At 43.0% G+C, this 72,089-nt stretch overlaps 3 protein-coding genes and 1 long non-coding RNA gene across 4 annotated transcripts; 2 read left to right on the top strand and 2 right to left on the bottom strand.

Moving 5' to 3' along the window:
• Positions 1 to 27,481: 27,481 nt before the first annotated feature.
• Positions 27,482 to 55,230, bottom strand: THAP12 (THAP domain containing 12). Its single transcript, XM_060105308.1, has 5 exons — positions 54,845 to 55,230; positions 41,217 to 41,337; positions 36,667 to 36,774; positions 31,987 to 32,023; positions 27,482 to 30,476 (listed from the first exon to the last, which is right to left on the bottom strand). Exons 1-5 carry the CDS (start codon positions 54,931 to 54,933, stop codon positions 28,543 to 28,545), a joined length of 2,289 nt encoding a protein of 762 aa, XP_059961291.1. The 5' UTR covers positions 54,934 to 55,230; the 3' UTR covers positions 27,482 to 28,542.
• A 186-nt stretch (positions 55,231 to 55,416) lies between these two features.
• LOC132493764 (uncharacterized) lies at positions 55,417 to 65,741 on the top strand. The gene is made up of 3 exons (XR_009533019.1): positions 55,417 to 55,482; positions 58,633 to 58,741; positions 63,345 to 65,741. It is a non-coding gene; the product is annotated as an uncharacterized LOC132493764 (long non-coding RNA).
• On the top strand, positions 55,930 to 56,559 carry GVQW3 (GVQW motif containing 3). The gene has a single exon (XM_060104560.1). The coding sequence runs from the start codon at positions 55,930 to 55,932 to the stop codon at positions 56,557 to 56,559; it is 630 nt and encodes a 209-aa protein (XP_059960543.1).
• Positions 65,742 to 69,824: 4,083 nt separating the features above from the next.
• Positions 69,825 to 71,742, bottom strand: LOC132493194 (serine/threonine-protein kinase PAK 1). Its single transcript, XM_060103510.1, has one exon. The coding sequence runs from the start codon at positions 71,688 to 71,690 to the stop codon at positions 70,056 to 70,058; it is 1,635 nt and encodes a 544-aa protein (XP_059959493.1). The 5' UTR covers positions 71,691 to 71,742; the 3' UTR covers positions 69,825 to 70,055.
• Between the last annotated feature and the right edge of the window lie 347 nt (positions 71,743 to 72,089).

Here is a 72,089-nt window from a genome sequence, read left to right as displayed (position 1 = left end):
CCTGAGCTAGGCAGACACCCCTCTCCTCACCAGCAACTGCTCACAATGCCCTGCCCCAAACACATCCCCAAGCAGCCTGGCTGCAGCTAGCGGGGGCAGGGGTAGCCTCAAGGAAGTTCTCCAGCACTGTCTGGAGTGGATTTAGGCCAGGAAGGCATTATGAATACTGTCTCCTAGAGAGTAAGGATTAAGTCCAGCCACAGGGGCTGTATCAAATGACCCCCAGAAGGTTCCCCCAAAGAATCTGAGCACAAGTCTTAGAACAGGAGGGAATATGCTTAGAGTCATCACCAAATCAGACTGGGAATCAGGAGACCTGGGTTCTGGGCCTGCCTTGTGGGACTGGGCAGGTGCAGTCCCTCTCTACACCTCAGTTTCTCCTTCAGAAAACACAGGGCCCAGGCTTAGACACCGAGGGCCCTTCTATCGCTGACTTCTGCATGGCTTCAAGACTGGGCACCAGACACAGGGGCCCCTTGGCGGACTCCAGGCTAGAATTTTCCTTACTGGTACCTAGACCAAGCCAAGGTCACACAGCAAGCTGAGGACACTCCCATCATTGATACTGTGACCCAGAAGCCTGAGACACTCTGTGGGCCCCTCCTTTTGCCCATCCCCAGCCCTGGGATTCTCTGCAGCAAATATTTGCAGCTCGTTACCACGTCCTGCCCGTCCTGCCCGCCTGTCTTCTGTGGGCAGCCTTACCTCCGGCTTCCAGGCATCTGGCCTGCTCACCACAGGGCTCCTTGGAAAATCTTGGTATTTTGGCCTGGCCTGATCTCAGACCATGAGCTGCCTGCCCAGCGGGGCCTGCCCCTCTCTGGATCACCAGGTCAGCCTCTTCCCCGGCCTTGGCCGCTGCTTTCTGCCTCACAGCTGCCACATGAACACGTCTGGTACTCAGGCCCCAGGTCCTTGCCTGACTCAGAATGGCAGGGGGCTCCCCAAGCTCCAAGACAGGAAGGGAGCTCACTTTTGAGGACCGTCCACCCCAGGCACCCTGAGTGGCCGCCTGATAGCCCCACACTAGCCTTACTCAGACCATTGGGTACTTGTGGCTTCCACTACCCTTCAGCTGTGGCCCGAGGCCTTGCCCTGCCCGCAGCCTGCCGAGCCCTGTTCCACTCCCTCGCTTACTCACTGCCTGACCTTCTGCACTTCTGTTTCCTATTCTGAAAAACCAGGATAATAACTGCAGCCTCTGACCCATCCGGCTTGTGGTGTGGACAGAGAGGCTGTGAGTGTGCAAAAGCACCTAGCACGGTGCCTGGCTCGCAGCGCGCGCTGACCTGGTAACGCTCCTCCCAGAGCGTTCCTATCGGTCGTTCGGTCACTCAGAGAGGCTGCACTGAACTCCAGTTGGGGGTCCCCGCCCGGAGGCCCTCTGGGTCACTGGGCAGAGGAGCCGGGCACAGGGGCGCCCAGTCACACGGTGCAGTCACAGCCACAGGAGCCCAGGAGGGGTACCTAAACCTCCACGTCTCAGAAGCCCCACGAGACAGGGCGGTTGAAGGTTGGATCCGTGTGTGAGAAGAATCCTTGGATGGGTGCAGGCTGCGTGGGGTGGGGAGGGGCACAGGCAGGCACGGAAGAGACCACTGTGCAGGGACCTGTGAGGAGACTGGGACAGTGGTCCAGGCCAGGCAGATGGTTCAGGACTGAGTGGAAAAGAAGCAGCGGGGATGGCAAGGCGGAGGAGAACTGGTGAGAGATGCAGGAAGAGGAAGGGACAGGAATACTTCCCGCGGCTGGCACACAGGAACAACTCCTGAGCTACTAACCCACTCAGGGGCTCCAGCAAGCCCCTCCCTCTCTGGACCTTAGTTACCCTACCTGTGAAATGGACCAGAGGAGCCCTGGAGGCCCTTCCTGCTCACAGGTCCTGTGGTTCTGTAAAGCAAAGCAAGTGGCCCTCTTTACTCTTGGAGGAGGGGGAGCAAAGCCCAGCCCCACCCCACCCTTTCGCGGGGCCTCATCAGCAGAGATAGTGCCCATCAGCAGAAACAGGGCCCAAGCAGGGCTAGGGGTCTCATCGTCTAGGTGAGGAGCAGGTAGCACCGCCCATGAGGCTGGATGCACAGGGGTGCAGTGCCACCTACTGTCCATGTGGGAAGAGGCCACCAGTCCCAGGAGCCTGGCTCTGACCTAAACAAGTCCCAGGGGACTGAAGCATAGGCAGGGGTTCCTAATGGGCCCTCTGCCCCAGTTCCCCTTCCCCCAGGCCTCTCCAGGTGGCTTACCAAACACAGAATGTTCCCTTCTCTAGTGGATTCTGACCACATCATTCTCTTGCTCAGAAACATTTCATGGCTCCCCATTGCCCTGGGGTTCAGTGCACACTCAGCCTAACATTCAAGGCCCTTCCCATTCCCGCCCCTCCTGACTACTACAGCCTCATTTCCTAAACAGCAAAACACTCACCAGCTCCCTAAACACTTCATATTTTCCCCTCCCCCATGGCTTTGCATATGCTCTTGCCTTTGCTTAAAATATACTTCTCTGACTTCTTGGCTTAGAAAACTCGTGCATAGCCATCAAAGACCACTGCAGATGTCACCTCCTCGGTGAAGCCTTCCTCAACATGCCATTTATCCCAAGTTCACCACTGAGCCCCAAGCCTGCCCCACAGCAGAGATTCAAGCCTGTCTCCTTCTGGGCACCCCCTGCCAGTCCCTGGGCTGCCCTTTATCTCTGCATAAGCCAGGAATGTTTCTGTGTACAACTTTTGGTCTTCCCAGGCTTTGAGCTCCTTGAGGAAGGAGAGAGTGGGTGTGACCCATTGCTTCCCTGCATAGGGTCTGGTGTTCAATTAAGTAGCATTTATTAAGCATCTACTCAGTGCCATTGGCCTAGATGCTTTCCCATGCCTTATCCCATTACAGTGACTCAGTTCACCTGTGTTGAACACAGAAGCCTTTACCACTTTGTTCCTGCCAGTAGCCTGCTGCATGACCGTGGTGGCTCACTTAATTTTCATTTGGGCAAAGAGAAGGGTGTGGTAACACCACCGCTATGGCTTTTTCAGCTGGGACCTACCCAAATCCCATGGCTTTGCTCACATATGTCTCATCCTGCTGCTCCCAAGATGCCTACCTCCCATGCCCTGATACCTGCTGCAGCTGCTCCAAGCCAGGCCCTTGCCAGTTTGTCCTCTTGGAACTTTTGCTTCCCCATTAGGATGGCTGTAGGGGGAAGCCAGATTCACAGGCTGGAGGGAGGAGGTCATGGCAGCCTGAGAATGAGCACTGCTAATCCCTCAGTGCTCAGGGCTTTCTGGGAGCTATGGAACTCCACTGGAAACTGGATGACCGAGGGGCAGCAGCGGGGACTCCGGGTGCCATCTTATCCACTCTCTGTTGTCCAAGGTGGGTAAGGGGGCCCTGACTTGCCTGAAGTCACATGGGAAGCCCAAAGCAGGGCCTCGTGCCTTCCAATCCCAGCCTTAACATCTTTCTATTACCCCACTCTGTCACTTCTATCCAAAAGCTCCAGAAAAGAAGTTTCAGGAGATACTCTAGAGACCTTTGTTTGGTTTTCCAGGCTGATCAACTTTAGTGGAAAGAAAAGCTCGCTCACTGAGCACACACCATATGCCTGGCACATAGAATCCTTCAAGGGAGGGATTATTAGCCCCACTGTACGGATGAAGAAAGCAAGGCTCAGAGAGAATAAATGACTTTCCCAGGTTACAGAGCAGGACTGCCAGGATTCTAATGTGTTCTTAACCACTATGCTGAGCTCCCTTGAAGGCTGATGCACACAAATTAATTCTAGAACAATGCAAGACAGCATTTAACCAAACACAAGTTTTGACGTTCTGAAATCCATAAAGGAGCAGGGAAGGCTTCCTGGAGGTGGAGGGGTCAGGCACTGAATGAGGCCTTGGTCCAAGCTGGATGGATAGAGAAGGAGGGACACGCTGTGGGAGGAGGAACCCTCCTCCCCCTTGCTTCCTACTTGGGAAAGCCTGGGCCATCAACCCATCATCTGATCCAGTCTATCACTGAGTCCTACCCATAACACTCAGAATTCTGCATCCCCTTTTTTCCATTCCCACTGTAGCTACTCTGGCCAGGCACCATGACCTCTGTCTACAGATTCCTCACTCATGTCCTGCAACCCCTCTATTCCACCTCCCACACCAAGCCAGAGTGGTCTTTCTTAAAAGCAAATAATATGGCCGAAGCACAGGTCCTGCTTAGAATCCTACAGTGCTTGTCCCGCACCGTTTACAAGGCCCTGCTTGGATTGGTCCCTGCCACTCTCTCCAGCCCTGCCTTGTGACATTTCACCTTAACTCAATACTTCATTAACACAATATACCTGTAGTTTCCCCAATTGCCACCCTCTTGGCCTTTGCATATTCTATTCCCTCTGTCCATCACATGCGTTCATCTTTCAGAGCTTATCTGAAATATCACCAGGAAGCCTGTGGAGTGCAGAGCCCTCCTGCAGATTTCCATGGTGCGTTTGCCTCCGCTGCCCAGGTGCCGCACTTGAGCAGCACCGGCGAGCTGGGGCGCGGGAGCTAATCCGCTACCCTGTCCCGGGTCGCGCATGCGCCCCTCAGGCTTCGCGGGCCGGAGAGGCGCTGACTCGAGTCCAGGCTTGTCCTCCCATGGTTCGCGCGGGGGGAAGGTGGGCGAGGGCCAGAAGGGCAGCTGGAAAGTCCGTTTCCGCCCCCTCCGGACCCACGAAATATTTATGGGCTGCTGGAGGCGTGGACGGAGGGAGGCGGGGGCCTCGGCTGCCCGGGCCGGCGGGGAGCGCTATGCCCTCGGGTTCCGGCGGGGGGGCCGGCGCGTGCGGAATGGGGACCCCGAGCCCCCAACCTCAGGGCGCGTCAGTAGCCGATTAGAGGCGACCGCAGCCTGGAAGCAAAGAGCCCCCAGCTGTTTCCTTCCACTTGGGGCGGGGCGAGGCGGATGAAGGCGGGAACGAGCCTGGGGAGGGAGGCAGGTGTGGAGCGTGCCTGTGCTACTGGGGCGGGCAGCCCGCGGCACGTCGGCCCTCGGAGCCTCGCGTGACTCGCCCACTTAGAAGGCGGGAAACTGAGGTGGTCCCTAGACAGAGCCAAGAAGGGCAGTGCTGACTCCAGGGTCCCCGCTCTGCCCACTGCGCTGTTCAGCATCACTGTGGGCCCAGGGCTGTTCACTCTTAGGTGAGCACAAGAATCACAGGGACAGTTGTTAAAATGCGGATTCCAGGGCCCCATCTCCTACTGATTAGGTATGTCTAGGGTGGAACCCAATAACTGGCTTTTAAAAACAGTCAGGCGGGTCATACACACACATTGTGAAACAATGGTGAAGAGATATTTCGGAATAGGAAGGCTCCCCTCAAGTGATGGCCAGGATGAAGCAAGAGTGAACAGGGTGGGAGAAGCAGGGAACCTAGAATTGGAAGGGATGGATTTGAATCCTGAAACCAACATTTTCTGCTGGGTTACCAGGAGCTGGTGATTAACCTCTCTGTGCCTTCATTTTCCTCTTGCCGAAAATGGAAATAACATTCAGCCCACAGAGTTCTGTAATATCAAAGAGATCTGTGTAAAAATGCTTTGCACACTAAACCACTACCATCATTATCATCCGCTGTCACTGCCAATCCTCTAGGCAAGGAGAGAAGCCAGCCTGAGGTGGTGGTGGTGATGAGCTCAGATGCTACCTCCTATGTAAAGCCCACCCTGATTCAGTCACTTGGGATGAAGCCCTCCTTCCTCTGGACTGCACACCACTCAACTTCTTTATCCCTATTCGGTACTCCTTTTCTGTGCCTGGGGCTGACTTTGCAGTACATGTGCCATTTTTTTTTTTCACCAGAATGTGAGCCCCTCCTTTGGGGAGCCCCTGAGTTAGGAATGATGTCAGAGGGCCTGGGTAGTGGAGACAGGAGTTCAGTCCTGTCACTCATTAGTCATGGGATCTTGATCTATGGATCCACCTCTCTGAGCCTCTATAGCTATAAAGTATAAAGGTTTAAGTGGAGTAATGTCTGTAAGGTTCTGTAATGTCTTTCACTCAGTAAGTCCAACTTGGGTAAAACAAGATACAAGCTTGGGAGACTGAGAAAGGCATCACAAAGAGTGGCTTTTGACCTGGGCTTTTAAAGCCAGGAAAGATCTTTTTTTTTTTTTTTTTTAAGCCGGGAAAGATCTTAACAGGTAAAGAACTGGTGGGGAAGGCCCCTGCAGGCCCTCTTCCATATTCTGGTTACACTCTATTTACTTCTGTAAATTGGAAGCAGAGAATTCCTGCTTTGAAATATGTTGCTGTTCATTTAAAAATTGAAATGGGATAAAGATAACAAGTCGAACACACACTGTGGTCTTTCCTGAAACCAACTAAAACAACAGTAAAGGGATTTATCAAAATATTGGAAACCAGACACAGCCAACAAAGAATGGTAACTGACTGAATCCTAAACAGGCAATAAAGAAAGTTGAAGAGCAGCCCACTTTACACTGTGAAACCCTCATATGGTTTAGGAATTGGCCGTCCCAGGTATTTCTGGAAATTGGGTGGGTAGGGAGGCTTAAAAACAGGAAAATTCTTTGAAAATACATTTAAGAAGCAATCAGACTCCAGATACCCTCCCCACCTGGTCGAATACTGAAGGTCTATTCTCAGAAGAGGTTAACAGAGGATCTCTATTCTGGGGGCACTCTGACAACAGGAATAAAGTGAACACTTTGTACTCAATATTGAGGCCTCTAGCCTTCTTTCTCCATTAGGCTACCCAAACTCTGGCTGCCAGGAGAGTACCCTCCAGGCAGGAGATTGGAAGAGCTTTTCTCTTGACCAGCTCAACAAAAAAAGACATGGAATGGCCCAACAGATCCCTGTACACAGCCCCAGTCATGATCATCATGTATCAAGTCTTTTAGTGTCCCATTCTTAAATATAAGAAGACAGCAAAGGATGAATAAACATTTGAGGGAAGCCTCTAATAAGAGGTTAAGGGACTTCCCTGGTGGTGCAGTGGTTAAGAATCCGCCTGCCAATGTAGGGGACACAGGTTCGAGCCCTGGTCCGGGAGGATCCCACATGCCACGGAGCAACTAAGCCCATGTGCCACAACTACTGAGCCTGTGCTCTAGAGCCTGTGAGCCACAACTGCTGAAGCCCTCATGCCTAGAGCCCGTGCTCTGCAACAGGAGAAGCCACCGCAGTGAGAGGCCCATGCACCGCAGCAAAGAGTGGCCCCTGCTCACCGCAACTAGAGAAAGCCCGCGTGCAGCAACGAAGACCCAACGCAGCCAAAAATAAATAAATAAATTTATAAGAAAACGAATGAGGTTAAAACAAACATCAGGGGGGAAAAAAAGGAATGTGAAAGATAGGAACTATGCAAAAAGCAGAAGACTTAAAAGAGAAAGCTGTCATTAACGTCCTAAGAGATAAGATATTGCATCCATGAACAAGAATGGGATGCTACAGGAAAAAAAAAAAAGAAGAAGAACTCTTGGAAAACTTCAATAGCAGAAAATGAAAAACTAAAAAAATACAAAGTGGTTGGAATATAAATTTGAGAAAATAGAGCAAAAAGGCTAAGAGATGGAAAACAGAAAAGACATGATAGTTTGAGGGCTAGTCAAGGGAACTCAACATCTGAATAACAGGAATTTTAGAAAGATGGATTAGAGAAAATGTCCTAGAATTGAAATACACCAGTTTCAGATTGAAATGCCCCATTGAGGATTTAGCACAATTGATGAAAGTAGATTGACACCAAGACATCAAAATTACAGAGCCCTGAGAACAAAAACATCACAAAAGCTTCCAGATAGAAGAAAAAATAAGCAGGCTTCAAACAAAGGCTTAAGAATCACACTGACATTGGATTTCTCAATAGTAAGGTGGGAACTAGGAGACAAAGTGCCTTCAAAACTCTGAGGGAAATTATTTCCATCCCAGCCAAATAATCATTAAGGGTGCAGATAAAGACATATTTAGTCATGTAAGGTCTCTTTGCACATTTTCTCAGGAAGCTACTGGAGAATGTGCTTCAACAGAAATGAGTGAGTAAACCAAGAAAGAGGAGGACATGGCATCGAAGGAAGAGAAGATGTCACAAAGCAGGAGGCAGAGGAATCCCCAGGCCAATGGTAGTGAGGTAGAAAGTAACTAATCCTGACTGGAGCAGGTTGAAAAACTCCAGAAGATGAAATTGGTAGACTATCCAAAGAATTTAAGCATATCAAGAGGAGATTACATAACTGTAATTGCTATGAAGGAAAGGAAAAGTAATCAGCACATATTACATAGCTCACTTGTCAACAGCATTTATATTGCCTAATAATGCAAACGGTGAATACTGTTCCACCCACACTTGTGATGTAATTATACTGGGAGGATGACAGGGAACACAAAATGGACATGTGGGTGTGGAGAGAGCAAGGAGAAAGGTGGTGGGTGGGTGGGAGAAAGGTACTTAAAACTAAAAAGAAATCAAGAAGTAGCATTATGAGGAAATAATTCAGAATTGAAAGCAATTGCCTCTGCAGGGTGAGAAGTGGTCTGTCTCTGTGTGTGTATGTGTTGCACGGGGGACTACTATTTTCCATTACAAGCCTTATATACTTTCTAAACTATGTGCATGTATAACTAGAGTTTTTAAACATTGAGTGAGTTACAAAAAGCCCCTAAGCCAAGGTCACTAGTAGCAGGAGGGCAGTCATTTTCAGCAGAAGGCTTAGCCTAACACTGACCAACTCTGAAATGCGAGCAGGAGAGGAACATTCTGGAGGACTCAGGGGAGCTAAGCTGAGTAGGTGGAATGCAATTCATCTGTCGAGGGCAAATTCAAATACCACGCCTTCCTGAAGCCTCCTGTGGCCCCTGCAACCTCATGGATTCTTCCTTCTCCCTCATCCCTTATCCCATCGTCATTACTGTGATCACTGCCTGGCTTCAACTGTAGATATTTTGTCTGTCCCACCAGGCTGTGAACTCCCTAAGGACAGTGACTTCAGCCAAGTGACACAGAGAAGCTGCTCAATACATACTTGCTGTGTGCATGAATGGTCAGCACCTAGTGAGGCCTGGGGACATACTAATTGAACAGAATAATAATTAATTGAACAAAAAGGATCTTCTTCCTTAGAGTCACTTTCACCCGTGTTTTTAGTACAAAGCAAGTCCTTGATAAATGTGCTCAGTGGAGCGAATATGGCCTCCTGGACTCCCAGCCTGCTGTATGATTTTAACAAATTTCTTAACCTTTCAGAAAGATGCCAGGATTTCCCCATATATCAATCAAGAGAAAACAAGAGGTAGAGAATGATTTTCTGGGTCTGGGGAGAGAGGAGGTGGTAACGATGGTGCAGAAAAGAGCCCCTGGGGATTCTGAGGTGTCCAGGAGGGTGGGTGGGTGGAAGGGAAGAGTTATAGCTAATGAAAAGCAGCTCGAGAGAGGCCTGGATGGGAGGAACGATTCATCCCCAGCATCTCCTGCCCAAAGCCACTCCTCCTCACTGTCCCCTGGCCCTGGCTTCCAGCAGCCAGTGGTGCTGAGTCCTGCATCTGGAGGGACAATTGTCCAGATCCTCCCTATCCCCCAGGGCTGGGCGGTGGAATCCCAGGCCAGGCCTGCTTCCCTCTGGCTGGTGCATCTCCGAAGATGCCAGTTCTAGGACTCAGGTAGAACCACAGAGTGCTCTCACTGCACGGGACATGAGATCATCTAGCCAAATTTTAAGGCTTACAGATGAGTACATTTTAAAGAGCGGGGAGACCAGGGTAAAGTTGCCAACATTTTATTTTGCTCGGTAAAGAAAATTTTAAAAAAAGAATTACCACAACCTTCTATTTCTTAATCTGGGTGGTGGTTACAGAATTTTTTCACTTAGTGGAAATGCACCCGTCTGGACACTTGTGAGCGTGACTACTCTATATGTTAGAATTTGTAAGAAGTTTACCCAAAGAACTATCATGGGGACTTCCTTAGTGGTCCAGTGTTTAACAATCCACCTTCCAATGCAGGGGACGTGGGTTCGATCCATGGTTGGGGAAGTAAGATCCCACAGGCCGCGGGGCAACTAAGCCCATGTGCCAAAACTACAGAGCCTGCATGCCACGACTAGAGAGAAGCCTGTGCACCGCAATGAAGACCTGATGCAGCCATAAATAAATAAATAAATATTAACCAAAACAATAAATAAAAAGAACATCATGTACTATCACACCATTATTCATCTTAAAAGACATTTTAATGCTATAAAATGGGAAAGGCGTAATCTCAATTAAGGACAGTCAGTCCTTCTAAAAAGGGGCAGTGGTAAATTTACAATAGCATAGTTTGCATGTATGACAGTAAAACAAATTCCAGGGGAGAAACAAAGCTTTATATTACAGTATTACTCATACATCGGTTTTGTCAATTTAGGAGTCTATATCTAGCGTGTTCTTAAGCTTTATCATGGTTCTTGAGAAAAACCCTGTTTCATTTTGGTTATCTTGTGGGAAGCCATACCCAACATAGTTCCACTGAATTTGGAATGTTCCACCAGAGCTGAGAGAGGCTGAGGACCAAGACAGCAACCACCAGCCCCTCCTCCCCCTACTGCTTGAGGGGGCAGGTGGCCAGGTGGTGGGACTCAGAGCCAGCGGGCACCCTGATCACCCAGCACAGAGTAGCAAGACGTTTACCTGAAACGGATGCTGCAGACCAAGGAGACTTTTGTTAGAGACCCTGGCCCATCAGTGCATCTGCAGGCTTTTGGAAAGCACCCTTCTATCAGACTCCTTAATGTGAACACTGAGGCCCAGAGAGAGGAGGTGGTTTACCCAAAGTCACACAGAAAATCAGTGAAGAGCTGGGTCTCTGGTCTGTCAGCTCCATATTCTCCCCACCCCTCTCGGCTCTGGGGCTCCCGGTAGTCTCCTTTCCTGACCCTGAAAGAGGCTCACAGGTCCTGCCATGTTGCCATAAATTCTTCAGGGTTCCTGCTCTGGTGGCCAGAGATAGGCTGCTGCTGGGCTGCAGAGGATCAAGTTACCTGCTTGGAGTGGGTCCCCCCCAGGAGCCAGCCACTCTCCAGCTTGGCAGGAGGACAATTAGGCGAGGCTGGGCTCATGGAAGATGCCAGAGCTTCTACAATGGAGGGCTTCAGCGATCCAACACCTCCTTTGGGGCTACTGTCACCAAATCCAAGCTGACACCCTGGCTCTGGGCGGAGGATGGCGGGGGTGGGTAGGGGGGTAGGGGCCTGGTTGTTCAGAAGGCTCTGCCAGGCAGGGGAGGGGAGGGGGTGGGAGGGCTTGGCCTCTGCAAGACGGCTTCTCTCTCTCTTCCTCGAGGGCTTTGCTTAGGCCATGCCTTTTTCCTGCTTCTGTTTCCTCTTAGACACGCCTGCCTCCACAAAGCCTCTTTGACTGGGGACCTGAGGTCTGGTCTACATGTTAGTCCTTCGTCGCCTAATCTGTGAAATGGACAGTTGTGAGCGTGGGAATATCTCTAAGGGTCTTGTCAGCACAGACATTGAGCCTCTCAGGTCAGCTCTGTGGTGGGTGTGCTCCCAGATGAGGACGTGGACCCTTGGCAGCCCAGATGGCTGATTCCTACCCTGAGCGGAGGAGTAGCTACCCTTAATTTTTCTACCTTATGTCAGAGTGCCTCAAATCAGGAAGAAAATCCCGTTAACCATATGTTCCAGGCACCTGGAAGGTCTCAATAAATATTTGTTGAATGGATGAAAGAATATTAAGGTTTAGCATAAGGTTTTTTTTTTTTTTTTTTTGCGGTACGTGGGCCTCTCACTGTTGTGGTCTCTCCCGTTGCGGAGCACAGGCTCTGGACGCGCAGGCTCAGCGGCCACGGCTCACGGGCCCAGCCGCTCCGCGGCATGTGGGATCTTCCCGGACGGGGGCACAAACCCGCATCCCCTGCATCGGCAGGCGGACTCTCAACCACTGCGCCACCAGGGAAGCCCAGCATAAGGTTATTTTAAGAAAGGTGCCACTTAAAAAAAAAGAATCAAAGACCTAGTCCAGCTGTGCTCATCTGACAAAGAGGAAATAGTCCTGATGAAGGCCCTTTCTTGTTAAAGGTTACACAGGGAATACATGGGGCCAGGCAGGTGTCCTAAGCCCAGCTCTTTGAGTGCTGCTCTTCTGATGGGTGAGAGTACATCGAGGGTCAGGGCTGAATGAACAGCCCCACTACTCCACCCTCAAATCTGTAGCTTCCAGGGACACTCCCAGTCTTCAGTGGGCACCCTGAGCTTCTTGAAAATTCCCTGTCATTCGTTGGGCTAGCTTGCTCCACTCCACACCCCCTTCTTTTGAATGTCCCCCAAGTTCCCCATCCTCTGCTGTAAGCTGTGTGGCCTTGAGCAAGTTGCTCAGCTTCTCTGAGCTTGCATCATTAAATTGAGAGAAACATTACTGATCCTGAAGGGTTGCTGTGAGGTTCACAAGCTCTAGCAGAGAGAGTGCAAGATAAAGTCAACATTTATGGGACACCCCCCTTACTCTTTGCCAGACACATGTGAGACACAGGATCATTTCTTGCACAAAGCAGGGTAGGGGTTAAGCGGAAATTAGATTCACAGGCAGGTAGGGCCGACCTGAGTTAGAATTCTGGCCCTACCTCTGACTCACTATGTGACCCTGGCAAGTCATGTAGCCTTTCTAGGACTCTCTTTTCTCATCTGTAAAATGGAGATAACAATACCTACCTTGCTGGGTAGTTGAGAGGATTAAATATGAACATTATAAACACCCAGTGTTTGGCATATGTTAGGTGCTCAGTGAAGGGCAGCCTTCATACATTTCTTTCTCCATGAAGTGCCCACTGGGCCAGTGCTGTACCCCTACCCTTCCCCCACGCCCTGCACACCCCCACCTCCCAGGTCCTCAGGTAAGCACTTGCTCCTTGTGTTTAGTAAGTCCTCAGTTCAAGGCTGTGGAATCCTACTTGGGTCTAATAAGGAGCACCAAAATAAAGGGAAATGAGGAGGCCCCAAGATGCGGAGCTTGGAATGAGGGTGCTGTGCTTGGCTGGCAGCCAGCAGGCCTGGCCCTGAGCCCCCGGCAATCACCTTTCTAAATCATATCCTTCCCTCCAAGCAAGCAAGCAAGCAAGCAAGCAAGCAAGCCGGCCCTGGTGGAGGCCCTGGCCAAGCACAGCAGAACCTCTGTGAGCTCTTGGCTCTCCCCACAGCTCCCCGCCTCATCCTGTCATCACCTGCAGGGAGCCCTGGGGCGGGGCTCCAGGCAGGGGAGCAGAGCAGTTCCCAGGCTCCCTGGCCCCCATCCCCTCCAACAATCGCTAACTGCCTGAGCCTGGCATTCAAGGCTCGAGGGTCCAGTCTCAGCCCGCTCTCCAGTCACATCTCCCTTCAGGGCCCCTCCTCCCCTCCCGGGCTGCCACCTGGTCTGTGATTCTCTGGAACCGTGTGCACAGGGCCAGGGCTGTGGAGAGGCAGGAAGAGGCCTTCACTCCAGGAGAGGTCAGCATTGTCTCCCCATCCTCTGCTGCTCTTAGAACACCACACTTCATTGCCACCCTGGCCAGTCCTAACCACTCAGACCTCAGTTTAAGTCTCCACTGGCTGGATGGCTTCAGGCCCGAGAGTCTCTTTCTTCCCTTGTACAGAGAGAGGAAATCCCTGCCTAGAGCAGGGCCTAGTGGAGCAGCTTTCTGTCCACTCAGGGACTCGAGGAGACCCCTTAGACTCTATCCTTGCCCCCCCCCCCAACCCAGGAACGGCTGTGCCAGGTGCCTCATCACCACCCAAGGACAGCTTGGGCTCCAGAAACCTGACTCTGAAACCTCCATCTCTCTGAGGTTTAGCCTTGTATGAGTCACTGCTCAGAACTCTCCCCCTGCAGCTTGGACCCTGGGTAGTCCCTCCTCATTCATCAGGTCCAGCTGTGGAGGTGCCCCTGTGACATTCTCGCTGAACACTGCCCTACTGCCCATCACTGCTGCCAGGGCAGAGCCTCTGCCTATCTCCTTCACCACTGGATTCCCAGGGCCTAGAAGAAGGTAGGGGCTCAAACACAAGAACAGCCTGCCTGGCCTGGGACCTCCACCCCCTTTGTTGTCAGCACCCAAACCCACCTTCACGTCACTGATAAGTAAGCATCTCAACATGAAAAAAAATCATAAAGTCAGACAAATGACAAATGGAGAAAACCTACACAAGACAGAATGCTAATTCCCTTAACATTTTATAAAGTGATAGGAAAAATACCTTTGTTCATATTTTTTATCCAATTGGAAAAAAGTAAAATCTACAAAAAAGAGAAGAGTAAACATTTATACCTGTGAAAAGATGCTTAACCTCACTCAGAACAAAAGAAAAATCAACTAAAAATAACAGTGAAATGTACTTTTTGAGCTATGGCCCTCAGACTGGTTTAGATGAAATAGGATGCTATTTATGAGACCTACTTGCATGTGTTTGCAATAATGGATAAGGATATTCGTTGCAGTATTTTTTAGAACAATAATGGACCAGATAGTAACCATTTTAGGCTTGAGGACCATACGGGCTCATTGCTACAAGAATAGGCAGTGGGCCAGATTTAGTCAGCAGGCCACAGTTTGCCAAGCCCTGGTTCAGATTAATAAAAGATTAGAAATGATCTCCATGTCCATCAGTAGAAGAATGGCTAAACACACATGACATATCCCTAGGATGGAACATGCCTGCAGAAGAAATGTGCTCATCAGTTGTCTCCAACTACATTTTGAAAGGAACACATCCTGTGTAACCTAGAATTCCCTAGGAAAATACAGAAGAGCCACAAATAACTTCCTCTGGAAGGAGGAAACTGGGAGTCCAAGGGAGCAAGTGTGGGAGGAAAGCTTTGCAAAGCATACCCCATTGCTCAGTTTGAAATGTATTCATACTGTAAACACACATTAACTTAAAAACAGAATTAGTCCCCTAGTCCCCCAAACAAAAATGTTCCCTGAAACAAACGGATCTGTGGTGAAATAAGTTCAGTCCATACAGGGTTAAGCAAAGTTAAAGTGTCTTTGCACAGGACTTGGGGCAGGGGGGTGGGGGGGCTGTGGCCTTTAATATGCTGCTGTGCCTTGTGACTCCCAAGGAAGACACTATATGGGTCACTTCCTAGGCTTATTGTGGTACCATGTTTCCACAGAGCATCTCTGGGGTCTACTATTCTGTGACTAGATGCTGGGAATCCCCATCTCTAAGAGCAAGCACAAATGCCTTCACCCTCACTATATTTGCTCTCCCTCCCTCCCTCCCCCTCTCTCCCTCTCTCCCTCTCTCTCTCTCTCTCTCTCTCTCACACACACACACACACACACACACACACACACAAGGTACCAAAGAACTTCCTTAAGGGCATTCCTCAGGTGACTGATCTCATGAGATGCTCTGTGGTCACATATTCTTGGGAAACGCTGTTCTGCCAGTGCGGATGATAAATTCTTGCTTACACTTCTCACAGATTTTACAGCTTCTCTGCCTTTGCTCACACCATCCCTTCCATCTGGACTGCTCTTTGTTTTAACCCACTTCTTCCTGCCAAAGTTCCAGCTCATCTGTCAAGGCTTGGGTCTCATGCTTTCTGCACCCTGATGAAGACTTCTTGGATCCTGGCAAAATCCTAGAGATGCCTGACAAGTGTCCCAGACCCTTGCTGAAAGAAAGAAAGAAAAATTACTGAGTGCAACAGAGGAGTGCCTGAGGGAGGGAGGAGAAAGGGACAGAGGGCTGGACGGGTGGAGGGTTAGATGGCTGTGAGTGATTGTGACTGGGTTAATGAGTGGGGATGCAGCAGCTTGTTATACCTGTGTCCACAAATCCGTTCATCGTGGATGGTGCCGGCAGAACTTCAGCTCTGTAGATCTGACTGATGGCCCCAAAGCAGCTTGTTGGCCTGCTCTTGGGCAGTCCCAGGAAGAGGGCAGAGGTCCCTCTCTCCCAAGCCTCTCCCCTGGGCCCTCATCCCTATCCAAAGCCCCATCAAGAAAAATGCCCACCTTTGGATGTGGATCTGGGGATGTCTTGCCACATTATGTGTTCCTGCCCTTGTCTGCATGGGCACTCCCTAGGAGGTGGGCATCCCCTGAGTTGTTTTGACCGGAGAACCTGTGGGGGTCTGTAGAAACTGAGCTTTCCTCACTCCCCACCCGACTCTGCAGCCCGCTAGACACCCCAACACTGTGCCTCTAGGGGGCCCTATGAGAGTAGACATGCACAGGGATCCAAAATGGAGAGGCCAATTCACCTGCTTATCCTTAAGCAAGCTTCCTCATAAGCAATTTCCTCTGGAACCTTCAGCAAACTGCCTAACCTCTTTGAACCCTATTTTCCCCGCACTCCACAATGGGCATGTCTACCTCATTGACTACTTATGAATATTAAGTTAAACAAAGTAGATGAAAGTATCTGGCACATAGTAGGGTTTTTGCAGCAGTTTCTCTCTCCCTTTTTCCCCAGTGTGGATTCTGAGCTGCTAGAGAGACTGCTTCTTCGTTTTCCATTGTGTGGTGTCAGGACACTGAAGGAAGGATAAATTGGGACGGATGGGAGAAGGCAGCTGTGGCCAGTCTGTGCCAAGTACAGGTTGGCAAATTTCAAAAGCAGCCTCAGCCCCAGGGAAGGCTTCCCTGAGCCTTTCCCTTCAAGGGCTGCTTTGATCATTCGGCTTGTGACCAGCTGGTTTTCTCGTCAGTCTCCCCTTTCACCCCCACCCACCTTCCGCAGATGTAAATTCCCCTCAGATCAGGTGCTGGGGGTGACTCACCTCTAGGTCCCCAAGCCCCGCTCAGTGCTTGGCACAGAGCAGGCTCACCAGATGGAGTAGTAGAAAAGGCTAGTCTCTTCAGTTGTCACTGAAGGTCCCTTAAAGAACAGTTTTACTTGCTGCCGAGAGGGTGCCAAGCTCTCGGCAAGAGAGAGCAGGCACTGGTAGCCCAGGCAAGGAGAAGGGATGAGGTGGTGAGAGGCAGGGATGGACAGAGCTGGATGAGGGACAAGCTACTTTGTGATTTGCCCTTGGGCATTCATTCATTCAACACAATGAACAAATATTAAGTGCCTAGCGTTCGCCAGGCTCTTTGCACATTCTGGCTTGTGATACTGCAGGGTATTGGTCAAGAGTGATGTGGATCTGGCTCTATGCGTTCTTGGGCAAGTTGCTTAACGTCTCTGAGCCTCAGTGATAGCATCAGCAATAAGGTCAATGTTTCACAAGGTTGTTCTGAGAATTATATCAGTTTATTTATGTAACTTGCTTGACACAGTTCCTGCTAGATTACTGTTTACAGATATAATTGTTAAAGATAATAATAATCCCGACTCAATCCTGTGTGGGTAGAGCCAGGGCTCCAACAAGCCTTGGAGTCCAGGCCAGCAATCCAGTTCCTTCATCTGAGAGCTGAAAAAACTGGGACGAGAGAAGACAGAGGAGGAACAGGAACAGATCCCTGGCCAGGGGCTTTCAGGGCACTCTTTCCATCTGAGCTGTTGTTTTTCCCTAAGTTTAGAGCCTGCAGAGCAGGCATGTATGCCGATTCGCCAAGTACTCCTCTGGGGAAAGTGGTATGTAAAGCTGGGGCGCAGTTTGCACTTAACAGTGCAATAAAGGCGACTTCCGGGATTCACAGCTGAGGATGTACTTAAGATGCAATCCACTGCTGGGCCTGCAATATTCTGCTCTGAGCACCTCCACTCTCTGGCTGTCCCTTCTGCCGAGTTACAGCCTGGCCCAGGAGAGTTTATTACTTCAGCCCCAGAACATTCTCTTACTGGAGTTTGAGGCAATAATAATGATACAAGTGTATCTGTAAGATTTTCCAGATTCCATCATGCTGTCATATCCTTAATTTCATCCGACCTCCACAACATTTTTTAACAGATGGAGAAACTGAGGCACAAGGAGTTAAACAACTTATCTGAGGTCCTGGTACCAGTCAAGGTATTTTCACAGACTCTAGCGTTTATTCAATTACTTAAAATAAAAGCGGATACTCACTAGGTGCCTCTTGGAAGCCAGTCTCCATTCGAAATGCTCTACCAACATTAAGTCCCGGTAACCCTCACAAGCACCCTCTGTGGCAGAAATTTACGATTCTTTCCCAGATGACAGAGGTCAAGTAACTGACCCAAGGATACACAGCAGAGCTAGGGTTCAAATCCAGATAGTTGGGCTCCATAATCCCCATTCTTAATCTCTATGTCAGTGTTTCCTGGCCTTGTGCTATGGACATTTGGGGCCAGAAAATCCTTTGTTCTGGGGGCCTATTCTGTGCGATGTAGGATGTTTAGCAGCATCTCTAGGCTCTACACACTACAGGCCAGTAGCTTCCCCACCACCACAACCACCATAGTTGTGACTACCAAAAATGCCTCCAAACATTGCCAAATGTCACTTGGGGGGTAAAATCGCCTCTGGTTGAAAACTACTGCTCTGTTATGCTATTCTAAAATGATAATATGTATAGTTTTTTTTTTTTTTAATATAGCAACCTCTGATTTCAGACAAAATATGTTCTGTAGACCTCTTTCCAAAACGAATCAACATTCAGATTCAAACAACCTTAACTGCTCACCTCCTATGCCCAGGCAATTTATAGACCATTTAAAAAATGAATTGATGCTTAGGAAAATCAAGCAACTTGCCCGGAATAACAAAGCTGGTATGTGGCAGAACAAGAACACGAACATTGGTCTCAAGGTCCACATGACAAACTTTTCTGGTAGTATTCATTCTAAAGTGACATATTCTGTATCTTCTCAATTCTAAGATACATTTCCTCCCCACAATTTAATAGTTTTGAAATTGAGATGCAACTAAAACCAATATTTGATTACATAGAAAATTTTTTATTCTCCCCAAAGCTGCTATTTAATTAAAATTGTGTCTCATAACTAATAGCCTCTTAGAATTGAGAATTGAGGGCGGGAGCTGTGATTGTGGCAGATGCTGATGAAGTCAGATGGGAAGGAAAGACAGAGCAGTAGACCTTCCTGTACTTGGATATTGCCTGGTCCTCTACGCCAGCCGTTCCACCAAAACCCTGCCTCCTTCCCTGCTGAACCCTATCCAGCCTTCGTAACCTAGCTCATACCACCCTCCTCCGAGAAGTCTTTCCAGGTCCTTTGGCATGAAGCTCACCCTTTCTAATTTCATCTGGAGGCTTTTTTTCTTTCAGAGCACTTCAGGGACATGATAGAACATATAGCTGACTAAACACTTTCTCCTTAATCATGGGTGATATTAGCATCCTTGCTTTACAAATGAGAAGACTGAGGCCCAGAGAGGGGCAGCAACTTGCCTAGCGTCTCTTTCAAGGGCAGGGAAGAGAAGTGAGTCCCCAGGTTCTTCATACTCAGGCTTGTTCTGGGATAGTTAACCATAACCAGCTGGTTAGCAGTCAGGTTAGCAGAGACTTTCCCTTGGAGAAAGTATTATTCCATGCTGTGGTGAGGTTTGACCATGACTGCACAATAAACGCTGTGGTATCTGTGCTTCGAGTGGTGAAGTGGTTTGCCTAAGGCCCCACAACTCCCAAGTAGCAGCCCTCAGACTGGGTCTCCTCACACCAAACCTCTGCTCTTTCCCCTGTTCCTTACTGCTGGCTTGTCCAACCTTCTCTCACTCCGATGCTTCCAGCTCCTGGGCAGGCCTGCATCCACTCTCACAAGCAGGAAAAGGACAGCAGCTCTTCCGGGCCTCCCTCAGAGAACGAGCACCCACATCCCTGCTCTCATGATGTCACAGGGGTTGTGGTCTGGCCCCTCCAGCATTGCCCACCAATGATCTAACTCTTCTAGAGCTGGATTCGAATCCTGCATCCAGCACGGTGACGAGCACAGGACCCTGCCCAAGCCCCAGACTCCAAACCAGAGAGCAATAGGGCTGCAGGAAGTCCCCGTGATGGTGCATTTTCACAAGTCAGTTGGGGACGATCCTGCCAATCCTACAGGTTGTTATGAAGACTGAAATGACAATGACTGTGAAGACCCTTTATGTACTTTCAAGTGCTGTGGCAGGGTTGGGGCTGGCTGTGCAGTGTATGCAAGGACACAGGGTCTGGCTTTAGACAGACATGGACTGTGTGACAGCGGGCAAATCATTTCTTTGAAATTCAGTTCTCTCATGGGGATAATATATCAACCTCATCAAAATATGAGTCTTAAATGAGAATATACACATAAAGCATCTCACACAGTGCCTGGCATACAGGAGGCACTCAATAAATATTAAATTCCTCCCTAAGTATAAGCATCATTACATGAAGCACAGCAGAAATCAATACTTTAATTCTATTATTTAAGCACACTGACAAATCTCATGCTATGGGTAGCAATGCTAACCTCAAATGAGCACTGAGATCACCAATGACTTTAAAGCACCAGCAACCACCTTTGTGTTTAGTCATCTATCTTCCAGGGGGACTGCAAAGCTGGAAAAGGAATTGCAGTCCAGAGGAAAACACCACTATGTAACGGAGGTAAATTAACAATGTACATCTCCCTCTCCACACTGTTTCAGGTCTGCTCCCCTTCCCTATAAAAAGGCTGGAGCTGAGACACAAGAAGGTTCTAAAGAGGGCAATGAAAATTATATGGGTTGTGGTTTGAGAAGGGAAGGAAGAGAAGAAAAAAACAAGGCAGAAATTACTTGACATGGAAAGGAAGGGGTAAGACAGGTGATAAATAGAAGGGTATTATATGGCAGGGGAGGGTGGTGTGTCACATGCCAAGGTTGTTATTGTGGCAGGGCCTGGGGGGACCAAAGGGATCATGTCTCAAGACCTGGAACACTTTGGAAGAAAGATTATACAAATCACAGACATTACTAATTATGATTAACAGTGACCAATGTGGGGTTTGCTTTTTTAGTTCAAACATGTTCTCTCATTTTCTAAACATGCCCAGAAACTGCAGGCCAGACTTCACCACACACCTCACCTTTGAAAGGCTCTATTCCTATGGCCAGTTCACACAGACAAGGCACTGAGGTTCAGCATTTCTTGGAGGATTCCCCGACCAGAGGGTGATGGCCAACTCCTGAGTGGGAATTTCAAGGGTTTTCATGGATTGGCCCCTAACTGCCTTTACATCTTTATCTCCAGTTGCTTTCCCCTTCCCTCAATCTTCCAGCCACTCTGAATTTCCCATTGGTCCTGGAACACATCATTTGTCCATTCATTCAACAAATATGGAGTACCAGCTACCTGCCAGGCACTATTAAAGGCAATGGGATACAACCACAGCAAACATTACAAGGTCCCAGCCCTTGCAGAACTTATATACTAGTGCAGGAAGTCAACTTATTTTTAGAAAAGGTAAGCTAGTTTCAGAAGCATCATCAGAGAAAGCTGCTCTGTGGAGATGTTTAAGCAAAGATCTGAATGATGTGAAAAATGAGCTAGGAACTAATTGGGCTAACAGCTGTCATGGCACAGCAAGTGTAAAGGTCGTGAACAAGCTTCTCTGAATGTGCCTGGTGAGTGGGAGAAACAAAAAAGACCGTAGTAGCTGGGCAGAGTGAACAAGAATCAGACTAGGAGATGTGGCCAGGGGTAGGCATGGACTAGATTGCATAGGGCCTTAGGGTCACGGTCGGAGTTTGGATTCTGGCCTAAGACCACTGGAAGGGTCTGAGAAAAGGAGGTTCATGATAACTCTGCCTGTTACATGGAAAACAGACTTGGAGAAAAAGACAAAGTGAGAGGTGATAGTGGTTTGAACTGAGGTGGTAAAACAGCAGAGGTGGAGAGAAGCAACTGGGCACAGGTGATGGGGATGCACTGGCGACAGACACTTGAGCTGGGCCTTGAAGAATCAGCAGCCTAACCACTTGCCATCAGGGCCAATGACTTATCTTTGTAGCCAAAACACTTGGAATAATGCTTGGCATGATGTGTGTTAAATGGAACTGGAAAAGTAGCAACAAATCTTTTGGAAGAAAAATATTTTCATGTAACTAGTCTTGAGTTTTCCATTTCAGAACGCTATACAATCCTTCTGAAAATGAGAAAAATAAATACATTGTAGAGAATAAGGAAAATTTTTAATCCCCCATACTCCCACCACCTACCTAGAGACAAACATTAGTATTTTGGTGTACTTCCTCCCACCCCAGTCTTTTCACACAGATTTTTTTTAAAAGGTGAGGATTTCTACTCTGAGGAGCAGCCTGCTCTACCAGCAATAGCTGGCCGGGTTGACTGCCACTCCACAGCTGCATGGTCTTTTACAAGTCACTTTCAGATCCATAAAATGAGGAGAGTAACACCTACTGCCTCAGGTTACTGTGAGCCTAAATAAAATGATTCATACAAAGTACCTAATATGATGCTTGGAGTATAGTAAGTGCTCAGTATATAGTAGCTGCTATTAATAAAAGGAAGTCCAAATCCCACAAGGCACAATTATAAGGAAAGCTTTCAACATCTCATTTTTTAGGAACAAGGCTTTGAAAACCCACACTCTAACCACATGTATCCTTCCAAAGAAAAATAATCATACCAAGAATAGGAATTTGCCAAATAAGATGTAGCAATATCAAATATTTTTAAAACCAAAATTTTACGGTATGCAAAACAGCAGTGTGCCAAGAACTAACCCCAGACCCTGGCCTGTTTAATAAACCTCTCTCCTATAAAGCTGACATACTTATGGGATTACTGTTTACATTAATAAGTCTGAAGGGTGGACACTGCTCACCTGCCAAGAAATGATTCTTTCAGGCTTTCCATCTTCAGTTTCCCGGGTGGTAGGACAGAGCACAGCACTGTTGGGACACTTCAGGTCTCCCCTGGCCTCTGCCACCACCGAGTGGTATGATCCTGAGCAAGCTGTCCTGTCTAGTCCTCTGTAAAATGAAGCGTCATCTGTATAACTCTACTGCTCTAAACTCTACCATGCAGATTTTAATTTAATATGTATAATACTGGTTTAAGGAAGAAGTATCACATCTTAATCGGGTATCTTGAAAGCCTTAAATAGCAGGTGATGACTGGAGACAACGGCATGCCTCACACTTTTCTAGGTCTAGCTAGGGCATCACCTCCTCTAGTCACTCAGGGCCCTCCCTTCACACCGTGTGTTTTCTGCCAGCTAGGGTGACCATACGTCCTGGTTTGTCCCAGACAGTCCTGCTTTATCTGTTGTTCTGGCGTAACTAACAATCGTACCCTTACACTATCAAAAGTGTCCCGGTTGGGATGATCAGTGATAGGATTACCCTACCCTTAGCCCTGCTCCTGGCAGCTCCTGGCTTGCATGTCTGGCTCCCCCATGTGACTGAGCTCACTGAGGGTACGGGCTCAGTCTTACCTTTGCATCCATGGCATGGGATTCATCTCATTCATCTTTGTATCCATGACCCTAGCCTCATGCCTGAGGCTAAATTTAGACTAAGCATCACAGGCATTCAATACAATATTTGAAATAAGAATGAAAAGCAAATATGAGACAAGGAATTAGATTTGCAAATCTTTACATCACGTTAGAATCACGGTTCCACCTTTCACTAGCTGTGTGGCCTTGTAATCGTTAGGTTTTCACCTGAAAAAAATACAGATAATATTACCTTTTTCATAGGGTGGAAAAGTTTAAATGAGATAATTCAGGTAAAGTGCTTGAGCACAGCACTGGAATACAGCGAGCACTCTTCCCTAGCAGCAGCTGCTACCAGACAATGATGAACACTCCTGCGGCTGCAACTCTGCTCTAAGAAACGTAAACCAACACCTAACAAGCATCCAGTAGGCACCCAATAAGTATGCACTAAACGAATACTTGGTCTTATGCTAGACCAAGCTGGCAGCAGACCAGATTCTTGGATTACAAAATGCATTAATCAAAATTACAATTTAGTGGGACTTCCCTGGCGGTCCAGTGGTTAAGACTGCGTGCTTTCACTGCAGGGGGCATGCGTTTATTCCCTGGTAGGGGAACTAAGATCCCACATGCCGCGGCCAAAAAAAAAAAAAAAAAAATTACAATTTAGAAGTCAAAAGGTTTGACTCTTCTAAGTCCAGTTTAAATAATAACAAAAGAAAACCGCACCTCATATCCACAAGAACAGAACATACAACACAGCAGCACTATCTGGCCATATCCTAGACATGTTAATTAACAGCATTTAAACTTCATCCTTGTTATAACTATGACCTCTTTTAAAAGTTATTTTTCTACAAGCATGCCAACTTGGATATTTTGGTCCATCTCTTCTCTTTTTGAACTGTCAGCCTCTCAAGTTTTATGTGATTAATGTATATAGAGAAAATTAGAAAAGGCTTCAGATTGAGTCAACAGTAGCTTTCTTTATCCCTCAATTACAATATCCTCTTTGCAGTATATCCTTGTTGAACATTTGGAATGAATTAAGACTTTAAACTTCCAGATGTTTAAACTACTACTGTAAATTCAAACTCATTAAAAAGGGCAGATTTACTACCTCTACTTAATTTTGAAGTCTGTTGTTCACCCTGTCCGAATAATTTATGAAACCAAATACAGTGGCAGGTAGTGTATTCTATTTATATAGTATTCATGGTGAGAAATAAGGGGCATTTTAAAAGGTCTGGAAAGTAACTGCCATTTTAGCCAACCTATAGATCACACTTGTTTCTAAGCTAGTAATTGTTTCCTGAAACTGATATAGTAGAGATTTTTATGCTAATCTGTATTAAAAATTACTTTGCTTTTTCTGGCCACAAAAAGTTGGCTACAGAGGAGCATTTGATTACAGCAAGAAGACAGCTGCATCCACTCTAGTGAAGTAAATGGACCTGGATCTACAGCCCTTTGTGGTAGTGTCTTGGCAGCCAAACAAAGGTGGCAGCATTTCTACACCTAGTTTGCAAAGTCTCAGAAGTTTCAGGCTTCAGTTTTTTTGTTTTGCAAGGAACCCACGTTGACTATAATGAGCACATTTTAGAGATGCTGTGCTTAAAGTTGGCAATGGATAAAGCAAGAACATAAAAGAAGCCTATTCCTAAAGCAAATATTTCTCTTACAAACGTTAAGAATGAAGTGGCTTTCATAATCAGTTTTAAGATTGAAGGATTGGATTGAAGTACCTGGCTCTGGCAGTTAATAGCTATAATTCGGGGCAATTCATTTACCTCTGTGAGCTTGAACTTCTCAACTGAAAAATGGGGATAATTCTTACCTGAATTTTTCTTAGAATTTGAATGATACAGTCAAGGTGCTTTGTAAGCTCTAGAGTATCGTATAAATATTAATAAACACTGCAAGTACAATTTTCCTACGTTTTATGAATTACTCACTTTAAATAGCACTTAAAAAGTGGCTGTCCCTAATATGAAGCAAAAACCAGATCCAATGAAGTTACTGCAGAGGAACTGGCCACAAGAGGAGTGGGCAGTGGGAGGGGGTCTCTTTCAACTCAATCAACTACTATTTACTTCAAGGGGCCATTGTTAAGAATTAAATAAAAATTACATAAATTAATAACGTATTTGTTCTCATCAATTTACAGGTAACAAATCCTATGTTAGGCTTCAGCTTTTTTTCCCCCAAAATGAGAGTGGATATGTCAAAAGCAAAAATTCCTCCAATTATATATATTAAATCTTGAATATATTTCCCAGTATCTTTTGAAAAGTTTAGATATGATACAGAAAATTTTTAATAGTTATTTACTTATTTGGCTGTGCCGGGTCTTAGTTGAGGCATGCAGGGTCTTCATTGCCACGTGTGGGATCTTTAGTTGCGGCACGTGGAATCTAATTCCCCGACCAGGGATCAAACCCGGGCCCCCTGTACTGGGAGCACAGACTCTTAAGCACTGGACCACCAGGGAAGTCCCCAGAATTTTTTTTTTTTTTTTTTCTTTTTGGGTACGCGGGCCTCTCACTGTTGCGGCCTCTCCCGTTGCAGAGCACAGGCTCCGGATGCGCAGGTTCAGCGGTCATGGCTCACGGGCCCAGCCGCTCCGCGGCACATGGGATCTTCCCAGACCGGGGCACGAACCCATGTCTCCTGCATCGGCAGGTGGACTCTCAACCACTGCGCCATCAGGGAAGCCCCAGAATTTTTTTTTTAATCGCACATGGCTTTTATAGATACCCTAATGTGTTATTTTCTTTTCTTTTAATTTCAATAATCTGATCAACTATAAGGTATGTGTGTTTGTGTGTGTGTGGTTATAAATAAGTACAATTGTAGTCCTATGGGCCAACCCTAGGCTGTAAGCTCTGCAAGAAAGTGCATGTTATTGCCAGCACTTAACCCAGAAGCCTGGCACACAGTAAGCACTCAACTAATATTTGAGGAATAAACAGTCACTACATCAACCTCTTTCTCACCATCTAATCTTGCAAAAATGATAATGTTTCATCTATGGGGAGACTACCATTGACTCTATCTTCAAAGACCAGAGTTTCTGAAGATGCTTAAAAAATTAGGGTTTTCAAGCTTTCAATAAATTCTCAAATTAACTTTTGAGAACATACAGAGATTATAAAAACAAGTGGTGGGCACCTTTAAAGCTTAACCAATGCTTGCAGCATGAATGTTTTGGATAAATTAGTATAGTAGACTGAAAACAGGGCCCTATTTTATAGCTCCGCCCATCAAGACAAGGAGTCTATTATCCTTACCCCTTCTGGGCCAGCCTTGTGACTTGCTTTGACCAAAAGATGTGGTGAAGGTGACGTTCTGTGAGTTCTTGAGCCCAGGCTTTGAAGCTACTGCCTTTGCCTTCTTGGTACTCTGAGACCACCACGCCATAAGCCCAAGATAAAAGACCACATGACAGGCCCAGCTGTCCCATCTAGGCCCCCAGCCAATCTACCAGCTGAATGCAGAGTCCAGATGAGACCAGCAAAAGAACCACTCAACTAAACCACAAAACTGTAAACTTTTTTTTTAAGCCACTAGGTTTTGAGACACCAATAAGTAGTAATAGATAATGGATAATAAATTATCTAACCCTCATAGCACAAGCTTAAGTGTGGTTTTATAGTTGAGGAAATATACCCAGATTATATAATCTGCCAAGGTCACACCACTATTAAGTGTCCTAAGAACTGTATGCAGCTATTAAAAGGCCAGCTCTGTGTCTCCTTTTCTGTCATCCTGCCATCATAAACCGGATCAGTTCTTTCTGTCAAGGACAGAGGCACCTCTTAGAGCTCTGGATATAAGATAAACTCTGTTATCTTTTTTACAGCCTGCATGGGAAATGTGTCCTGATTTGACACATCTGCCAGGTTTGTCCACAACAGGGAAATGCACTGCTACCAGTAAGACCCAGCACTCCGCAAATATACCCCCATCCTGTTTTCTGAAACTCAAATAACACTAACTTATCCCAACATAAAATAATGCAATGACATCTTTGCAATATTCATTCATTTACGTTTTAGCCAGCAACAATTACGCAAACACTAACAATTTATATCAGGGGTCATACAGCATATAATACTTAAAAAGTTAGATAAATCTTACATTTAATAATTTCACAATTAAAATGGCTTTTTTATTCCCCCAAGTAGTAAACCATACACCAAAAGAAAAAAAAAAAGACCTTATCTTCAATTGTGAAGGTGATAAATATTTTTGAAAAGATTTACCACAAGAATCTGTTTTGTCCGCATCAAAAACAATGTACCTGAACTTTAAACAAAATTCACATTTTATTTAGGTTGAAATAAACTATACAAAATTGATTTTCTTCACCAAAAATAACAGCAATATTTTCTATATTATTCCTAGATAAACCACAAAACACTTATTTTTGTAGGTTTTCTAGGTTTTGCTTGTAAATCAAGATGAGGCAGTAGATAGAGTCATGGAAAAAGACAGAAGAAAACAGACAAATCAGTTGTCAGTATCCATGGTCTCTGATCCTGTCTTGACCATGAAACAGAAGTGTTCAACATATACCTGTCAAAAAGCTTATGAAGATGTAGGCTCAATAAAGGAATGTAAACAGCAACAATCAGATGTGGAACAACAATGGCAGGCTCTTCCATTCAAACTTTAACTTGTTCCTTCAACTTCATTTGATAAAGGCAAAATCTACACTGAAATCCTTGTTTGGTGAGCTCACACGTTTCTCTTACAGTCTGATCATTTTAACGGTCCCTTACAGATTTTTAACAGCATACTTAAATTCCTACTATTCGAAGGTCAGTCATGAGCTTCATTGTAATGTTTTATATAATGTATTCCTTCCTCCCATACCTCCTCAAAATTTATTTCTTCAAAGAACTGATAACTAAGTACCTGACAATTGGATCCACAGTGACAAATGTTATATCTAAAATGACTTAATACAATTTCAAAGTGCCATTAGCAGAGATCACACAGAGTGTAACATGGTACTTTCAATGCTATCTTCTGGAAGAACAGTTAGGTCTCCAAAGCATGGGACTTCAAACGGGCCATTTAAACAGGCAGATTATCAATGACTAATGTACTCAATGGGAGGCCTACAGGTCAAGATTTTCAGTGATTAAGTGGCCTACGTACACCTTACAACTTTTCTGTAAGGTATTTTCAAATTTCCTACAGATTTTTTCAAATATCAAATATAAGAGAAAGCCTATTTTAAAAGTCTCTTAGGTATTTTCAATGGTTTCTGAATTATCTGTAGGAAGCTCTGACTTACTTGTATAGAGTTTGATATATGTATCCACCATTAAGTCCAAATCGTGTTTTATATCAAAATTTATGTTAAGCAAAGCCAAGTTACTTGACCTTTGGTCTGTCAAAGTGTTCCTCAGGTATGCTTTGAGACGCTTTCGTCCATTTTCATAGCGTTCATTCTCAACCTTCATCACAGGAAGAATACACAGGACCTTCAGCAATGCATAAACATTAGGAAAAAACTTGATGTCTGGCAGATGAAGGGCTTCATAAATAGTGGATGGAAGTTCTATATCTTTCCCTCTGTGTTTCCACTTGATTCTCCAACAATGCAGCTCAGCAGAGAGTGTGTCAGGATTAGGTAAATCACTTCTGTACATGTCAGCATGATGCTCCTCTGATGTATTGAATTTAAGCTGTCCCATGACAGAGGGTACCAGAGATAAGCATTTAAGAGCTTTGAGGTGTTGTTCTGAGAATATATCTTTCAGTTCCTGAATAATGTGTTCCACTGTTGGAACACTTAGAGTTTCTTTATAGTAACTCTCAGAGGTTAGCTGAGATTCCAGGTTACTGTGCTGAGCTCTGCGAAATTTCCCTGGGAGTTTCATCTGAATATCAAGTTTGGCTGCCAAATTTGTGGCTTCCTCAAACCAAAATTCATGATAAACTTCGATATTTTCCATCACTTCATTTAGTGAATGCAGCACTGCCGTCAAACTACTGGCTGCAAAGAAGACATCAGAAGTTTGCCCCTGAAGATTTTTCCCAAAGGCTCTTGTAAAAGATAGAACATTTTTAAGAACAACAATGGTAACGATGAAATCAAAATCTGTTACTGCACTACAGAGTACAAATGCTCGGCCAGCTATACAGTTATTCCATCTAACATTTGTGTCACTATTTATACCATCTAAACATAAAACAAGTGCTTGTAGGAGGTCCACTAAGATTTCAAAAGCATCATGCCTGCCTGTCCACTGAGAATGGCAAATTTCCTTCAGTTCTTTGCCCCTTTCTTCGTTGTTCTGAAATAGGACAGAAATTACATTGTCAAGTTCTAAAAGCAGTTGTGGTGATCGATGGAAAAAAGAACAAACTTCCTCAATTGTTCCTAACGTGACAGATACCCCCATAACAGGCACTGATTTTGCCAACCACATATTTAAGGCACAGGAAGAGCAGAGTGTGTAGACAGCTTGGGGATATTTCTCTAAAAGTCTAGAAGCAACAACTTTCATTTTGGAAGAAAATCCACTGGACACAATGTAAGCCTGGCCACGACAGTACTCCATGTTTAATCCCCACTTCTCAGTTATCGTAGTGTGAAATTTCACAGCCAAAATTTCTGCATCAGCTTCATAAGGCAGGAAGCCCACAAATTCCTCTCTCAGGTTGTGAGCTTCGTCAACAAACCTCACCAACACAGGCAGGTGCTCTTCCCCTGCTATGTCCACCACATCGTCAGTGACGATGGAAAAGAAGTGAGAATCTCGCACTTCCCTGAGGGTTTCTTCCCGGATGCAGCTCTCACAGATCTCTAGCATCTGTTTCTGCTGTGTTTTTGAACAGAACAATGTGTTCACTGCCGTTGTCTCAAAGCGCTTTCTCAGAACCTCTTCGCCAGAATTGATCCGGCACTCCAGCAGTGCTTGAAAGTTATCAGGAGTAAAGAGACCTTCTGGGATTTCATCAGCTTCATGTCCATCCAGAGGTATGTTCTGTTTTCCCATAAGAATCAAAATTTCAAATAAAGATTTTAAGTATTCTTTGTTTTCCTTCTCTTCAAGGGTTAAAGGTAAAATGTCTTCATCCTGCTCTTCACCCCCTTCTTCTGCACTGGGGTTCTGAGCATTGCTGTTGTTTATTTCCTTATGTTTTGGGTCCTGTTCAGAAGTTTCATCAACTGGAAAACAAAGAATTAATTTTATAAACAGGCTCATAAGGAATCATACAAACAAAAAAATTACATTTTTGATTGGTTAAATATTAAAATCCACAAATTCATTCATTCAACACTCATGGGGTACCAACTGGACCACAGACTAGGATACACAGGTTAAAATAAGATACACTCTAGTGGAGGAGACAAACACTGTGAATGGATATATTTTAATCCTGTATGTCAATGCTATCATGAGAGGGACAATTTCTTATAAACTTAATAAGGCACATCACATATACAGAGTAATAAAAGATAGTCCATGTCCTCACAAAAAGGAAGGGGAAGAGAACTAATATGCACTGAGACACTGCGTTGGCATTTTTATACGTAGCACACTGGTCCCTGTACAGGCACGTGGTATCAACTCCATTTGACAAATGAGGACAGTAAATAATTGTCCAAGGTCACAGATGGAGGTGAAATTCAAATCCAAGCTTCTCTAGCTCCAAGGTACATGCTGACATTGTTTCTATCAAACCATTAATTTACGCTTTTATATGGGAGATGAGACTATACAATATAAAGCATATTCATGCAATTTTTAGGGCTGTATTAGAATATTAGAAATCTTAGCCTAATATCTTCATATTTGGATGGGAAAACTGTGGCCCTGAGATTAATAAGGGTCCTGACCATAGTCATACACACAACCCTGAAAGTCCTGGCCCCTGTGGTCCCTTTAGGTTCATTTTTAACCATCATGGGTTATTAGATGTTCCAACAACAAAATGTGTGTAGTTCCCCAAATCTGGCACCCTGTTTCAAGGCACTGCACAGACTATCTTTCCCTCCTTTCTTTGCCTAAGTCCATGTCTCATCATCTATAAAGGGTGAAAATAATAGTACTTTCATCAGGGCTACTATGAGAATTACATGAATTAATATAAGTAAAGCACTTATAATAATGACTTGGCACACAATAAGCACTCAATAAAAAAGTTATATTAATAATAATAGCGGTAGTAGGAGGATACAGGAAAGGAAGAGTAATAGTAATAACTGACAAGAACAGAAAAACCTTCCAGTCCTCATTCTTTAGTGACACAGCTCAGGCAACAGTACCTGGAGAACAGCTATTGTGACTCCTACTCTCTGTAAGCCCAAGTGTCTCAACAGCATTTATTCCTGAAATATTTATCAAGAACTTAGTGTGCACCATACATTGGGTGGACAGATTCTGCTCCTTTCTCTCCCTACACTAGGACACTCTGCCTGTGTGCCTGCCATCCTTACCACAATGGGAGCACCTAGTGGAGAGAGAGAAGGCCAAGTGCATGCCATAGTGGCACTCAATAAAGACAAACTAAGACTTTATCTCACAGACAATTCCAGACCACAGGACAATGCCTACCACACTCTTACATCATTCTCACAGTAGGTTTTTGGACATAAAACATATTTATTTGTCCTTACCAGGTCAAGGCCTTTTAAAAAGGCATTCAGAAGTTGAGTCACTAACACTATCACTTACTTTTTTTCTGTTTCAGTGTCCTGATTTCATCTTCACTCTAAATGACAAGAAAAAGAAAAAAATATCTTTGAGAAAACTGAACTCTAGTATTATCATCACAGACTCACAAGTAAAAAGCATATTATGAGTCAAATTTAATTCTTTTTTTTTCTTGGCATGCGTGATCTTAGTTCCCTAACCAGGGATCAAACCCGTGCCCCTGCAGTGGAAGCGCGGGGTCTTAACCACTGGACCAACAGGGAAGTCCCAAATTTAGTTCTTTTAAGAGCAGGAATTCTTCATAAAGAATACATTCTTCAAACAGACAGATGACAGGAAAACTGGAACAATAATTTGTTAATGACTCCAAGTTTATAATAAAATACTAGAGGGTAAAGAATACATCATTTAACTTACTTTTATACCTATATCATCATAATTTGGGGTTACAAGTGTGTATTGGCTAATATTGATAAAAGGCATGAAAGTATATGATGGCATTTGAGGTCAAATCCAATGGCCCATAAACCATGCACCCCGCCCAATCTAACCCCAGGGATTGCCATGTAAAAGGGAGTTGCTGGATCCCAGAACCTAACACAAAAGCTATGAGACATCTCTGGGAAGCAGAAAGTGACAGTGCCAATATGGAAGAGAAATGGATACATACAGCATAGAGAGCCAAGTGGCATATACAGGGTTAGACTGAGGAAGAACTTTTCAATTATGTCCTTTTCTCTCCCTCTAACCCACTAGAATTCTTAGATCATAACCCATCCTATTACTATTGTGGGGCATGAAAGCAGCAGTACCAGTGACAGCTGGAGACATCAAGGTGCCTGCTGGGTAGCACCGGACATGATATTGATAACAAGAATGTCAGCAGGTTAGCCAATCTGGAACATTCCCTCCTTATCCTATGGGCTGTGGAGTTACAAGGATGGCATATCTGGAAGAGTGTGCCTGTTGTAAGATATCTGAGGTTCCTTGAGGGGCAGAGCAGGGAAATGGTAGCTACAGGATGGGAAGTGGTTGAGCTCTTCACCCCTGGTTCATATTACTAAGAAAAAAGCTGAGGTGGAAGACTGTTGTGTAGTGTCAGCATTAAACGATAAGAAGTCCCAGAAAAAAACAAATAAATAGAGGAGAAGAAATGCATGAAGAAATAAAAACTGAAGATTTCTCAGAACTTTAAGATGTACGTCTGGATAAGAAAAAAAAACCCCATCTAGATACAGTTTAGTGAAATTTGAAATATCAAATATAAAGAAAAATGCTGAAGGCTGTGAAGGATCACCTAGAAAGGAACAAGAATCAGGCTGGCATCAGACTTCAACACCAATAATGGATGCAAAAAAAACTAGAAAGAATATCACATAGACTATACATACCCTCTATGCATCAGTTAACAACATTTGGGGGAAAAAAGTTTTAAAAAATAAACCCACGTCTAGAATCTAAGAACAAAAATAATCTTATACTAAAGAAACAGAGGAAATTACAAAACACAGATGAACAATAAAAGCACTACATGTCTAAAATTGTAGGATACAGCTACAATATACTTAGACATTTATAGCTTTGAATACACATAAATGAGTTAAACATTCAAGAAGTTAAAAAAGAGCCAAAAAGTAAATCCTTCAAATCAAGAAGAAACCAATAAAACAGCTCACAAGTAAGGCAATCAGTGATAAAACTCACTACTGTTTCTTTGAAAAGACTACTAAAGTAATTTTAGGAGCAGAGAAAGGCAAGCGTACTAAAATCCTAGATGAAGTTCATAAACTTTTGGAAACATATAGAACACAAGAAGAGAAACTACTAATAATCAAACCGAAATGGTAATCAAAATATTCCCTCATCCACCCAAAGCTCTCTGATGGTTTTACCAAGTTCAACCTAACTTTCAAGAGCAGACAATAGCTACCTTATACAAGTTCTTCTGGAAAAATTAGGAGAGGAAATAAAGAAAAGCTATCTAAATTATTTTATGAGGCTAACAGAACCTTGATATCATAACTGGATAAAAGGAATACATGAAAAGAAATTATAGGCCAACACTTATAAATGCAAAACCATAGATAAAATACTGACCAACTGAATCGAACAGTGTATGAAAATGAAGGGAGATATACTGTAATCAATTAGGGTTCATCATAGGAATGCAAAGATGGTTCAACAACAGAAAATCCATCAATGTTATTCACAGCATTAAAGAACAAAAAAAAATGAGAACTCAACAGATGCAATGAAAGTATTGATAAGTTCAACAAGTTATGATAAAAACTGTGAATGTGAGGACTAGAAGGAAATGAAGGGAATTTCTTTAACTTGATAAAAATTATCTAACAATACCAACAAAAATATCATACTTAATGGAACAAGGCAAGTGTACCAGCTGTGACATTACTGGGACTACTCAATACAGTACTTACTTAATGGAACAAGGCAAGTGTACCAGCCGTGACATTACTTGGACTACTCAATACAGTACTAGAGATGATCTTGACTAAACAATAAGACAGGCTACAGAAAAAATTAAAATTGGAAGAACTGAAAGAAGAGGCAAATTTGTCCTTATTTGTAGATGATACAATCAACTACATAGAAAACTCAGTAGACTATTAGAATTAATAAAAAGGGATCTTCAAAATTGGTGGAGGGCTTCCCTGGTGGCGCAGTGGTTGAGAGTCCGCCTGCCGATGCAGGGGACGCGGGTTTGTGCTCTGGTCTGGGAAGATCCCACATGCCGCGGAGCGGCTGGGCCCATGAGCCATTGCTGCTGAGCCTGTGCGTCCGGAGCCTGTGCTCTGCAACGGGAGAGGCCACAACAGTGAGAGGCCCGTGTACCACAAAAAAACAAAAAACAAACAAACAAACAAACAAACAAAAAAAAAAACATTGGTGGCAACGCTCTCTCAACCAGAAATACATTATCTATATCAACAAAAACCATAAGGTATTTAGGAAGTAATTAATCTAAGGTAACTGGGAGATTGGGATTGACACATATACACTAATATGTATAAAACAGATAACTAATAAGAACCTGCTGTATAAAAATTAAATTAAATTTAAAAAATTAATCTAAGGAAGGATGTACATGTTCTCTTCTAAAGAACTGCAACAAAAACCCTGAAATTTTTTCAAATTTTTTACTTTTTGCACTCCTGAAAGTGTTTTAATAGTCTTTTCAAAGAACCAGTAGTTTTGTCAATGATTGCTACTACTTGATAGCTATTCTATTGGGGTTTTTTTTTTCTGTTTATGGATAGGACTAATTAACATTGGAAAAATATTAATTCAAAGTACTTATAATGTAAATCTCAACAGAATTTCTAGAACATGACAAAAGGATTCTCAAATTCACATGGACAAATAAAGGTCTACAAATAGCTAAGACAATTTTGAAAAAGATGAATTAAGAAATCACCCTTTTTGAAAATAAGATATAATATAAAGCGATGGTAATTTTAAAAAGTGTGGTATAGCTGTAAACAAACAAATCTTCCAATGGAACATAACAGAGCTCCCAGAAACAGCCTTGCATATATGTAAACTTGGTATACAACAGAAGTGGCACCTTACACCAGACGGATTAACAGACCATGTTGGGAAAACTTGATCTCTATAAAGAGAAAAATAAAATTAGATCTCTACTGGACACCACACATACAAATTTAAATGGATCACAGATCTAAATATGAAAGGTAAACAGAGAAGAAAATGAGGAAAATTGGACAGTTGTTATCTTAAAAAAGCACATAGTCGGTGGAATGAAATGACATATTAAGTGCACTAGCATGGATACAAAAGGGAGGGGAGGAAAGGAAATGGTAATAATGGAAGAAGGAAAGAAAATAAGCAAATAAGGAGCTTCCTGGTGGCAAAGATGACAGAAAGCAATGGTCTGAGGAGTCTGAGTAATTTAATTCTGTTCATTTGAGGTCAACAAAAAAACAGACAGGTTTCAAGGATATCAAAGGTTTATAAAAACATGCACAAAGATGCCACATACAGAGATTTAAAAGCTTTTTGTAAACCCTGTCAGTACTTAATAGTGATAGAATCCTTATTTCTAGTAAAACTACCCATGTCTTAACTTTCACTTATCCCTTTGTGCTGAATTCTGGAAATATACCTCAGCCCCACTTTCTTCACTACAAAAGCAAAGGTGGGGTTTTTTTTTTTTCTTCTTCCCTGGAAGAGAATGATTTAGAAGCCTGTAATTAACAGCATACTTTGGCTCAAGTCAACAAGTATCAATTGGCTAAATTTGAAGATTTTCCAATGTAAATACTAAAACAAATCAATCATCTTATGTCCACACTACTTCAACAATAACCATAGCATTAATTTCCCATAATGCTACCTCTGGAGTAGAAAGTAACTTGGTTCAATTTTTTTTTTTTTTTTTTTTTTGTGGTACGCGGGCCTCTCACCACCGCGGCCCCTCCTGCTGCGGAGCACAGGCTCCGGACGTGCAGGCCCAGCGGCCATGGCCTACGGGCCCAGCCGCTCCACGGCATGTGGGATCCTCCCAGACCGGGGTACGAACCCGTGTCCCCCGCATCGGCAGGCGGACTCTCAACCACTGCGCCACCAGGGAAGCCCTTGGTTCAATTTTTACATGAATGCATCTATATTTGATTTCATAATATTACAGAGGATAGGAAATCTGGAAGCACAGTGACATACCAATTCTTTTATTCGTTTTCTGTGTCTACTGTGTGGATTATTCAAATGGCTGGTAAGATCAAATATTGTTGGTATTGCATTATCTCGAAGAACTGTCCTATAAGGGCTCTGAAAAAGAAAAATGTGTTAATTCAGAGACGGTCCTTAAGAATGTATCACACATAAATAAAATTCTAGTGTTAATGATTTCCCCAGTACTCCTTCAACTCCAATTCTAAAGTGTAGAGACTTGTAGAATGGAAGATGTCAGTCCAGATCCGCTTATTATTTCTAACTCTTTTTGCATTTGCCCTTCTGGCAATCTTACTACTATAATGAAGGAACTGAATTGATGGTAGGCATAAAAAATAAAATGTATTTGCATTTTATATATATTTTTCTAATTCAATCTCCCAGCTACTTTTCTGTTCTTCCATGAACCCACAAAACACAGCAGGCACCAACGTTTCTCAAATAATCTATCCGCCTGTATGTTTTATAATAATTCTTCCCTCCTTTACCTGCTGTTCACTCCACTTTTGCTACTATTACTGAGAAGCATCAAGGCACCATGAAATAATATTGGACTAGGACCCAGGAGACTTAGGGGCTAGTCCAAATTCTACCAGTGACTCACTCTCAGACCCTGACTAAATCCTCTCCCTTTCTGGACTCAGTTTCCTCTTCTGAATAAAACTCAGGTACAGAATTAGATCAGTATTTCCCAAAATGAAGTTATTCACATGCTAATGATCATAACGCTTGCCATTTCAGTTACACAACTATCTAAACTTTTTCATAATCCACTCACTTTTTTAGTTAATATTATCTTAAGCAATAAAAACTACACAATAATGATTTGATGAGCTAGTTATATTTTTAACACATATTATAAAACTTCTAAAATAAAAATTGGTTCATGTGCCACCTGAAATCACTCATATACCACAAGTGATATACACAATCACACTTTTGCAAACACTGAACTAGGTATTTCTAAATTCCCTTCTAATTCTAACATTCTTATCATTGAAGGATGACCATTCTCTATCTTAATTCCTCTTAACCTAATCCAACCTGGCTAGAAGCTGGATGCATACTTAGATGGTGACAGTCTTCCACAGCCAGACCAGAGGAGGTCAGGTAGGGACAAGAAGTTTATTAAGAGGTAGAATAACAGATGAATAACTGCTACTACATTTCCCTAGCTAGTCCAAAGAAACAGTGCCTTTAATTTCTTCCAGAATTAGCACTGAAATTTCTTCCCAAATTTGCACTGATAAAAACAAAATACACTTCAGTTTAAAAAGCTTTTGTGGGAGCAGTGATTGTCTCAAAGATGACTAATAAAGCGTATTCAAAGTATATGCCAAACAAAAATAACAATTCCTATGTTTTTGCACCCAAGGAAAGGTTAGGAAAATATGATGGAAGAATATATAATTAAAGGGAACACACTATCTTAGGTTTCATCTGAAGAGTTGTTAAACACATTTGGGAAGAATTTCTATTTACAGTCAATATTATCTAGTTCAATCCCAAGCCTCATAGAAAACACAAAGAAGAAAATCTATTTCTTAAGGATGTTCAGCTTCTAGTATTGGGCCAAATATCCTGAGTCTACTACGGAATTTGAATCAGGGATTGATTTTGGACACAATTAGTGAAGGGAACAAACACTATACTATACCCCAAGTGTCTCATCTTTCCTACTTAGCAAACATCTCAAAAAGCAAAGATATCCACATACACAGTAAGTTCTTGATATTTTACCAATTAAATAAAGAGAGGAGGGATAAAACATTGTAAAGACTTTAAAAATTCAAATAAAATTAATTTGCTACCAAGGAAAGATACTATAGACCAGAAAACAATATATGAATAAAAAACATGCAATTTTTTTACATCTATTTATAAGTACACATGCCAATAAGGGGTATATTCAATTCGTGTGCATGATAATTTTTATTCAGTATCAAGATTTAATCTTTAACTGCTGATTTAAGGTTTGAGCATAAAGTAATGATCTTACTCTAGCATCAAAGATAATATCTGGCTTTCGTTGAACTAGCCACAAATGTTTACTGATGAGATCTTAAATGCCAAACTAATGAAGTCAAAACTCTTAAAACATCTGGGTGTAAGTATTAGATAATCCAGATTTAACAGCAATATCTTCTACATGTGTAGAAAGAAAATGTCTCACATTTGCATTAATTGATCCAAGATTAAAGAATTATGTGGAAATTTAAAAAGCGAAAATAGTTCTGTTCTATGCTCTGACTATAAACAAGAATATGAGTGAACTATATTTTATGTTTCTCACATTAGTCTTACTGGAATTAACTAATTAAGAGACCATATTTATTAATAAAATAAAAATGTAAAAATGCATATGGCTTGTGTATTTAAAATAATTGGGGATATTTTTACTTAATGTCAAGAACATAAAGTTTGCCTTTTAAACATATGAAATCTCTTATTTTGATCATTATTACCCTTTTAACAAAGCAAGGCAAAAATATCCCTCAAATATTTGTGATTAAACTGTTGAACCGGAATTGGCTCACCTCCCAATGACTTCACAAGTATCTGCTTCAATTAATTTTGAGAAATAAAATAACCCAATCATTCTTTATTTTTCTGATGCCTCTGCAAAATGTATCTGAAAAAAATATCAAAATAAATTGCTGCATAACAATATATAGTGTACCTTCAAATCAAGTTTATGTCTATCCCAATAACTGAGATGATACATGTTTTAATACCTAAACAAGAATATATTATTTGTTTAACAAACTGTCTTCCTAACTAGTTTTTAAGTGTTCCATCAAGTCTGCTTCTTTTCAATCAAATCTGTCCTATTTGTGTCTTTTATGAATCACAGCAATAACAGAATCACAGAGGGTTAAAAGTCTTAGACCTCAAGAATTATCTGATCTAATTTCTTCATTAGAAATTGGGGCTCAGAGAGGGGAAGGGACTTGGCCAAAATCACAGTTAACAGTAGCAAGGCTGAGAGAGTCAGGTTTTGATATGAAATTGCAAATTACTGATGGAAACGTTTTTTCACATTAATTGCATGATTTGCTTCCTGTTGTATCCAGTAAATAAAAATTAAGGGTTGGTTCTAACAGTACATACAAAACTTTGAAAACAAAGAGCTCTATTCCTTGATGAAGATTTCACTCATAAGAAAGCTCTAGAGAAGCTGATCCAAATAAAAATGCCAACTTTACTTTAAATATACACATTTATAATCATCTAAAATTTTCTGAAGGTTACAAAAGAAGTTTAAAAGTGGCTATCTCTGGTGAGTAGGAATGGGGCATCAGAAACAGAAGGGTTTTAAAAAAAACAGGTTTTTGATTGTGAAATAGCAATAGGACAGTTTTCTCCATGTTTTTCTTTGCCTTTAGAAGTCTTTTTTCCAAAATTCATCTCTAGTTTCCTTAGTAACTCAGTCTTTACAGAAACTCTTGTGATGTTTGATACTGGATATTACTCGCCATCTAATTCATTGGACTTCCTCATCCTACAACTATTAGATTTCTGATTTCAAAGGGCAAGTGGCTGGCAATATGCATGATGGCCTCTTCAGTTCTCATTAAAATATGATTGTAAATATATGAAGCAAAAAATATAGAAACAGCAAAAGATGAAAACTCAGAATAAAGAAACGAAAATTGGAAAATAACCTAATGCCAAAATCAAAGAAAAATTGTAATTATTTATTTTGCAGATGGAGCCAGGTGGGAAGATGCTCCATATTCCATTCTTCTATTCCAAGACCTGGACGATTAAGGAAATAAGCAGTTTTTCTATGATGTCAGAAAAAAAAAGCAAGAAATAATCAACAGAAAACATCAAGGACCTGAAGGACCAGAGAGCTGACAACCACCATCCTCTTGATCCACATCACCCTCACTCTCATCACCATGGCCACCATGTCCTCGCAGCAGCCATGGGAGAACAGATGGACTCTGAAGAAAAGCTCTGCTACGCTACAACACAAGCGAGATTGTTCTTAAAGTATTCGTATGGGTGCAATACTATTACTGGTGAGTCAGAAATAGCCAAAGGAAAATTGTCATGAAAACGTGTGTCAGAACAGTGCTTTGGGCATCAGCCAAACAGCTGAAGGAACTGTCAGAAGTCAGTGAGTCTATTCTTTACCATCATCTCTCATCAACTATAAAATTATAATTTAAATTGGGTTTATTTTTCCTGTCCCTGGCTGTAAAATTAATACTATAGAAAACTCAAGACATAGAAGTGTAAAGTAAAAATAAAATAAATATCTCACTACTGGAGAGAGCTAAATAAATAAATAAATAAATAAATAAATAAATAAATAAATAAATAAATAAAACAAAACAAAACAAAACAAAACAGGTTTTTAAGAACAAAATAGATACTATTAAGCTCCAAATCTGTCTTCATCTTAAAAAAAAAAGTGGCAGGGTGTAAGGATACTCTCCAACATTAATATATAAAGATTTACATTCCAACCAAATAGTGAGTAAGTGAAAGAATACGAAACAAAAAAAACAAGCCCTCTGGTTACTTACAGTTCTACAGATCATAGAAGTCTCAAAGTGTTTGGCACACAATCGATAATGTTTATTTAGTTGATCAGGTGTTTTATCTTCTAAGTCTGCTCTCCTACAATTCTCCACCCACTTCTGGCATCTATAAAAGTAAAACCAAAATACAATAATGGAATATGAGCTCAACACTTAAATCTTAGCATTCAGTTTTAAGGTAAATATCTATTATGGACAATGGATTCCTGCTCCCCTATAACCAAAGAACATAACATAATTTGGAGAAGCTGATTAATAACAAAATGAGAGCTGGAAGAAACCTTAGAAATCATTTAGTACATTCAATTAAAGACAGGGTTAAGGCGTAACTCACTCAGAGTCATGTACAAAATCAGCAGCAAAACTAGAACTTAAACCTGAATCTTTCAACTCCCAGGACATCCTAGCATCAGAGAGGACTCAATCATCAGCAATATAAGCAAAATACTGCACAACCATGAGGCCAATGGCTTAACATTCCCCTCAGGATTTCAACTTAAACAAGCATATGAAAAGACACTGTCATTGTAGAAAATTAGTAAGAAGATGTTCTATAAATAACTAGAGTCGATTATGGAAGCATGATGGCTGTATTCATTTGCTTTATTATAAACATGATTATCTACAATGATGTACAAACTAGATTGCAAGCTCCATGAATGCAGGGATTGTGTCTACACAATCTAGTACACAGACAATGTTAAAGATAGTGAATGAGACAAAGTCCATGTCCTCTTGGTGCTTAAACTGCAAAAAAAACACCATCATCTTCTTCTTCTTCCTCCTCCTCCTCCTCATCATCATCACAATGCTTATTAAGCACTTATTAAGAGCCAGACACTATTCTAAATTGTTTCCAAAGGGGATAGAAATATTCTATGTACCTAAAAAGGCAAAAATAAGCTCTATTGGTAGAAATTTCAGGAAAACAAAATTGAATATAAGTTGATTAAAAAAAAAACAAAAACAAAGGGAGTACTATTATTATTATCCCCCTTGTGCAGATGAAGAAACGAAGGCACAGAAATGTTAAGTAATTTGTTAAAGGTTACAACTAGATCTTTCCTTCATTCTTCAAGCTTCTAAGAATGAAAGTCCACCATGGGGCTTCCCTGGTGGTGCAGTGGTTGAGAGTCTGCCTGCTAATGCAGGGGATACGGGTTCGAGCCCTGGTCTGGGAGGATCCCACATGCCGTGGAGCGGCTGGGCCCGTGAGCCACAAGTACTGAGCCTGCGCGTCTGGAGCCCGTGCTCCGCAACAAGAGAGGCCGCGACGGTAAGAGGCCCGCGCACCGCAATGAAGAGTGGCCCCTGCTTGCCGCAACTGGAGAAAGCCCTCGCACAGAAACGAAGACCCAACACAGCAAAAATTAATTAATTAATTAATTAACTCCTACCCCCAACATCTTCTTAAAAAAAAAAAAAAAAAAGAGAATGTTCAACCTTAGGGAACCCCTAAAAGCATTAAAAAAAAAAAAAAGTCCACCATGAATATATACTGTCACAAACTTGAAAACATATTTATTTTATAATTACATCATAGTATATTTTCTTATGTCTTAACATTACAAATTTACCCCTAAACACACACAACACTCTGACACTTAATTTGCTCCACTCTCAATATGTAAAACCATGGTGAAATGTTGATTACATAACCTAAACTAAAACCACACCTAAATTGTTCAGCATCTCATTTGACCAAGAAGTAATACTATACACAGTAATGATGCCTAAGGTGTCCATACTTTTTTTTTTTTTTTGCGGTACGCGGGCCTCTCACTGTTGTGGCCTCTCCCGTTGCGGAGCACAGGCTCCGGACGCGCAGGCTCAGCAGCCATGGCTCACGGGACCAGCCGCTCCGCGGCATGTGGGATCCTCCCGTTCCGGGGCACGAACCCGTGTCCCCTGCATCGGCAGGGGGACTCTCAACCACTGCGCCACCAGGGAAGCCCAAGGTGTCCATATTTTAATCATAGTTTTACACAGCTGTACAATATGATTATAAATATTTCATGTTTCAACATCTAAATTATTTGGTATAAAAACTCTCACCATAAAATAATTTGCCATATTGCTAGAGTTAAGTTTGTTTTTTAATTCGTAAATCTCTGAAGACCTTCCACACAGAACATTACTGTCTGTATTATTTCTGAACTAAGTTAAAGTAGCTTTCTGGTAAAAAGAACACTCAGATTCAATCAAGAAAGGTTGAGCATCACTTTGTTATAAAGCAGAAACTAACACACCATTGTAAAGCAATTATATGCCAATAAAGATATTTAAAAAAAGAAAGAGAAAGGTTGAGCAGAGAGGCCAATTAACTACACCTACATGTTCCATATCAAATACCTAGAAATAAACCTAGTGAAAGATGTGTAAGACCTCTAACAGAAAAAAAATTTTTAAATAGCTTAAATAAATGGAGGAATATACAAGTTCATGGATTGGTACACTGAATCCTACAGATACTGGACTTCCCTGGTGGCACAGTGGTTAAGAATCCACCTGCCGGGCTTCCCTGGTGGCGCAGTGGTTGAGAGTCCGCCTGCCGATGCAGGGGACACGGGTTCGTGCCCTGGTCCAGGAAGATCCCACATGCTGCGGAGCGGCTGGGCCCGTGAGCCATGGCTGCTGAGCCTGCGCGTCCGGAGCCTGTGCTCCGCAACGGGAGAGGCCACAACAGTGAGAGGCCCGCGTACCGCAAAAAAAAAAAAAAAAGAATCCACCTGCCAATGCAGGGGACATGGGTTCGATCCCTGGTCCAGGAAGATCCCACATGCCGCGGAGCAACTAAGCCCGTGCACCACAACTACTGAGCCTGCGCTCTAGAGCCCGCGTGCTGCAACTACTAAGCCCTCATGCTGCAACTACTGAAGTCTGCAGGCCTAGAGCCCGTGCTCCACAAGAGAAGCCACCAATGAGAAGCCCACGCACCGCAACGAAGAGTAGCCCCCACTTGCCGCAACTACAGAAAGCCCGTGTGCAGCAATGAAGATCCAAAGCAACTAAAAAAAAAAAAAAAAGATATCAATTCTCCTCCAAATGGTTTACTGATTTAATATAATCACAACAAGTTCTTTTGTGCATGTCTCTCTGTGTGTGTGTGTGTGCATGTGTGTGAGAGTCAGAGAGAGAGAGACAGAGAGAGATACAGAGAGAAATGACAAAGATCATTCTAAAACTTTACACAGAAATTCAAAGGACGAAGAATAGTCAAGATAATCTTGGGGGAAAAAAATTGAAAGACATACTACCAGAGAGTAAGACTTATTATAAAGGTTATTAAGACAGTGTGGTATTGGCACAAGGATAAAACAATGGAACAAAATCGAGAGCTGTGGATGCTTAAGACAAAGGTAACATTGCACAGCAGTGAAGTCAAATTTTTTCAATAGTGCTGAATGGGATATCCATATAAAAAAATGAATGTTGACCAGTGTTTTTACACCATATATAAAAAAATAAATTCCAAATGAATTGCAGATCTAAATATAAAAGGTAAAACAAAGTTTCTAAAAGGTAACACAGTAGACCATCTTCATCACCTTGGCACAAAGATCTCTTAAAAAGGCAACAGAAAACATAAACTCTAGAGGAAAAGATGGATACATTAGGCTACTTTAGAGTTAATAACTTTTCTTCATTAACAGAAGTCACTTAAGAGTGAAACAGCAGCCCACAAAATGGAGGAAGGTATCTGCAATACATAGATACAACAACGAACTCATATCCAAAATATATATGAACTCCTACAAATAAATCAGACAACCCAATATAAAAATGGGCAAGAGACTTGAACAGGCAATTAACAATAAAAAGCTGGCCAATACACATGAAAAAAATGCTCAGTAAAAATAATAATAATAATAATAGGACTTCCCTGGTGGAGCAGTGGTTAAGAATCCGCCTGCCAATGCAGGAGACACGGGTTCAAGCCCTGGTCAGGGAAGATCCCACATGCTGCGAAGCAACTAAGCCCATGTGCCACAACTACTGAGCCGGCACTCTAGAGCGTGCGAGCCACAACTACTGAACCCACATGCCACAACTACTGAAGCCCGCGTGCCTAGAGCCCATGTTCCGCAACAAGAGAAGCCACCGCAATGAGAAGCCCCTGCTCAACGCAACTAAAGAAAGCCCACATGCAGCAACGAAGACCTAACACAGCCAAAAATAAAATATAAATAAATAAAATTTTAAAAATAAACAATTCTTTAAAAAGCTCAATCTCATTAGTCATGAGGACAATACTATTTAAAACTGTAAATATTACTACATACTCATATGAATGACTATGATATAAAAGAAATAATACCAAATGTTGATGAGAAGGTGAAACAACTTGGCCCATCAAGGGTGGAAAGGGTAAACTGTGGTATAGTATTATATATAGACTACTATGGCAATGGGAATGAATGAACTAGCTAGATCCCACAAACATAATGTTGAGCACAATAAGCCAGGAGTACATACTATGTGATTCCTTTCATATTAAGTTCAAGAGTAGGCAAAACTCATCTATGGTGATTGTGCAGAAAAAGAGTTAACACAGCAGGCCTGAGACTGCTATCCTCAGAAAGGCTTGTTTTTAAGGCTGGTCTTTTGGCTGATGTCTGGGAACTTGGCTGGTAAACAGTTTCCTACACTGACATAAAACTTTTTCTAACTGATATGGTGACTTATGGCGCCTAGACTGTGCAAACAGTATGACTTTTAATGAGCACCTGCCTTCCTCTGGGAGTCTGGAATTTTAGCATATGCTAAGCAGAGTGTGTCTAAATGACCAGACCTCAATAAAAACTTTGGGCACTGGGTCTCTAACAGGCTTCTCTGGGCAGAAACATGGCACACATGTTGCATTTTCATTGGTGGGGAAAGTGGGATCTGAGTGACCCCTCATGGGAGGGAGAGAGCATAAGGAAGCCTACATATGGATCCTTCCATACTCTACCTATGTCTTTTTCCTCTCATGATCCAGACGTGTGTTCTTACTACATTGCTGTAATAAATCTTAGCTGTGAGTACAATTAAACACCGAGTTCCATGAGTCCTGGTAAATCTCTGGATATGGGGGTGGCTTGGAGACCCCCAAAACGGTAATGATAGTGAGAACAGCCGATACATTTGGGGAGAGGTAATGACTAGGAGTGGGCACAAAGGAGGCTTCTGAGGTGCTGGTAATGTTCTATATCTCGAATGTGACCTGGGTATAATCATTTTGTAAAAATTCATCAAGTTCTAGACTACCATTTTTGCACTTTTTCCTATGTATGTCATATACCAATATAACAGCTCCCCATCACTCTTCCCCTTCTCCTCAATAACCAACTAATCTAATGTGTGTTAAGTCAAACAGTGTCTACTATGGGGGAGAGTAGGATAATGACTTGAAAGGGCCACAGGGGAGAGGAAGTTTGGGATGTTAGTAATATTCCATTTTTTTTTAAATCTGGGTAAAAGTTTCATGGACATGTTACTCTGAAAATCTAACAAGCCATATACACTTATGATTTGTGATCTTCTGTATACATATGTTTTACATCAATTAGTTATAAAAATTACATATAACCATAAGCCTTTTTTACATGCATACATGTACTTTTTTGTTTTTTTTTTTTTAGTAGTAGTTATGAGACTTGTGGCTAGATCTTGGGTTTTTTTTTCATACATGTATTTGTGTATGTGTTAAGATGTATACACACACTTACACAGTTATTTCTCAATTATTTTTTTTTACCAAGGTCTTCCCTGTCCTAGCTCTCCCTGTCGCTGTTTTGTGCCCTGTACTCCAGATTCCGTAGCCTTTTTATTTCCCTTGGCAGAGTGGAATGACTCCCCAAATCCATCTACTTCCAAACTAGTCTTACCTTTCTCTCACCCCTTCTCCAAGTGTAAAATGCTTTTAAAAAGCCAATTTGAGAGTATCTTTCCCTGCTTAAGATCCTTTAGTGACTTCCCGTTACCCTTAGGATAAAGAACCAACTCCTCACATGTCCCATAAGATTCTGTACAATCTAGATCTTGTCGACCTTTCCCTCTTCATATCGCACCCATCTTTGCACTCTGACCCCTCACATGCCTTACTTCAGTTTCATGAATGTACTGTGATCCTTTTTATCCTAGAGCTGTTCCCCATGCTGTTTATTCAACCTAGAATCCTCTTCATTGCCTTTTTTCACTTCCTTTGCACAGGAAAGCCTTTGCAAACATCAGCCATCAGATCTTAGCTCAAACGTCACTTACTGAGGAAAACATTTCAGATTTGAAGAGTATGTACCCACACACACACCCAGATAGGTAAAACTCCTCTACCTCTCTGTACAGTAGTCTCCCCCTTATCCGTGGGGATATATTCCAAGACCCTCAGGAACACCTCAAACTACGTATAGTACCGAACCCTATATACACTATGTTTTTCCAATACTAACGGGTGGGTAGTATATACAGTGTGGATGTGCTGGACGAAGGGATGATTCACATTCTGGGCAGGACAGAGTGGGATGGTGCAAGATTTCGTCATGGCTACCTGGGACAGCTAAAAGTTATGAATTTCATCCTGCCAAATCCAATGGTCACTTTCTATCCTCAACTTTCACTCTTTCAGTACTATTCAACCATCATTGACCACTCCTTTTTAAGTTTTACGTTTTGTTTGTAATTTTTTTCTTCAATGGTCTTCAACTTATGCAGAATTTCCAAACCATATTCCAAGGAACACTAGTCAAATAATTGCTCCAATAAAAAAAAAAGAGAAGGTTTCATGGTCAAATAAGTTTGGATAATATTACATACTTTATCCTACATTTGGGGTTTTAGATATTCCTGTAGGACCTTCAGTAAGTTAGCTAACCTCTCTGTGTCTGCTTTGCTCATCTGAAAGTGTTCCCAGTGAATTTAAGGTTCTTGCCTCCTCGCAAAAGAATGTGAAGATGATGTGATAGGTAAGAAGTAGATTTACTGGACTTCCATGGTGGTGCAGTGGTTAAGAACCCGCCTGCCAATGCAGGGGACACGGGTTCGAGCCCTGGTTCAGGAAGATCCCACATGCCGCGGAGCAACTAAGCCCATGCGCCACAACTACTGAGCCTGTGCTTTACAGCCCTGCGAGCCACAACTACTGAAGCCCGCGTGCCTAGAGCCCGTGCTCCACAACAAGAGAAGCCACTGCATTGAGAAGCCCACACACCGCAACAAAGAGTAGCCCCCCCTCGCCGCAACTAGAGAAAAGCCTGTGTGCAACAACAAAAGACCCAATGCAGCCAAAAATAAATAACCAAATAAATTTTTAAAAAGAAGCGGATTTATTTAGAGAGAAACGCACTCTACAGTGTGGGCCATCTCCGAAGGCGAGAGGCCTTGGGAAACACACTCCACAAGACAGAGTGTGGGCCATCTCAGAAGGCAAGAGAACCTCAAAATATGGCATGGTTAGTTTTTATGGGCTGGGTAATTTCATAGGCTAATAAGTGGGAGGATTATTCCAACTATTTGGGGGGGCGGGGAGGGGGCTGGGATTTCCAGAAATTGGGCCACCTCCCACTTTTTGGCCTTTTATGGTTGGCCTCAGAACTGTCATGGCACTGGTGGTTGTGTCATTTAGCTAATGTATTACAATGAGCATATAATGAGGCTCAAGGTCTATTGGAAGTCGAATCTTCCGCCATCTTGGATCTAGTTGGTTCTAACCAGTTTTTGTCATGTCCTCGGGTTATGTCATTCTTTTAAAGGTTGTGCCCTGCCCCCTTCCCTCCTGTTTCAAGCTATCTTAAAATTTATTGCAAGGGTTAATTGAAATAGTGTACATAAAACAGAATAGTGCCTGGCACACAGAATAAAGTATTCTCTAAGTATTATTGTTATTATTACAACTCACAGCATTGTTTGGAGGATTAAATGAGAGCATATGAAAGTACTTTAAGACTGTACCTTACAGAAGTGATTCTCAAACTTCATAGTCTCAGGACCCCTTTACCTCTTAAATTATTAACTATCTAAAGAATTTTTGTTTATGTGCATTTTATCTAACAATGTTCATAATTACAGAAACTAAAACTTAGAAATTTAAAAAATATTTATTAATTCATTAAAAATAGCAATCCTATTACATGTTAACATAGACAACATTTTAATAAAATAACTACTTTTCCAAAACAAAAAACATTTAATGAAAAGAATGGTACTGTTCACCATCTTTGCAAATCTCTTTAATGTCTAACTTAACAGAAGATACCTAGATTCTCACATCTGCTTTTGTATTTAATCTGTTGCCATATGTTATTCTGGTTGACTTCAACCAAAGACAATGACTCCTCAATGACATGCAGTTTAAAAGGTTATTACAATATTCCTCTGCTTCCCATATAATTGTGGATGTTCTTTGATAGGGCACTGAAGTCCACAAGTGGCGGTTTCTTAAAGATTAGCTGCAATGTGGAATGTGAAACCAGACCAATGAGCCTTTACACACTGTTTCATTAAAATCCATTAGTCTAACTTGCACTTTGAATAGAACTTTTATCCATGCATGTCTTTGTAAAATCATGAATTTATCAGTTTGAGTTAGGCAGAACATCGGAATGGTAACACATTTCATTATACAATATATTAAAAGTCACATTTATCAATATCACCACTGATCGCATCAGAAAAGTCTAAATATTAGAGAGCTGTCAAGCTCAAAGTGATGAATATAAATTCTCCAAAATTCTAATTTTTCCTTAAATGCTTGGCTGTCAGTTGCTTTCCTTGAAGTGGCAGGCTTATTTTGTTCATTTCCAAGAAAATGTCTACCAAACACCTGCATGTGAATAATCATACTTAGAAAATTTTATAGAACACAAAATATAATCTATCTGAGCAGTGATTTCATAATGTTACGTAGCCCCTAAAAAACTTCACTGTACACTCCTGAGAGAATGAGCATGAAAAAAGAAAATAATATCAGTGTTATTATGAAGTAGTTTTTACTTTGTAGACTCCTTGAAAGGGTCTTGGAGACCCTCACAAGTGCCTGGGAAACCACCGTTTTACATTTTACATCTTAGAGTACATCAACTCTCAATTAACTTTGATTAAATTACCAAAGAAACTTGGAAGACCTCACTACCTCAGGGATGAGTCAGTACTAACTGCCTGAGGAGGAAGAAGAGCGCTTCAACTGCCCAACTCTCTCAAATAATAAGAGCAATTCATTAGCTCTACCTTTACCTGTTCTGGGGATGAGTTCTACTGTGACCTGCCCCCAGGTTCCTGCCAAGCTTGGGCATTAGTCAAGCCATCCTGGGGTAATCATGATTTAGGCGTGTTTTTTTTTTAACTTTAACTTTAGGTAATCTATCTCCCTGCCACTGCCCTAAGGTGAGTTGATTCTATTATTTTATATTTTTAAAAAAGTACATTAATGCCACTTTTTCTAAACCAATATGAGATATTAGGGTATGAAATTCCACATAGTGCCATTTATTGATTACACTTTTAAATTTTAAGTTACCTCTAAATAGCTGTTTCTAAAAGTGTGCAAGGCATTTATAAATATGTTGAATGGGAAATGTACTATTTAATAGCATTAAATATACTTATCTTTATTGTTAGTTAACAATGTGAGTTAACTTTTGAATAGGTAGGGTGGCAATGTCACCTTTTATCAACCCTCCCTACAACCCATTTACAGAAAAAAAAAAAACTAGTTATAATCACTAACCCTAAGAATACTGTTATTAATTCAATAAACAACTCTGGAAACTACTGTACTCCTTTATTATAATTAACTCTGGGCACAGTGGAAAAAAACTGTCAAATTCAGTAGAATTTGAAATCCTATAGTATTGACCTTTGGTTCAGAAAAAAGTTAAGACCTTTAATACATTGTTAACTAAAATAAGCCAGACACAAAAGGACTATTATTGTATGATTCCACTCATAGTATGAGTAGAAAGTACCTAAAAAGACAAATTCATGGAGACTGAAAAGTTGACTGGGATATGAGGAGTTATTGCTTAATGGTTAGAGTTTTTGCTCAGGGTAATGAAAAAGCTGTGGAAATAGATAGTGGTGATGATTGCAGAACACAGTGAATGTAACTAATGCCACTGAATTATACACTCAAAAATGGTTTTAAAAAATGGTTAAAATGGCAAATTTTATGTTATACTACTGCCATTTTATATAAGGGACTTGAGCATCCATGGATTTTGGTATCCGCGGGGGGGGGGGGTCCTGGAATTAATCCCCTGCAGATACCAAGGGACAACAGTATATTTTTATCAAAAAATTTAAAAATTAATGATGTAACATACCAAAAGCCACTGAATTGCACACTTTAAATGGGTGAATTGTATGGTATGAGAATATCTCAATAAAGATGTTTTTTTTTTATAAATTTACTTATTTTATTTATTTATTTTAGGCTGCATTGGGTCTTCATTGCTGGGCGCGGGCTTTCTCTAGTTGCAGAGAGTGGGGGCTACTCTTTGTTGCGGTGCACGGGCTTCTCATTGTGGTGGCTTCTCTTGTTGTGGAGCACAGGCTCTAGGCACGGGCTTCAGTAGTTGTGGCTCACGGGATCTACAGCACAGGTTCAGTAGTTGTGGCGCACGGGATTAGTTGCTCCGTGGCATGTGGGATCTTCCCTGACCAGGGCTCGAACCCGTGTCCCCTGCATTGGCAGGTGGATTCTTAACCACTGTGCCACCAGGGAAACCCAATAAAGATTTTTTTAAAAAAAATTAAGAAAAGTTCATAATTTGGTCTTGGAATACTCAAGGGGCTCTTACATAAAAAGGGCACCGGGGACCTCCTTGGCAGTCCAGTGGTTAAGACTCCACACTTCCACTCTAGGGGGCACGGGTTTGATCCCTAGTTGGGGAACTAAGATCCCACATGCTGCACGGTGAGGTGAAAAATAAATAAAATAAAATAATAAAATTTAAAAATAAAATAAAACAGGGAACAGCTTTGTTCATTGTCACCCTAAGAACAAAACTAGGACCTCCCAAGCATAAATGATAGGGAGGCACATTTCCACTCAATAAAAGGAAGAAACAATAGCCAATGCTGTCCAGAATCCTCAAGTATCCCCTCACAAAGCAGAGAAACTGGCACTGGAGGTGTTTTAGCAAAGGCTCACCTGTCAGAAATGCACAGGATCCCTAAAGGGTCCATAAAAAATTTGATATGAAGTTGTGTCAATGTCTTTTCTCAACGGTCCTTACGTTAGATTACCAAAGAAAACAGAGACCCAAAAAAGGTTTAAAAGCCACTATTCTTGAGGGAATTCTGACACTTCAAAGGATACTGCACATCTAAAAACTCCTTCCAAATCTGAGACTGTAAGCCCCTAAGGACATACTCCCTGACTAAGAAGTATAATGAAAAGAGTATCCACTACCTATGAACATGGACAATCTGTGGTCCAGAACTGACTAGTGGTGCACTCATTACGCAAGTGAAATATACTCCCAATTTGTCTCAAAGGAAGATAATGCTGAACGGAGTGAGGCTCAGTCAGATTAAGATGCTCCTCTTCTCTGCTCCCACAGAACCCAACAGCTTTTCCTCACTCTCTTGAGCTAGCTCCTCCTCATCTCCCGGAACTTTAAACACTAGGAACACCCCAGGGCTCAATCCTCATACTTACTCTGCTTTATTTACCTGGTTCCACGGTTTTAAATACCCTCTATAAATTGAGAACACCCATATTTACAATCTCCAGTCTGGAAGTCTCTAAATTCCTGACTTGTATATACTTTTATGGTTTTAGCTCTTAAATATTTAGATCATTGATCTAAATATGGACCATTTTGAGTTCATTGATGTATATAGTATGAAGACATCTATTCTTGAATGTCTATCAGACCTCTCAAACTTCACATGTCCTAAACCAAACTTTTAATATTCCTCCACCAAACCCGCTCCTCCCTGTCTTCCATAGCTCAATAAAGGCTCAGATTAAAAATCTTAGAGTCATTCTTGGCTTCAGTTTTTCTCTTACAACCTACATCTACACCATTAACAAATCCTGTTGGCTTCACCTTCCAAAATATATCTCAAATGCAACTATTTACCACCTCCTCCTCTATTAACCTGGATTATCGCAATTGCCTTTAACTGGCCTTTCTGTTCTCACCTCTGCCTCCCTACAATGTATTTAACAAGTACCCAGTGATGCTGTTTTAAGTATACGTCTCTCCCCTCTAAACCCTTCCACGACTTCCTATTTCACTCAGTATAAATGCCATAGTGCTTTCCACCGCCTACAATGGCCTACACAATTTGCCCCTACCACATACACACACACATTTTTCTGGTCTCATCTTTTCCTCTCCCTTCTTCCTTAAACCAGCTTTAGCAGTCCAACCAGACTTCTGGTTGACCTCTAACAAGCATGCCCTGCCTATGCATTTATTGCTTCCAGAGACTGAAATGCTCTTCCCCTAGATACCTCCATGGCTGACCCCCTAACCTACTTCTGGTCTTTGCTCAAATACACCCTCTTAGTGAAGCCTTCTTTGATAATCCTATTTAAAATAGCAATCGTGCCTCCCCTGCTACTCCTATTCCCCTACCCTACACCCTGTCAAAAACACTTGCTTTTTCTCCATAGTATTTATCACCATCTGACACAAGGTATATTTACTTATTTTCCCCCACTAGAACATAAACTCCATGAGAGCAGGGACTTCGATATATTCATCTGTACCCTCCCAGTGCTCAGAATAATGCATAGTACCTAGTAGGCCTTCGATAGATATTTGTAGAACTAATAAACAGCATGCTATATTATAATCGCTTGCTTACATATCTGCCTCCTTAATGGACTGTAAGCTTTCTGCAGGCAGCAACCCTACCTCGTTCACCGTGAATTTCCGGTACCTCTAATGTTAGTGCCCTAGCACACACTAGGTGTTGATCTGAAATGTATGAATCAACAAGGGATGCCAAGGAAAAAATCCTCAGCCTTTCAAACACAGTCCCTACTCTACCACTCTCTAAATACAAGTCAGAGCGTGTGGGTTACCTCAGAGAAGAGGTTTCAGTACTAACTCCCATGCCCTCTCGCGTACCCCGCCCCACCCGCCCGTTATCCCCACATTAACCAAGTGAGATAATGAGTAACGGTCAGAGCCAGAATCTGAACCATGCACAAGTCCGAAGGAGGGAGTAGTTGTGACCTGACTTGAGATCAAAGGTGGCCGGACTCCAAAAAGAAACACTGTCCCGGGGGTAGAAGGGCCCCGGTGACCACAACCATAGAATCCAAGTTCCTCTTTTGACAGCTAGGGAAACTAAAGCCCAGAGAGGACAGAGACTTGTCCGAGGTCACACGAGCTAATCAGGGCGAGAACCCACCTTACCCCGCCCGCACCGCCCCAGTTGCCTCTAATTTCGGGTGGAGCCCTACGCGCCGAGCCCCCGCGGGCGCACGTGCTCCAAGGTCCTCGAGCGCCACCCCGCCCACGGCTGGAGGCCCGCTCCCCACCTCGGAGCCGGGCTGGGGTCGACAACTGTGCTCCCCCAGCCCCTCTTAGCCCCGGAGCCTGCCCAGGGCCGGCGGCTGGCAGCGCGCATCGCGGAGGAGGTCCCGGGCTGCCAGCTCCGCGCCCACCGCTCACCTGGCTGGATCCCGCGGGAACCTGAAAAAGGCCAGGTCCGACTGCGTGCTCTTCCGCGTGCAGTTGGGGGCCGCGCAGAAGTTCGGCATCGTCGTCTGCCCGCCGGCCGGCCCAGCCCTCCCCTCCCCGCCTCCTCAGGGCAGCCCGCCCGCCCGTCGGGGCCGGGGAGGGGAGCCAGGCCGGCCGGCCGGCTCGTTAGGGCCGGCGCGCCGGGGGGAGGGGCGGGCGGGAGAGAAGCCGCGAGGGGCAGGAGGGGCGCCGCGGTCCGAGGCCGGGCTGGGGATGCGGCTCCACAGTGCTGTGAGCGGCCGGGAGGATTTACCGCCGCCGCCGCCGCTGGTGCACCTCCCGCCCGCCCGGGACGCTGCCGCCTCCTTCCCACAATGCACCCTGACGCCCGGGGGTGCCCTCTCTTCCCTCAGCCTTCCTCCCCCGCCCCCTCCTTTCCGCCGACTTCTCCACAGGCGGGCACGCGCAAGGAAGCGCGCCTGCTCGGGTGTGGCGAGGCGGAGGCGGAGGCGGGGCCTGGCCCAGGCTGCCGCAGTGCGCCTGCGCACGGCCTACCCCGCGAGTGGAGGGAATGGCGCATGCGGGCGTGTCTCCCGGACTCTAGAGCCTCGGATCCCGGGGCAGCTCCGGTAGGTTTCGCGTGCGCGGGTTTCTGCAGGTCTGGGGCGAGCTTGCACGTTACATCACCGGTGCATCGCTTCTTGCTTGCTTAAATTAACACCACATAGGCTTTTATTGCGGAAATCGCCGTAGACTCTTAAGGGCCGCGGAACGGGACGGCCTTAGTAACTGGTTTGCACACCCCCAGGAGATCTCCGTGCCGCGGAGTTGGACGCAGACGTGGGTTCTAGGAGCTTTCATTTTCCCCAGCTTTGCAGCTACTCTTTGGCCCCGTTAGCTTCTAGATTGGAAGCCGAGGGGCTGAAACTCAGAAAAGCAATTACTCTTCCCTGATGAGGTTTCAGAGGAGCAAGAATAGCGACATGATTCCACCTGCAGCCCTATAGAGATTGGTCCCTCTGTCTTCCCCTCACACTCGTGGCATTTTAACGTTCCTGTGTTATTTGAGTGCCAAAATGAGTGACCGATATCTAGAACAAAGGATTAGTATCAAATTCTGCGTGAAATTGAACAAGTCTGCAAGTGAAACCCACCATCTTTTAAAAGAAGCTTATGGGGATGAAGTTATGTCAAGGGCCAGAGTTTTCGACTGGCACAAAAGGTTTAAAGAAGGGCGGGAAGACATTCGAGATGATGCCCGAAGTGGTCGTCCAGTCACCCACCGGACGGATGAAAATATCCAGAAGGTCAAGGACTTGGTTTGTTCGAATAGGCAGTTAACTGTGAGGATGATGGCTGAAGAGTTAAATTTAGATAAAGAAACCGTTAGGCTCATTCTGAAAGAAAACTTGAATATGAGGAAGGTATCTGCAAAAGTTATACCAGGTATTTTGAAGGATGAGCCTAAACCTCGAAAACTTGACTTTCGGTCTGATCATTCAAAGGAAACTAGGAAAAATAGCTCACGTGTGAGGGAAAAAGTAACAAGTTCTGAACCATGGAGTCACCTCCAGTGCGAAGCTGGTGGGGAAATGCCTCTGCCTGTATCCCATCCCAAAATCCGTCCTGCCAGCCAGCTGCTGCAGACTTCATCTTCAATGAGCCTTCCCAGCAGGGCGGCTCAGGATTGGTTCACACCGTGGTGAAAGGAATCTGGGGTAGCTGAACCCAAACTAGAAAGCTGCCTCAAGGTTAGGCACCTTCATTTGCCGCTCATCTATTTTCAGCTTCTTTACGACTCCTCTCTACATGTCATGGCCCTGCTACTTACTCTTTGCTGGACTCTTGGGCCATCTTCCTTGCTGTTCTCCACAACTTTGAAGAACTTCTGGCTGTTGACTTCTGGTACTTGCTTGTGCTTGATTTTTCTTTTTTTTTTTTTTTTCCTTAACAAGTTTTTTCTTCACTGTCCAGACCTTAGCTTGTTGTGGCTGTCCTCTTCCTTTGTTCTCAGTATTCTGCCTCAGGGGATCATACGAATGAAAAGTGGGAGGAGGACCTCTTGGAGTCTCTCTCTCTGTGCCCAGGGAGGCATACTCTGCTGGGAGGACCCCAAAAGAAGGCCTACAGTTCCAGCCTGCTTCACAGTCAGGGCCTGAGGTATGGTGCAGAAGGCAGTGGCATACTGACATAGTGAGCAATGCTAAGGGCCGATCCCTCCCAAATGACTCAGTGGGAGCCCCTCAGAACTCAGGGGTTGGCCACCCATCCTGACCTTCTCACAGACCTACCCCTCACAGAAGTGCTGGGTTTGTTTCATTCTAGTCTTGTGCTTTGGAACCCCGTCCCCCCCTCATTTGGGCGTATCCCCTCTGATGGAGGAGGAGGATCTGGTCCTGGAAAATAGAAACCAGGGCACTAAGGTCCAGGCTGTGATATGTGAGGAGGAAGACAAGGTGACACTCTAGACCTTGAATTAAGGGATTCTGCTGCCTACGTGCTGATTCCCACACAGCAGCCTGTTTTTAGTAACTAATATCAACCTTGTCGGGTGTTTTTTTTTTTGAGCACCTGCAGTGTTTAGAACACTGCTGAGCATTGACAGTGTGATATTATGAAATAAGATCACCAAGGGCTGGGTGGACTCCATGGATGAGGTAGTTCCTGGACTGGATCCGTAAGGAAGGATGGGACAAGGAGGCTAGGAAACGAGGGCATGCTTCCCAGGCGGGTGGAACAGCATGAGGCTCCGAACCTCCGTCAGTAGGAAAATGAGGGCACTATTGGCTGAAATAGCAAAGTCCAAAGAGGAAGATAATGGTGTTATACAGAAGATAAATAATTTGGGATGATTTGCTTCCTCTCTCCGCCCCCAGCTCTATGCTAGTAGTTTATAAATTGCTTCCCCTGAGTCTGTGGATAGGTTTATATAATAGCCTACTTATTTGATTATCTGATTTTCTCATCAAACCCTCAGAAAAGCAGCCTTTCCTAGTTTAGACTCCTTTATCTCTTTCTGGCTCTCTGCCAGGATTTATGGAATGGAACTTTTCCCAGTTGGGTTCCAAGTAATACCACATAGATGGGAAACATCTCAGAATGCCTGGTGGAGGAGTGTGTGTGTGTGTGTGTGTGTGTGTGTGTGTGTGTGTGTGTGTGTTGGGTGGGGGGAATGGTTAGTAACAGCATTTCACAGGATTGGCCAATGTCTATGTTTTAACCCAAGGATTTTTACATTCCTATTATTTAACTGGTAAGTTAGTAAACAGTATTGGTTGATAGTAGAGGCCCAACATTTATTCAACACAGCTGTTTTTAGTTCTTTTCACTATCATCTTCAAAAAATTACAAGTTTCCCACTAATACCTGTCAGCTTTGAGGCACTCTGAAACTTAGACCTTATCTCACAAATAAAAGATATTGTTCAGGAAAGCTCTCAAACCAAGCAACAGCTCACAGACATCTGCCTACTTAGCAATTTCTAGACATTCCATCTCAGAATCATTACATCTTCCTACATCAGATAAGGCCCTGGGCTTCCCATAAGGCCTTTGCAACAGGAACACTGCACTTCTGGAAGAAAGCCGCCACAGCTGGCAACTTGGTGACTAAACCAATATTAATCCTTGCTCAGCCCAGGGGGTAATTGTTGCAGAATTGTAAGCCCCTATGCCCAGACCAGGTTCCCACAACAGTACCTACAGGCATATTTCCAATCTGTGATAATACAGAGGTCCTGAGAGAACTTATTTCTGGATTTATTCCTGTTCTGTAAACAGGGCTGGAGTGACCCTGCCAAAGGTGCTGGACCAAGACCATGTTGGAGAGTAGGGTACTGGAAGCCATGTTGTCCCAGACAGGGTTTGGACGCAAAGCAACCAGAAGCAGGTAATCAGGAGGGTGGATTCAAATTGTTACAAGTAGCTGTAATGAAAAGGACTTAATTTATTACCTTAGATCATGTCCTGGGCGGTAGTCAGGTTGAACTGCACTACCTGAACCCATTGCCCTTTTGCAAGGCTTCTCAGAAAATATTCAGTAAGGTGATAATAAACCCTAGGAAGCCTCAAGTTTGGAGGGAAGTAAAAATATTCATGCAGAGCAAACCATTCACACATGGCTGCTCAGAATCTCTACACACCAGTTTAGAGCATAATCTCAAAAGAGTGTCCTCAGACAAGAGAGTTCTCATGTAACAGTACCCCTTATGTGTCCACCCGCCAAATCTGTTTTATTTCTGACATGAATTTTGCCCGGCCTGCACCTTGCTGCCTAGGCCTCTTGAGCTTTTTGATCCTATAATCTCAGGGTTCCACCCATCATGCCCTAGGCCCTTGTCCTTGACTTTTCTCAGATATCACTCAGTTTATTCTCCAGTTTGCTCTTGCTCTTCTGTTTCCCTGGGCTTTGTTTTCTGGTTCTGGACCACACCCTCCAATAGCTGCTTTTGGCCACTTTGGTATGCTTGAATTCCCCTTTTGGTCATGGTTTTCCACTCAACTGCAACTTTTCTCTCTTCTGATTTTTAGATCCCTCTTCCAGCTCCCCACTTCAGCCCTATAGTCTTTTGTGGTTTTGTTTGTTTGTTTGTTTTTTGGGGGGTTTTTTTTGGCAGTGCCACACAGCTTGTGGGATCTTAGTTCCCCAACTAGGGACTGAACCCAGGCCTTCAGCAGTGAGAGCACAGAGCCCTAACCACTGGACCGCCAGGGAATTCCCAGCCCTATAGTCTTGAGTAAAGAAATTGCTCCATCCCTGGCCCCAGATTGCCTTCATATATAAGAGGCACACTGGGAAGGAACAAAAAAGCTCCCTCTCACCCTTAGCCACCAGGGGTTCCACTCCCCAGAGGCAACCAGTATTACCAGTTTCTTGAGGCAATTTGGTTACCTCTAGTACTCAGGAGTTATGAAAGTTTTTCAGAGATATAATGTGCAAATCGCACTCTCCCAGCAACTGTATTTTCCCTGGCAGGAGAAGCTCCATCTAACCATAAGAGATGAAGCCTGGCTCTCTGTAGGATGTCAGGAAGAGAGCTGGCCATCTGCAAACCTTGACCATAATTCTCAAGCTAAACACACAGTCAAGGAATCTCTCTGGGTTTCAGGCTGACCTTCCCCTTCCCCATTCTGGTTCAACATCCACATGGAATGTTATACCCTACAGCTGGAAGTCTGGGAGGAATAAACACTTTCCAGGGCAGATCATTTCATCATTGAGTTTATCCAGTCTGTTCTCCACCCATCATCCCACCTTCCACCTGTCCCACTGGTAATGATCAAAAACAGAAAGAATAGGGCTTCCCTGGTGGCGCAGTGGTTGCGAGTCCGCCTGCCAATGCAGGGGACACGGGTTCGTGCCCCGGTCTGGGAGGATCCCACATGCCACGGAGCGGCTGGGCCCGTGAGCCATGGCCGCTGGGCCTGTGCGTCCGGAGCCTGTGCTCCACAATGGGGGAGGCCACAACAGTGGGAGGCCCGCATACCACAAAAAAAAAAAAAAAAAACAGAAAGAATAAAATATTCACCAATCTTTGATTTCGAAAAACGTGGGTAGTTCTGCAGTCTTCTGAATTCTGCCCCTGACTCTGAGTTCTCATTGAAATGTTATTGTTTGGGAAGAATGTGTACCTGGGGCCTGCTTTCCAGAGTCTTCCTTTCAGATCCATTTCTTAGAGTTCAGACTTTGGAGGTGCCCAGATAAATCTGGATGCTAAATGACTTGAGGATATCTAGTACAGGAGTGGGCTACTATTGGGAGCTGTCACTGTATCACATGTACTGATCAGCCAGTCTGCCATTTACACACCTCATTGCCAGCAAGTCTCACTAGGCTCCTTGGGATTGCTCACCAGGGTCCTATGTGGCTCAATAAGAGTCTTCTTTGCTGCTGGGATTGTATATGTAACCCTGCGTTCTCTAACTCCTTCTTAGTTGGATCAGACCCCTCAGATTCTGCCAGGCTTTTACATCCTATTTGAGGCAACACTCATATTTATCTTCTCTAGTCTCTGTCTTATCAGATCCTTGCAAATACTGTCCCAGTTGCATCACCCTTCTCCCAGTATTAATATCCAGAAACAAAAAATCTGTAGTGGGAAACTTTAGTACTTCTTAGGCCCCACTTGGATTTAGTGAAGAGGTCAACAAACTTCTTCTGTAAAGGAAATATCTTAGGCTGTGTGGGTCATACAGTGGCTATTTCTCAACATTTTAATGCAAAACCAGACATAGCTAATATGGAAACAGGTGAGCATGGCTGTGTCCTAATAAGACTTCATTTATGGATACGGGGATTTAAATTTCATATAGTTTTCACATGTCACAAAATATTTTTTTCAAACCACTGAGAATATTTTAAAAATTCTTAGCTTGCAGTTCATAGAAAACCAGATGGTGGGCCAGATTTGGTCCATGGACCATAGTTTGCTGACCCCTGGTCTAATGTATATAAAATGTGTATATAAAAATGACAGATGATTGATCCATCAGTAACATTGTTAATGCCAAACTGATCTGGCAATGTCTGACAATTTACTACTATAGAAATTGTGGAATATTGAAGGTAGTCTTTATGGTGTCAGGAACGTAAACTAGAGCTGAATGATTGACTGTATTACCTTGACCATATTCTGATTCACAAAATAAGTTTTGTGCTGTTCTCGGCTAAAAATTATAATACACAAACTACTACCTATATTTTGCCCTTGTAATATTTCCAAAAAAAATTGGCAATACAGAAAATGGTGCCAAGTTACAACCAGTGATAGCAGAACGAACTGAAGGTAATTCCAAAATTGCCTTGACCATGAACAGCATTTGAATAAGTTTGTTATCACCTATGAAAGTGACTACTATGGAGGTGACAAAACTCATTGAATTATATTTTTTTGCATGCTTGTAAAAAAATTATATATATATATTGGCAACTGGTACCAAGCTATGTTCTTTTAGATATGTTTACTTGTTTTTCTCCTAAAGAGTGCCATATTGTGTCACCTTCATTTAAACTGATTTTCCAAAGTTGAAATAGAATCTCAGGATTGAACAGACCTTTGCAAGGGTGTTTAATCCAACCAGTCATGTTTCCTTTGAATCCAGGAGTGGCTAAATCCTACAGCTGCTGAAAAACTGCATCTGAAAGGAGATTCTGTGTTAACTCAGCAAATTTTTATCGAGTGGCTCTATGTGCCAGGCACTGTCCTATGTGCTGGGGTACAGCAACAGACAAAGCAGACACAAGCCTTAGATTTGACAGTCTGAAATCTAATTATATTGCTGTTCACTCTTGCAAAACTTCTGTTCCATGTGCTCACACTAACTCATTGTTAATTGCATACCTGGAAAAAGGTATGACCTTTGCCACAGGCCTCTCTGCTGTGGTCCTGATGCCTCTCCAGCTGCATTAATAATTTAAGGACTATATGTTCCACTTAAATTTTATTATCCTTTAGACCAATCTATATTGGTAGAAAAACACGCTGGCAATGTTGGAAGTGTAAATTGGCAACAGCTTTCTGAAAAGCAATTTGGCAGTATCTATCAGGAGCTTTAAAAATGTTTATAACTTCTGATCCTCTAATTTTACTTCTGGGAATCTGTCCTAAAGAAATAGTCTGGGGCTTCCCTGGTGGCGCAGTGGTTGAGAGTCCGCCTGCCGATGCAGGGGACACGGGTTCGTGTCCCGGTCCAGGAAGATCCCACATGCCGCGGAGCTGCTGGGCCCTTGAGCCATGGCCGCTGAGCCTGTGCGTCCGGAGCCTGTGCTCCGCAACGGGAGAGGCCACAACAGTGAGAGGCCGGCGTACTGCAAAAAAAAAAAAAAAAAAAAAAAGTCTGAAATGTGGGCACAGTTTATGCTTTAACAATCCAGAAGTCCAACAGTAGAAAATTGGTTAAGTAAATTACACTATGATGATACAATAGACTATTATGCAGTCATTATAATTAATGTTTGTGAAGTGTTAAAACAGCATGGAAAAATACTTATAAGTGAAAAGAGTGACATACAAAATTATATACATAAATCCAAAAATATTTTTCTAAAATATTAATACTTTTATTATCAGAATAAAACAATAGCACCAAAAGTTGGCAATGGAGAGAATGGGGCCAAACCATTAGTTTGGTCCAGGAATAATTAACTGGCTGGGTCCCCATGGAGACTGTGTGATATTATTGTATTGGTAGCAGGAGTGGGACAGAAGGGAAAGGGGCCTTCCCCAAACGAGAAGGGGATCAGAATCCCTACAAAAATCCCAAGTGATATGAGAAGACACCACAAATGGCATGTTCCTGTTATGTGGTCCTAGGGAGGTAAAGGAGCACATATGGATCAAGTATATTCTGACAAATGGAAAGGATTTGAAGTTCTCTCCTGGGTAAAATTAACCTTATTCTTACATTCTCTCACAAAATGAATATTCTTGAGATGGATTTTATTACAACTGATTCTTTGAAGAATCCTTGAGCTTCTCATATAATTTCTTTAGGATAGGAATGGCTTTCAATGTGCAGAGTCTACCTCTTCCCATGCTGGGACACTCAACACGGATGTACGTGGGAGTATTTGATATTCCACACTGAGAATACCACATGAATATCAATAGTCATCTTAATGATGTAACTTAGGAAACTCGAAGGTTTGCAAATGTTTTTGTTGGTGTCCAGAATTACTGTGCTTTTATTTATATCTGAAGAGTAATTATTCACAGGATTTTCAGGTATGAAATGATGTAGATAATTCCTGTCTATCCATAGATGAAATTGTTGTTCGGTTGGGAAAATGTGTCTTTCATTGTTATTTTAGCAAAATGTTTACCATTAAAATGCCAAATATATCTCCTCTGTGAAATTTCAGATTTTCAAATGAGTACCCAAAGTAAATACATGTTTTATAGGCATCTAGGTTACAGATTTGTCAAGCTGGAAGAGTTCTTCAAGGTCTAAGTCTCTTGGTCTATAGAAAGAACAAAAGAGTGAGACTGGGGTTTGTCCTGCTCCTTAACAAGCCATGGGACTTTGGGCCGTTCATTTGCACCACTGGAGCACTTCAGGTTACTCATCCATAAAAGGAGAATAATAAAACCTGTCTTATGGAGATGTTCACTTTGTTCATTCAACAAATATTTATTGATTGTTTATATGTGTCTGACCCTGTTGTAGACACTGAGGATACAGCAGTGAACAAGACAAAAAAAAATGTTCCTTCTTATGAGCTTACATTTAAGTGGGGGAGACAGAAAAGAAATAAGATAAATGAGTGAAAATATAGTATGTTAGATAGTGATTGTTAGATGTGAGGCTTACATTAAAATAATATATATGGGGTGCCCAGCACAATATCTGGCATGTAGTAAGTACTCAATAGAGAGTAATTTCCTTTGCTTCTTCAGTCTTCCGAACAGTTCCTGAATTAGTCTACAGCATGGTAGTAATCAGCGAAAGGCCTGACCCATTGCCTTCTACCTCTTTCGAGTTAATACGGCCTAAACCTATTTTGCTTAAGAAGACAAAAGAATGCTTACAGATGTGTTTTGTACTTCCTGTATGGCAGATTAATCAAGGTGGTGCCTAAACACTGTTGATAAATGGCCTTTTCTGAAGCCAGTTGGCAGGGGTCCTTGCTTGGAGCTAGATGGCATTTGTCCACAAAGACAAATGCATTGTTTTTTTGCTGTTTAAGCAAAATGGACTAGGAAACTGTACTGGCTGTTTCTCTTAAAGAAAAGATGTGTGACCTTTGTTCTGTTCCAAACATCGGAGAACTGGACAAAATTTACATTATTTATGGGAAACCAGGGCATTAACTAAAAGCCTGGAAAAAGAGGGTTAATACTTGTGGTTTCTATATATTTTTGTCCATTGTAGAAAATTTGGGAAGTTCAGAAATGTTTAAAGAAGCAGCCAAAAGTTCACCCCTAGGATTCAGTTATTTCACCAGACCCATCTCTCTGCCTCAGCTTGCTCCTTCAAAAACATCCAGTGAATAGTCATTTACTGAATTCCTTCTTTAGGCCTGGGCCTGTACTAGGCACAGAGGGTATAGCCCTTGCCCTTAGGCAGTACCGGCCTTGTGGGGGTAGGGAAAGGGCCAGAGGTGGAGAGACCACTGAGAATGGGCTCCTACCTTAGACTGTCAGTCTCTCCCAGAGGACAGCTCTAAGGAACAAGCTTTTGTAAAGAATTTGGAACAAAAGTTGTTATCATCACAGTTAGGGTGATTGTGGGAATGAGAAAGTGGAGTATAAAGAGGCAAAACACACAAAGCATTGGTAACTGGCCTGCTGGCCTTGCCATCCCCAGCTCCTCTTAAGTAAAAGGGCCCTCAGGTCTGTCCTGCAGTATCACCTTTCAGAAGAAACTAGACATTAGGCTGTGGGCCAGTACCCCTGTATCTTGCTTTAATAATCTAATAAGTGAAAATTCAGAGTTACAACCCAGATTAGATGAGGAAATTGGCCCAGGGAGATTGAGTGAATTTTCTCGAATCACACATCTAGTTGGCTGCAGAGCCAGGATAATAATGAAGGACCTTGAATTTCTCTCAGTCCAGTGAGGTTTTTTCCATTACTCCATGGGTAATAATTTCCTTTACTAAACTGTACATTCTTAAGATAACTTTAAAATAATGGTCACCCTTGCATTTGATAAATATGATTTACCAACAACTGATTTACATGCAGTTTGGGGGGAACATATTTATGACAGAGAAGGTGGTGCAAAGGTTTTTCCAAGTTTTCCTGGGGTGTCCAGGCCCCCTGGTCCTTCTCCCAGACTGTGTATTCACAAGTAAATGTTGGCATTCTGTCATTCATTTTTTCCAGATGTTCTTCCCATGTAGTGTGTTATGTTTTGTGTTTTTAATATTTCTCATATACATTTTTAAAAATCTGGGCACATAAATCCTAATAAAGTTCTCAACTATCTCTTCTATGCTGTCTCAAATTTCCAGGTGTGTTTATATTTATGACACAGTGTCTGAAGGCATGAACGCTATCACATCGTTAGGGCTTATATTCCTAAACCCTAGACTTGCATTTCTAGATGTTCTGAAAATTCTTTACACTTGTAAATGCCGCTATACTATGCCATGACATTTCCAGAGTAACATATATTTCAAACAGGATAACAGAGGAAGCCCAAAGAAAAGGGAAGTAGGCTTCAAATATAACTACAAAAAGAAAAAAAAATCATTAAAAAATAGTAGAATACATAAGATGGGGAGGAGTATAAATTCTAGTTTCACGTCCCCTGAGAACAGAATGTCCTGCAGACCCACTTTAGGAACTGGCAGTTTCCACTACCAGCAAAGTGGCCCAATCTTGGCATCACACTTCCTTTGACTCTCACCTGCAGTCAAGTCCAGGTCATTCCCCTAACATGTCTTAGTGTCACCTACTGCAACCAGACAGGGTGGTCACCCACCTCTCATGTCACTGTCCTGAAGTCCATCCTCTGTGCTGCTGCACACATGCTATTTAGTTGGGAGTTTGCTGAAAACCGGAGGCTTTTTGATGCCAGCTTTTTGAGCCTGCTCAAGTCACACCTGCTGTCTCGAATCCATCCTTGCTGCCATCCACCTAGAAAACTCCTACTCAGCACTCAAGCCTCAGCCTTACCATTGCTATTCTCTACCCCTCACTTCTTGGCAAAGCCGTCCCCACAGTGTACAATGCCCATTCTTAAGTGAAGGAAACCCTAACACTTAATTGAACTTAATTGTCTGCAGAATGTTTTTCCTCCCCTACCAACCCATGAACTCGAAAGCCAAGACCACATCTGATTTCTCTGTATTGCCTGCATCCAGAATAAAGCTTCCCTGGAGCTGTTCAATAAATGTTTGATAGATGAATGAAAGAATAGACTTATGGAAATTGCTTCTTTAAATTTCTGATTAAACTCACCATTTTAACCATTTTAAAGTGTACATTTCAGTGGCATTTAGCACATTCACAGTGTTGTGCAGTCATCACAGCTATCTACTTCCAGAACACTCAAAAAGGAAACGTTTTATCCATTGAATAGTCACTCCCCATTCACCCCCTTTCCCCTAGCCCCTGGCAACCACTAATCAACTTCCTTTCTCTGTGGATTGGCCTATTCTGGACATTTCAAATAAATGGAATCATGCAATATGTGACCTCTGTGTCTGGCTTTTTTCACTTAGCATAATGTTTTCAAGATTCATCCATGTTGTAGCGTGCATCAGAACTTCATTACATTTTAGGGCTGAGTAACAGGCTGTTGTATTGATATACCACTTCTTGCTTATCTGTTGACGTTTAAATGTCTGATGGATATTTAGGTTGTTTCCACCTTTTGACTCTTATAAATGGTGCTGCTATGAACATGTGTGTACAAGTTTTTGTTTAAACACCTGTTTTTTAGGTTTTTTCCTAATAAATTTATTTATTTATTTTTAACTGCCTTGGGTCTTCGTTGCTGCATGCGGGCTTTCTCTAGTTGCAACAAGTGGGGGCTACTCTTCATTGCGGTGCGCGGGCTTCTCATTGCTATGGCTTCTCTTGTTGTGGAGCATGGGCTCTAGGTGCGCGGGCTCAGTAGTTGTGGCGTGTGGGCTTAGTTGCTCCGCAACATGTGGGATCTTCCTGGACCAGGGCTTGAACCCGTGTCCCCTGCATCAGCAGGTGGATTCATAACCACTGCGCCACCAGAGAAGTCCCTAAACATCTGTTTTTAATTTTCTTGAGTACATATCTAGGAATGGAATTGCTGGGTAATATGGCATTATATGTTTAACTTATTGAGGAACCACTAGACTATTTTCCACAACTGCACCATTTTACATTCCCACCAACAATGTACGAGGTGAGGGATTCAATTTTTCCACATTCTCTCCAACACATTTCATTTCTTACTATATCCATTCTAATGAGTGTGAAGTGGTATCTTGTGGTTTTGATTCACATGTCCCTAATAACTAATGATGCTGAGCATCTTTTCATGTATTTTTTGGCCCTTGTGTGTATCTTCTTTGGAGAAATGTCAGTTCAAGTCTTTTGCCCATTCTGTTTGGGTCATTTGTCTTTTTTAATTTATTTATTTTATTTATTTTTGTCTGCGTCGGTTCTTTGTTGCTGTGCGTGGGCTTTCTCTAGTTGCGGCGAGCGGGGCTACTCTTCGATGCAGTGCACAGTCTTCTCATTGCGGTGGCTTCTCTTGTTGCAGAGCACAGACTCTAAGCAAGCCGGCTTCAGTAGTTGTGGCATGTGGGCTCAGTAGTTGTGGCTCATGGGCTCTAGAGCACAGGCTCAGTAGTTGTGGCGCATGGGCTTAGTTGCTCCGTGGCATGTGGGATCTTCCCGGACCAGGGCTCAAACCCATGTCCCCTGCATTAGCAGGCAGATTCTTAACCACTGCACCACCAGGGAAGTCCCGGGTCATTTGTCTTTTTGTTGCTGAGTTGTAAGAGTTCTTTATATATTCTGGATACTAAACCCTGATCAGATACATCCTTTGCAAATATTTTCTGCCATTTTGTGGATTGTATTTTTACTTTTTCTTTAAAAAAAAACTTTTTAATTTTATTTTTTGGCTAAGCTGCACGGCTTGTGGGATCTTAGTTCCCCAACCAGGGATCAAACCAGTGCTCCCTGCAGTGGAAGTGCAGAGTCCTAACAACTGGACTGCCGGGGAATTCCCATGGATTGTTTTCTTACTTTCTTGATAGTGTCCTTTGATGCACAAAAGTTTTTTATTTTGATGAAGTCTAATTTATCTATTTTTTCCCTTGGTTGCTTGTGCTAAGAAACCATTGTCAAAAACAAAGTCATGGAGATTTTCCCCTATGTTTTCTCCCAAGAGCTTTATAGTTTTAGCTCTTATATTTAGATCTTCGATCCGTTTTGAGTTTGTTGGTGTGTATAATGTGAGGTAGGTGCCCACCTTCATTCTTTTGCATGTGGATAGCCAGCTCTCCTTGCACCATTTGTTGAAGACTATTCTTTTCCCATTTTCACATTTGTTTTTGAAAGATATTTTCAAATTATAAGTTAACAATTCTTTTTTTTTCTTTTGTGTATCTTAAAGATTTTGCTTCACTATCTTCTGGGTTACATTGTTTTTGATGAAAAGTCTGCTGTAATTCTTATTTTTGTTCCCTTGTATGTACTATTTCCTTTCATGCTGCTCTTAAGACTTTTTCTTTATCACTGACTTTAGCAATTTTATTAAGATATGACCTGGTATAGTTTTCTTCATGTTTCTTTTGCTTGGGGTTCACTGGGATTCTTGAAATTGTGGTCCTAAAGTTTTCATCATTTTTGGAAAATTTATGGCTGTTATTTCTTCAAAAGAATTTTTTTGCCTCTACTTCCTTCAGGGTCTTCAATTACATGTATGTTAGCCCACTTGAAGTTGTTCCTTAACTCAATGATGCTCTATTCAGTTTTTTTGGTCTTTTTTTCCTCTTGTTGTGTCTTTTTTTTTAATTAATTAATTAGTTAATTATCTTTGGCTGTGTTGGGTCTTCATTGCTGTTTCCGACTTTCTCTAGTTTCAGCAAGTGAAAGCTACTCTTCATTGTGGTGCGTGGGCTTCTCATTGCGGTGGCTTCTTGTTGCGGAGCACGGGTTCTAGGCAAGTGGGCTTCAGTAGTTGTGGCATGAGGGCTCTAGAGCGCAGGCTCAGTAGTTGTGGCCTACAGGCTCAGTTGCTCTGCGGTATGTGGGATCTTCCTGGACCAGGGATGGAACCTGTGTCACCTGCATTGGCAGGCAGATTCTTAACCACTGCTCCACCAGGGAAGTCCATCTTGTTCTGTCTTTTTATGTAGTTTTTATTGCTGTGTCTCCAAATTACTAATCCTTTCTTCTGAAATATCTAATCTATTTTTATCCCATTTTATGTATTTTTTATCTCAAACATTGTAGTTTCTATCCCTAGAACTTTGATTTGGTTTTTTTTTTTTTTTTTTTTAGGAGTCCAAGGGTTTATTCATATAAGCCCTTGATCATAAACCACCCTCACATCCACAGATTGGGAGCAAATTCCTTATTTTAAATGGCCATCATCCGATTAGTCAACTGCAGTTCTCTTCAATGCTGGACACATGGTTTTCAAGGATCAAAGTCTTGAGAGCACTAGATCAGGAAAGGGGAGGAGCAAGACAAGGAAGGGCATCCGAAATGAGCATTTATTTCACAGAAGGCTTGGCACAATGAGGCTGGGGTGACGTGGTTTTAGTGATTGTTCTTGGTTGCCTCCTTTGCTGCAGCAATCAGTGGAGTGAGGCTGGAGAGGGGCTTGGCAATCTTCAGGAACTGATGCTGCAACAGCTCTTTAGCTGAACCTCTCTTCTCCACATCCATTTCAAGACAGCGGTTCAGAAAGTCTCGGAAGATAGCTGACAGCTTCTCTGGGTTCTGAAGCTCTGGGGTCCCATTGGTGGCGATGAGGTACAAGGCTCTCAGAGGATTTTCATTAAGGTATGGGGGCTCCCCTTCAATCATTTCGATGGCCATGATGCCCAGGGACCAAATGTCAACCTTAGGCCCATAGGCCTTCCGTGTCACAACCTCTGGTGCCATCCAGTACGGTGTTCCCACCATAGTGCTCCGTTTGCTCTGCTCTGGGGTGATCTGGGCACAGAATCCAAAATCAGTTAGCTTGACAGAGCCATCCATTCCCAACAGGATGTTGTCACTCTTGATGTCTCTATGAATAACTTGGCTCGAATGCAGAAACTCCAAAGCCTGCAGGCACTCACGGCACACAGCTGCAATCTGGCCTTCATCCATGCAGGTTTCTGTTACCACGTCTGTCAAAGAACCTCCAGCCAAATATTCCATGACAACCCATAGCTCATCTCCCACGAGGTAACTGTCCAAGTAGTTCACAATATTTGGGTTCTTGTTTTCCCTCATGACCAGGATCTCATTAATAATCAGCTCTTTCTTTGGCTGCTGCTGAAGGTTCATCTGCTTAATGGCCACCTCCTGTCCTGTGGCCACATCCATTGCAGTGTACACAGTGCCTGAAGCACCTTGTCCAATCTTCTCAAACCGTGTGTATTTCTTCTTAGGATCGCCCACACTCACTATGCTCCGTAATTTCTCCAAGATCTCCTCATCAGACATTTTTGGCTTCTTCTTCTGCTTCTCAGTATTCCGGGTCAGAGCATCTGGCGTAGTGGTACTATTCTCAGTAGGTGAAATGGGAGATGTAGCCACATCCCGAGTTGGAGTAATAGGAAGTGGTTCAATCACGGACCGTGTGTATACAGATTTTGTGTGCTCTGGGCGTGGAGCAATCACTGGAGGTGGGGTAGCATCATCATCATCATCTTCATCTTCTGAAACTGGTAGCACTGCAGGGGTCTCAGACACCGTCTTCACGTTCAAAGTGTTAGAAGAATTATAATCCTCAGCTGATTTATCTGTAAAGCTCATGTACTTCTGGCTATTGGAGGTCTTCTTCGAGTTATAAAATTCTAATACATCCAGGACAGCCTGCGGGTTTTTCTTCTGCTCTGACTTAGTGATATTTGATGTCTGAAGCAAGCGGGCCCACTGCTCTGGCATCCCTGTAAACTCGCCTGTGACAGCATCAAAACCCACGTGAATCGTGTGCTCGAAATCTGACGGAAGAGAAATCTCTGGCCGTTCCTTCTCCTTCTTTTTATTTGTTTTATCACCAGGTAAGATGGCTCGGTAAAATCGGTCCTTCTTTTTCTTCTCCTCTGGGTTTGGAGGCAGAGGTTTGGAACCGTGGTTTAGGGTTCCAGCATCTTTGCTGCCAGCTCCAATCATGGTGCTGGTATTTCTCATCGGAGGGGCTGGGGGTTTGTCTTGAATGTCTAGGCCGTTATTCGACATTGTCACCACCAGCAGCAGCTACTTCCGCGCACGTTCGGCTCGACTCGGCTCCTCCTCCTTCTCCTCGATTTGGGTTTTTTTAAGTAGCTTTTCAATTTTGGAATAATTTTAGATTCATAGAAAATTTTCAAAGTATTCCATATGCCTCTCATCCAGTTTCAGTTTCTTCTAATGTTATTTTCTTACATTACCATAGTACACTTATCAAAACTGATATCAACACTGGTACATTAATAGTAACTAAACTTCACATTTTATTCAGATTTCAACAGTTTTCCATTAATGTCTTTTTTTCTGTTGCAGGAACCAGTTAAAGATATCACATTTCACTTAGTTGTTATGTCGCCTGTTCTCTTCTGACCCATTACAGTTTCTAACTCTTTTCTTGTTTTTAATGAC

Source organism: Mesoplodon densirostris, chromosome 7, assembly GCF_025265405.1.
Source record: "Mesoplodon densirostris isolate mMesDen1 chromosome 7, mMesDen1 primary haplotype, whole genome shotgun sequence".
Taxonomy (NCBI): domain Eukaryota; kingdom Metazoa; phylum Chordata; class Mammalia; order Artiodactyla; family Ziphiidae; genus Mesoplodon; species Mesoplodon densirostris.
This window is presented reverse-complemented; position numbering and strand designations above follow the sequence as displayed.

Bases quoted from the DNA above. Each gene is read 5' to 3' on its own strand.
- GVQW3 (XM_060104560.1), top strand. From the start codon at position 55,930: ATGAGTGACCGATATCTAGAACAAAGGATTAGTATCAAATTCTGCGTG.
- LOC132493194 (XM_060103510.1), bottom strand. From the start codon at position 71,690: ATGTCGAATAACGGCCTAGACATTCAAGACAAACCCCCAGCCCCTCCG.
- THAP12 (XM_060105308.1), bottom strand. From the start codon at position 54,933: ATGCCGAACTTCTGCGCGGCCCCCAACTGCACGCGGAAGAGCACGCAG. The intron at 32,024-36,666 runs GTATGTCACTGT...CTTGTCATTTAG, and splicing joins GAAAACGAATAAAAGAATTG to AGTGAAGATGAAATCAGGAC. The intron at 30,477-31,986 runs GTAAGTGATAGT...TTTGTTTTCCAG, and splicing joins GACACTGAAACAGAAAAAAA to TTGATGAAACTTCTGAACAG.